At 40.4% G+C, this 52,933-nt stretch overlaps 2 protein-coding genes across 5 annotated transcripts; one reads left to right on the forward strand and one right to left on the reverse strand.

Moving 5' to 3' along the window:
* Positions 1-19,490: 19,490 nt before the first annotated feature.
* LOC146506557 (secretory carrier-associated membrane protein 1-like) lies at positions 19,491-29,769 on the forward strand. Of its 3 annotated transcripts, XM_085180536.1 has the most exons (10): positions 19,493-19,757; positions 20,603-20,683; positions 20,907-21,017; positions 22,568-22,579; positions 22,896-23,007; positions 23,748-23,876; positions 24,070-24,229; positions 24,892-24,993; positions 25,089-25,206; positions 26,953-29,769. In XM_085180536.1, the coding sequence occupies exons 1-10, from the start codon at positions 19,701-19,703 to the stop codon at positions 27,112-27,114; spliced, it is 1,044 nt and encodes a 347-aa protein (XP_085036662.1). In that variant the 5' UTR covers positions 19,493-19,700; the 3' UTR covers positions 27,115-29,769. The 3 variants fall into 3 exon arrangements, with proteins under 3 accessions (XP_085036664.1, XP_085036662.1, XP_085036663.1); XM_085180538.1 differs by lacking the exon at positions 20,603-20,683 and having other exon boundaries at positions 19,491-19,757; XM_085180537.1 differs by lacking the exon at positions 22,568-22,579 and having other exon boundaries at positions 19,494-19,757.
* A 1,810-nt stretch (positions 29,770-31,579) lies between these two features.
* Positions 31,580-42,397, reverse strand: LOC146506558 (LHFPL tetraspan subfamily member 2a protein-like). Of its 2 annotated transcripts, none has more exons than XM_085180540.1 (3): positions 42,261-42,397; positions 33,484-34,180; positions 31,580-32,520 (listed from the first exon to the last, which is right to left on the reverse strand). In XM_085180540.1, exons 2-3 carry the CDS (start codon positions 33,884-33,886, stop codon positions 32,264-32,266), a joined length of 660 nt encoding a protein of 219 aa, XP_085036666.1. In that variant the 5' UTR covers positions 33,887-34,180; positions 42,261-42,397; the 3' UTR covers positions 31,580-32,263. The 2 variants fall into 2 exon arrangements, with proteins under 2 accessions (XP_085036666.1, XP_085036667.1); XM_085180541.1 differs by lacking the exon at positions 42,261-42,397 and adding an exon at positions 41,315-42,254.
* Positions 42,398-52,933: the final 10,536 nt, after the last annotated feature.

Here is a 52,933-nt window from a genome sequence, read left to right on the forward strand (position 1 = left end):
GTAATTTGTAGCACTCAGCAGGGCAGGGGAAAGTGAATCAAGATTAATTTACATGCAGGCGAACACTTAGGCAAGGCAGAGCTGGTAAGCAAACGCACCGTTTCTGCAGCTGAGCGGAAAGATGGCAGCAAGGCAGTGGGGGGGGGGTTTGGATAATTAAGGAGCATCAAATTGCTGAAGGTAGTTAAAAGGCCACAACATGCCGAGTCGGGTTGCTCTCAGAATGCAGCCTTTGCGTTTTAGTCAAGCTGCATTGATGGAAGCATAGATTCTAATGGCAACAACAGCCTTACAGCCAAAGAGCCACTTCAGGTTCAGTCTTCATTAATTGTGGTTTAGAGTCTTTCCTCTAAGCATATTATTCCAATACATGAGTTTGTCTTCATTTAGGTAGAAGAGTGCAACAGTCAGGGCTGTGCCAGACCAAACAGTGTACTGCTGCGTTATAGTCCTTCAGTGGGCAAAGTAAGCCCCGTATGAACCAAAAAACAGGGGTTATTCAATTTAAACACTTGACTTAAATAACAAATTGTAACATATGGTGACACAAAGACAAAGCAAAGAGTCCCTAAAGATGCGAGGGCGAAGTGACACGTCTAACTTGGACAAACTGCTGCAAACATGAGATACAAATGCAACTACAAGTGCAACAAAAAGAGAGGAATGAAAATACTAAATGAGCTGTTTGAGCGGGATGTGTATCTCAGAGAAGCAATGGATGCTGAATCCCTGCACCGCTGAACAGACTTAACATATCAGAAAGAGAAAGATCACTGGGATGGGATAAAAAGAGAATAGCTGGTAGACTTTTTCCCCTCTGTCGCTCAGTGGTAATGGACTCTGGACCGAGCCTGTGGCAGGGGAATCTGATCAAGCATGCCATCCTAGAAACACATGACCACACTTCACATACACACATTCACACACAGAATCATTCTGTCAAATCTGAATAAACACAAGCACACATCGGTTGGATTGCGGGGTGCTGCTTGGGGATTTGGGGAGAGCGTCTAGCATATTTGGCCATCTCAGATCTCCTGTCAGGGCCTGAATGCGGGATGACAGCAAGAGAGAGCCGGCAGCGTCTGGAGACCTGTCTCCATCTATGCATCTCTCACATAAACAAATTCTCCCATCGCTGTATTCAGACTAGCCTCTCTGCTCTATTACACACAACACACAGCTGCCACAAGCACTCAGACACCCAATCAACAACCACAGTGAGAGGGAAAGAAAGAGGGAAGGAGAAAAGGGACAGGAGAAGGATAAGAAAGAGGAAAGAAGAAAGGGGGGAGAAGGGCGGTAGAAGGAGATGGAGTTGAGGAGAAAGCAACACAGGAGCAGCGTCGAGGGGAGACGCTGAGATGAGAATGGTGAGAAGAGGCCAGCGCTCCGGAACTGTGCTCAGCGTTCTGTCTGGCCGAGCAGGAACCTCCTAAAAGCAGGACCAGCACGAATGAAAGAGAAATGGGCTCTCGTGGGATGAGGAATAAACAAGAGGCCAGAGTGGGGGGGATAAGGGTTGCAAACACATTGAACGCATGAAATATTAGGACCACCTGCTCTGCCCATGAAATAGGCGGATCAGGGGAATGCAGCGACTAAGGCCAAATGTTAGGAGTGTTATCCCGGTGCTTTTTTGTGTTATCAGAGTTGCTCGGTCACCAGCAATTGCAGTAAAGGAACAACATTTCTCTCCTGGTCTCCTCATGTTTGTTTGTTTTCACTTTATAGTGTAGTAATAATGGGCTTTATCTTTGAAATCCATATATCATCTTACATTTAAAATTGAAAGTGACTCTTACTAAAGCTGATAGAGGCATGCCTTTGAACAGCACGGCAAACATTATGTTGTATATACAGTTAGTGAAGCTAATGATTATCTTGTTTCTAATTGTTATTCTTGATTAATGTACTTTTATTTTGTTTTTATAAAGATAAAAAAGCAAAATATGTCAACATCAACTAATAATTTATTAAGAAAATTAATACTCTTGAATTTGAATTTTAAAGTAAATTATTGGGCTGCCTGCAAACATCTGGGTCATGTGGATTTTCATAAGTGAGTCAAGGTAAATTGTACAGCTTTTTTATAAACATTTGGAAGCAGATATGGTGAAACACCAATGAGCTCGGTCTCTGTTGCCTGCTCTTGATTACTCTAATATTATCTGTTTGATACAAAGGTCTATCTTCGATTTCCAAGATATTGGTTTAACTTTAAGACAGTTTGCATTTTTAATTTCCTTAATCTATGACATTTGTGTTCAACCTGAGAAGTAGATTGTTGGTTGCAGAAGATGTCACCATGCAATCTCGGATAGACTTGTGATTCTGACCTCTGAATTCTGCATGCTGCACACTGCAGCTGATGAAATGCAGTTAAGCTGCAAAGTTAACATGGTTACCATTTTGAATGTGATAGGTGGACTAGAACACACCCAGAAACTGTGCCGTTCAGCCAGATTGATCTGCCACATTAGAAAACATTCCTCCTCCTGCCTCTGCTTCCCTTCTTTCTGCTGCCACCTCCTCTGATCAAAGAATTGATCCCTGGACCAGTCGATCGGTTGATACTCTGTGATCCGGGCTGGGCCAATTACTTCAGTGAGTAATAGTGATTAGTTTGTGTCTAGATCAATCCACACATATGCAGGCAGAGAGCCTGTGGACAGAGCCAAGGGAACCAATGACTATTCACATCAACACCAGATTTGTGAAACAACAGGATCCTGTGCTTAGTATTTTGAATACAGTTGTTTCACCATTTTATCAAACAGCTGATAACACGATATATCCCTGAACAAAGAGGTCAATTTAAGGCCTACAAATAGAATGTTTAACGGTCCTTTTTAAAATCTGAGAATTATTTAGACCAAGAAACAGAGAACGTGAGCGCACACTGAACACACACATGAATCCATCACATAGTTAGCGGCTAAATCTCAGCCTGTGGCATTGGTTTGTCATTGTACAGGTCATTAAAGGAAGACTAGTACTAATGTCGAAGGCAAATCTATTTATGTTGATAATATTCATGGGCAATCCTTCCATAACATTGATCAACACAGTTTGTCTAATAGGAAAATAATAAACAATTACTCCTGCAGACGAAAAGGGTAATTGATTTTCTTCTGTAAATTACTACCACCGTCAGCCCTGCATACACAGAAAGGTGATCATCTGCATAAAATCAATGGGATATGATCCTATCTGTATGATAATCATGGAATGTAGTCAAAGAGCTTTCCCCAGCTTAAGAGACAGAAAGAGAACATAGAGGGTAAAACAAAGAAGCAGCAAGCAAGTAGGAAAACTTCAAACAGATGTAAAGCAGCTGTCCTCTTAATAAATCTATGTCATTGCTGGTGCAGAACCTTTTATGCTTTCAGAAATCAGTTTTTGGACAAATGTAATCCCACTATAAAACTTAATTCCCATTAGATTTTTCTTCAAAAGAGGAGCCCTTTTTCTAGTCGGACTATATGATACAATATCAAGACTGTATACATGTGAGGACTGCGTGAAGTCCAGAAATAGCAGAGACAAGGGGTGCATTAAATCTCTCTGATTAATTTTTGATGGGTGCCCACACCACCCCTGGTGTTCCCAGCTTGACACTGACGTATGGTGATTGGTAAGCCCACCACCGGACAGCTGTATGTATGACTGTGTGCAGGCCTCCAGATCAATATTGCTACCAAAATTAATATCAGCGTGCATGTCGACTGGCGAGTATCTGTCTGCAATAAGAATGAATGGAATGGATATGACTTACTACCACTATTAGTTATTTCAAAACATAAAAACAAATAAAACGGGAAGCATTTTCTCTCTCTCCTGTGGTGTTCTAATAGACACCACAGGTCGTTTTTTATGACACTTTGAATTACCTGCTCGTGTTTGTCTCACAAGCTTGAAATTGTGCGTGCAAATAATGACCAGTGAATTGGATTTTTTTAAAGGAGCCTTACATTTTAGAATTAAAGGTGTACACGATAAGCATATAGACTAACTTGGTTAATTACACTGAAACAGTCCCTAATGGCAGCCTATTTTTCCTGCTCCTTATTTAGGGTCAGTCAGCTGCATTAGCTATACACAGGTTAGACATAATAACAATATATTCCACCTAGGAATGCAGTAAATAACCAGTTGTTCTCACCAGAATATCTGTTAATTTGTGGGTAATTAAATATTTGTGCTTTAATTTAAAAACACAATTTACTGACTCCAAGAGACAAAGTGAACTTGGGGCATTTCTCAGCTTGGACTAGCTGTTTATCCAGCCTTGAGCGTCTGAACAAACAGTTTGCAGGCAGTTTACAGGGTCTGAAAGTCCTATATGGTTTGTAGAGACTACAAGTCTACTGGGTCTAAAAGTGGGCAGTTTTGAGAGCTTTTAGTGTGATTACTTCACTGTACATTCATATTTCTATGAAACATCTTCTTTCCTTCTTGTCTATTTAGTAGTCAAACACAGACATGCTGTATAATAAATCTATTTCGCTCGGATAGCACTCAAACCCTTTTCATTCTGTGTTTAAGGAGGAAAATGTGGTACACAATTTTGTTAGACCCTAAAACCAAATACAGGCCTTTTCAATAATAAAGGTTTGGTGCTTTTAAAGTTGGGAGAATGAGTACTTGGAGGCATACAGTAAGAAGGGGCTTTCAGGATATTAGCTTCTCAAATCAAATCACCATGAAGAGAAGACAGAACCAGCATTTAATATAAGAGGAAGCTTGGACACAGAAGAATAAGGTAAATGCACTGTTTTGAATCTGTCCTCTCTTCATAGATTTTAATGGCCTACAGCAAAGTGAAGTGTGTTGAAACTTTTAACTACATTAGCCTGATACTATTCTTCAACATACAGAGAGGATTTAGCCCATTTATCATTTCCTTTAAACCAGTAGCTGTACTTTGGACTAGATAAAATCAAAACCACTGGCATATTCAGCCTGTAGCCTGTTATCACATTACACTGATTTATTAAAATAAGCTCATTTGAAGGACTAAAGTGGAATTCTTTTTTTTTTTTTTAAAGGTACAGACTAATACATATCCACTAATGCATAGTCAACAAAATTCACAATGAAGTCTTGTTTGCAGGTTTGGATGTAGTGAATGCACAGCTGAATTATAGTTGTTAAAGAACTAGCTTTGTCCAGATTGATGTCCTGCTTCCGTCATGACCGACTGGAAGGCTGAGATCACTCAATACTAATCAACAGGCTGGACACGAGCTGGTCTTTATCACTTTGTCCCCTTTATATGACTCCCAACCTTGGCTGTGCGACCAGTTGCCTGATTTCTCATTTTGTTGCACTGCGAGTGACAGTGAGCGGCTCTGATTGAGGGGATCCATTAGGGATCAGCCCGAGGAAAGCCTGTTTGATGGATGAGACCAGCAGTCACCTTCAGAGCTTGCTAACAACACCTGTATCCTCTCTGTCACACACACACACACACGCGCACCGACCACACTTTAGCTGACACATACCAATTCACACATATTGTCCTGTGTACAGAGTGAGAGATCAAATTTTAAGCGATGAAAATCTTTGCTGAATTCTCAGTTAAACCTTTAGCCTAAACGAATAACTTGTAGAAGAAAGAAGCTATAAAGAAACGTTTTAGTACAACAAGCTAAGAAACAAAAGCAAGATTACATGTGTGGGAATTCAGTTTTAATAAGTTTTATGCTTTCATATTTAATCAGTGCCTAAAAATATCCTTTACATCAACATACTGCAACAATGATCACGTTTTAAAAGCAACCTTTATTTCCACTTAAAGTGGCAGTTGCTTTCTCGACTCAGCACACAGTGTGTATATGAGTATACATGCTGCTACATGTGTGAGTCTACTTGTGTTGATGTGAATAGTCTTCTGCAGCTAGCAGGCTAATTGCACTCAGCAGTATTACCTCATTAGGGCCCATCAGCATTTGACATTTAAATACAGAGCTGCTAAAAGCCTCTCTGCTTATTTAACATTAGCATTACCATCCACCGCGTCCTCCGGAGAGACAGGGCAGGCACAGGCCTTGGTCTTCTTAGCTCTTTTTCTCTTCTGGGTAATTTTTCCTTAAATAGCCAGTTGATGCATTTAATAAGAATAATGTTGCTAATAGCAGTGCGAGGATGGCAAAAGTGAGCACAATAGTACCAACAAGAAGCAAATGCCACGACAAGCGAAAGTAAGCAGGAAGGTGAAACAGAAGATGAGAGCATGAAGAGAGAAGAGGTGGGAGAGGGCGAAACACAGGGAGGGAGGTCAGCAGAGCAGTGTTAGAGAGGGAAGGTAGAGCCTGATGGGCACCAAATGAACAAATTATGACGGGCTCCATTTTGCAGGATGGGGTCACCCTCCCCCTCTCCCCTCCCCTCTATCTCGGCCTCTTCTCTCTTCCACTCCTCCTCTCTCCTCTTCTCTCTCCTGACAGTTCAATTTCCCCCTCTCGCCTCCCTGCTCCTGCCTGCTAATTGTGAGTGAAGCCTTATCACTGGGCCCCCCATCCACCCTCGGTCCGAGGTATCGCAGTGTCTGAGAGAGGAGACTGGAATGTCAAAATGTTATCCGAGACAGCAAACACCCTGAGAGACGGAGGTCACACACAATAAGACCGGATGTTCATCTGAATGCACAAGCACAGGCATACTGCCTCTCACAGGATGCATGGGTAAAATAAATACAAAGAAAGAAAGAAAAAAGAAAATAGAGTAAATATTGTATCTATTATTGTGCGATCTACTGTATAATATAAAGCGCCTTGAGGCAACTTTTGTTGTGATTTGGCGCTATATAAATAAAATTGAATTGAATTGAATTGAATTGCAACACAACTATGTGAAGAAAAATAGAACTCACAAATTCAGAGCTTTTAAATTTTATATATGATCTCTTCTGTAAATATGGTAATGAAATGCCGTCCACATGCTTGTTCTAGTGATCGGAAGCTTCTTGTCTGTGATCTGAAAGACTGGTTGCAGTGAGCAGTGAGTGAGTGTCAGGTGTCAATCAAACACAGTCATTAGAGAACAGCTCTGTTACACCGTGGGTAATAAATCATTGATCCAATAGATTCTTACCCAAAAGAATATTGGATTTTGAGGCAACAAAGTCAAGCTCAACTATTCATGATGAGATCAAATTCTTGGAGCTGGATTGATTTGTGTGCTTTATGAAAAAACAAATACCTGAAGGTGGGTAAAAACCACACAGTCACATACGTGCATGAACACCGGCCTCTGCTCAAAGAACTCTGCTCCTGTGTGCAAAGTGGAGCTGAGGCATGTTATTTACAGTCTAGAGGAGGCCAGGTTTAAATGACACCTGAGCATAAAGCTCATCTCACACCAGCGCTCAGCCCTCTGTCTCTACTTTGTCATGTGAAATTGAAGCATTGTGAAGAGCATTTGCTCATGGGCTCCTTCTTTTAGTCGCACTGTTCACTCTGTTCATATGAGACAGACACAGATAGACAAACAAGCTGAGAGATATGAGGCAATCTTGACTCTGAGGGGAGCAGCTGGCTTTTGGATAGGTTGGGGTTTAAAGTGCTTTAACGGTCAGCCGATAGGGCTGATCTAAGGTCAGAATAATCTGAATGCAGGAAGAACTATCAGGGGCGACACGGGACCGAATCACTGACCCCAGACGTCCCCCATCACAGGAAACTAGATGGAGGCTAAGAATGGGATAGAAGGAAGACGATTCAGAGCAAGACGGGGGAAGAGAGAGTGTTCATCTATATTCCATTGCTGGTAATGAGGGTTAATTCATTGGTTAAGGATTAACAAGGTGCAAGAATATGATAGGCAAGCAGTTGGCTTCTCGAATATAGGTTTAAATCAGCCCCATTATGTGTGATGTAATTTCAGCTCCAGAGCCCTGCCTAGTGGGAAAGTAATTATGGGGTGGCTTTAGGGACTCTTCTTAAAGTACAACTCCAAACCTGTGGTGCACTGGTGCCGAGAGTTCAAACACAAGTCAGTCATTTCCATTGTCTCCTTCTCTAATCTTCCCTTTTCATACACCATAAAACATCTCACACTGTACAATTAAGTCTGTGTGAAAGCCATTTAACCCAGTGTAAATTGTGTTTTGTGTCCATTAATCTATGCATATAATAGATTCTATTGTGTATGTGCCACACACAAGGGGCAAACACATCAACAGCAACATGTCTGTGAATACTTTATATTATATATATTATATAGTTGTTGCTTTTACTGGGTCTGTCACATGACAGGGGATACCAGACTAAGTGAAAGGTTATACACATGATGAGATTCTGTGATCCTGTTGTTTTTATTCAGCTGGATGTTTTGAAATGCTGCAGCGTTTATAATTGACAATGTACACTCAAACAATATTTACAGTCAGCCTTACTCAGGATTATGTGATTTAATTTTCTTTTTCCATACAGTTAAACATAAACAAAGCACATAATGTTATGAATATTTATCAGTCACATAAACAGGTAAGTGTGTGATAGCACAAAAAAACAATGTGCTGTAAATACATACAAATCAGCATGTAAGCACACTCAGTTATTAGAACTATTACATGCTTGGACATTATGTATCGGAATTTCAGGAGCGGGACCACGCCTCCAAGCACGCTCCTTCTGGTTCTCATCTGTTTAGGTTCCCCCAGTTCTGAAAACTGTTCATTCTCGTTTACGTGCCCCAACCTCCCTGCCCCAACCTCCCTGCCCCTTTTTCAATTCTTTAACTTCTTCACTTCTATTTAGTGCATGGGGATCTGCCAGGCCCCGGAGCGGTCACCAGTCCCCTTCGAGGCCTCCCCCAAAACGCAGCTCAATTCATGTCCAAGCATTCACCTTTACCTACTAAAACGCTGTCAAACCTAAAATGAGGACATGGGCCCAGGTAGTGAATTTACCTTTGAGTTTGAGTTCACACATGCATCTAATTACATGGGATCTCTCTGTGTACTCCAGCTTCCTCTCACACTACAAAGGCATGTGGGGGGTTAGATTAACTGATGATACTTTGTTGTTGGTGTGAATGTGAGCGTGAATGGTTTTGTGTGTTAGCCCTGTGACAGACTGGTGACCTATGACAGCTGGGATAGTCTCCCAGTGTACAATGAATATATAAATTATGTCATGATTTAACTGTACCAGATCATAATACAGAAAAGCTTTAGAGATGTAAATATCATAAAGGTAATCTTACTGTACATAGACAGACACATGATACCTGTTTCTATGTCTGAGATCCAATTTGCCTCTGGAAATATTAAAACATAGATCTAAAATCAAGAAACAATTCACACTTTAATTGCATTATATTCGGGAAATGTAAATTTAATGTTTAAACTATAATTTTACTGAAGATTTTGTGCATGAAAACTCTAAGAAATGCAAAAAAAAAGTCCAAAGGAAACTTTTTCATTAGTTCTATCAGGACACATGAATTTAATCTTAGCTGTATATTTGCATTTACAATGCTTGTGGTGTAAAGCGTGATGACTAATGTCTGTGTTTTTACCTCTAAAAAAATAACGTTACAGACACAGCTGGACTAAAGGTAAATTGAAAATGGGAACATACAGTTTTAAAATGTGTACAAACGTCCTCACTAATTAATGCCCTCTGTATAATTCCAGCTATAGTTTCTCCCTCCACTTTGTCAACTATCAAATAAAGGATAAAAACTCCATAAAAAGTACATCAGGGCAATTTGAACAGATAAAAGGAGACATTTAATAATTCAACAGTTTGGTCGAAGAGCAAACGAACAGAAAGCTTTGTATTAAAGCTGCAGTAGGCTTTGAAACATACTTTTTCACAATGTGATAAAATTAAGAAATTAATCTGCGCATTCAGTTAATAACTGGGTTTGATCTATGCGCGTGTGTGAAATAAGAGGAATCTGACCTCCAAGGCAATCCCAGACTAACTAATGGCACCCTGAGCTAAGCTAATATTTCATCATCACCTAGCCAGTGTGAGAATGATCTTGATGCTATTAGCAGCCCTAATGGCTAAATACTCCGGCACTGCTAAAGAGGAGCCCGCCACAGACACACTTAGCATCCGTTGGCTCGTTTAGCATGGACATAAATGAGTGTGTGAAATGAAGACATGAGAGGGATTGGCACACCAGTGACCCCTACATATATACTCGCACGTATACAGACACATGCACCACCACACACAAGCACGGACATGGTGACCCCTACACAGTTGATGAGACGCGAGCTGATATGCGAGTCAGACGGAGCCACATTTGTAAAAAGCGATAGCCAATTACAGCAGCGCAGGCTGGGGGATAATAGCCTGCCTGTCAGGCTCTGTGTGCTGTATATGCGAGTGCATGTATGTGTGTGTCTCTGCCCGAGCACGTAGTACCCAAGAGTGAATATCGGGTTCCTATTCTCATCTATTTGCCCTATATCTCCATTTCTACTATATTAATTTCAGAGCAGTGCTGCAGCACAGGGCCTAGGTCATTAGCGTGATTCATCAGGGGTTCATCCAAAATGGGTATGAAAAAGACGAAAGAGTAAGCCATGTCTACCAAAATGGGAGGCATATTTCTGTAAGATTTCAGCTCTATGGAATAATAGGGAGGTTTTTATTCATAACACTCTCTATCCCTACAAATGATGTATAATACTAGATAATGCAGAACATAAAGATGGAAGATAAAAAGATGGGTGAAATGTACACAGAGAAAGAATGGATGACACAGATGGTATATTATCTCCTGCACCGTGTACAACGCCTCAGAGGACTCAAACGATGCAAAATCGCGAATCACAAATACTTGCCAAGGCACAGCGCTCTGTCATAGAGACATTGTATGTGAGATGCAGTGAAGGCAGAGGGAAATAGGCAACACCGGGGACACTGGTTTGAAAGCTCAAACATCAGTGCTTGTCCTGTACTTTCCACAGACACATGATCTCCTCAAGGACTTGGCCCTGTCAGCCACAGTGGCCAGCCACCTGAAACAAAGGAATGATAGACTATCAGAGGAAGGGAAACTGTTCAAGGGAATGGTGTGGATTTAGTGGTCTAGTGCTGACACATGGCTTTGAGCATGGTAGAAAAGCACTTTAACTCTTGAGTGCTTTTATCACATGTACACACCCCATAAAACATAGGTTTGTGTCGCAGCATAGCTCACACACACACATACCGAAGCACATATAACGTATACATAAGCCTATCTCAGAAGCAGGAAGGTTGTCGGACTGAACCAAATGTTTTTCATTTGTTTTTTTATTGAACAATTTAGTGTATAAGCATCCTCTCCATGTTGTCATCATTGCAAAAAGTAAATTATTTAAAAAGACTGCAGAAGGAGGTGAAAAAAAGCTTGTAAAAGTGCTGGAAATGTTGAAAGTTCACATCACGGGTGGCATAACACTACCACTTCACTAGGTTTATACTTCCCATAAAATCCATGGAAAGGTTCAAGCAGTCATTTGCTCCTAGCGCGATGACACCATATGGTAACATAAAAGAATTTTAAGCTGACCCATTGTTAAAGTGTTGAGCCTTTTTTCTTCTCTGGGAGCGGTAACCGGATCTCGTTTTTGTTATCAGCATTTGCCGTATTTCGGCTGTAAACAAACTGCAATGGAGAGACAGAGAGGGATCCTTGTGGACACGCATCCAACAAAGCTCTTGTATTTAGAAATGCATTTTCCCTTCTGTTCCCTGCCATCTTATCATTTCCATAAAATCAAATCAAAAAGAGAGGGAGCAAAAGCAAAGACCCAACAGAACTAAAACACACGCTGCGAAATTGTTATGGTGTTGCTTTTTATAGCTTTGCTGGATGGATTTTAAAGCAGTTCTCTATAAAATTTCATTAGGACAAATAAATGATTTTTTTTTTTCAATAGCTGGCAGCATGCACACACATGAATTTTAAATCTGCTGAGAAGCTGCAAACATTTCTTCTTGTATATATTTATTTGTTTTGTGACACTGGAGAAGAGTGCAGGGACAATACAGTGATTTATGAAGGTTTTGACAATATTAATTTTCATCAACAAGCTACCCTTGTACACTCATATACATAATTCATATGTACTTAAAAGAAATCCCAGATTGGGGCTATAATGCTGAAAACAAACAATGAAGTTAGACCGTATCCTATGTGATATTCCCTTCTCTCCTATTCATCTCCGTAATAGAGATGCAAGCTCCGTAATGCTCGCTGGGAGCCAAGCATGAGATTGAGGATTTCTCACACACCATGCATTATTCATAGTCCAGAGCAACAGAGTGTGTAAGATGAGAATTACACAGCATGAAGAGAACAGGGGAGAGGGGACCGAGGGAAGGAGAGGGGGAGAGGGGAGGAAGGAGAGAGGAGCAAAGGTGAGAGACGGTGTGGAAAAGAAAGAGATAAAGGAGACGAAAAAAAAGAGCGAGATAGTGGACACTGTCAGATCTTCATTTCCGATCCCTTTCAGGTTAACCCCAGGACTGTTTCTTGAGTTTGTGAACAGTGGGGTGTAGGAAATGAATATGGAAGCAGGAGCCCAGATAGCTCAACTAGATTGGCTCACAATTTGCATTTGTTAAATGTGCATCTTGTGAGTTGGTTTGTATTCTGAGCACAAACTGAATGGTGAGCAGGAAATTTCAGGGTTCTGTTACGATTCGTGTCCGGCCTTCGTTCTTCATAATGAAAAACAGTGGGAAGTGAGTCAGGGTTGGAATTGATTTGTTTAAACAATGGAAATGAAACAAAGTAGGAGGCATGGACCAAAACAAGAGGCATGCTATCTAAAATGAAAGCTAGAGACCAAGAAATTGCAAGATTGTGGTTGATACAATTTAACAAACGGCTTGTACAGAATGATATAGAGCATTTTTCATCAGAGTAATTGGAAGATGGATAAAAACACATTTTACGTGTACTACAGTGCAAAATTATTCCCTGTGCTGACATACATTAGGCTGACCAATAAACTGCGCGTAGTTCACGTTTCAGAAAGTTAATGCTAAAAAAGCCCGATGCATCTCTCCAGTCTAAGTGTAATTCATCAGCAGCCATTTTCTAATAGAAATTATAAAATCAAAGAAGAACGTGTAATCTGAAACAGCAGCAATAAAACGTTTTGTTGTTGTTCTGATGACCCCATTTAGTGCGGCTGAGAGCCTTTCTACAAAACGCTAATGTTATTAGTATGCTTAGTTAATGAAATATTGTATTATATTTTTTTTCTTTCCAACCTAAATATGCATGCATGGCTGTGAGTATGTGTATGTGTGTGTGTGTACGTCTCTCCACAGATGCAGTCTTAATGACAAGAATGTGACGGTTACTGGCTTTTTAGCTTCCCAGTGATGAAAAGCCAGTATTAATTTAGGCTACAGATTTCATTTGTTCCGAACAGGAAAAACAATATAAATCACTTTTAGAGTGATTAGAGAGAGGGTTAGATTAATCCAGGCCTGATTAGGGCATTATGCTGGCTTGTTATGGACACACAGGGTGACTGACGGTAATTACTGTCTGTAATAGGAGAGCACACACTCTGTCAAGGCATGAGAGCCACGGGCACAGTGTATGTGAATTCATGTGTGTGCAGTTATGTACTGTATGTGTGTGACTGACTGACTGACTGACTGACTGACTGAAACTGGGATTGAAAATGTTTGATTTTCACCAATTACACACTGAAATATGTAGACTGCATGGAGGCAGATCATGAAGCGAGAGCAGCCTCGTGTGAGAGGCAGACAGAGGTACTGTGAGGACTATACGGGGAGAGGTGAAAGAGTCATTGCTTTGTTTATGATTATTGATATCCTTAGACAAACATATTCACCTGGATAATAAAAACAGACGGCAGGTAGGTTAAGGCAAATATTACCGTGCAGAAAATTAGAGAGGTGCTAAATCAGCAAATCGAACCTCGCTGTTTGGCAACACACACACACACACACGTCCAATCCATAAAAGCAATACAGACAAAATCTAAGGGGAATTTCTATATTTGGACAAAAAAAATGCTGTATAAAAATAAATGGCTACGCTGATTAATCACAATCAATTCCACATCCTTTTCATGCAAAGATACAAGTTAAATGCAACTTTAATTTTCATTTCTTACAAGCTGCATTAACATAGAAGTTGTCTGACTGCCATTAGGAAGCATCGAGCAGATTCAGCAAAGACTCTGCCAATATTGTCTTTATTACGGGGAATTTCCTGCAGGTGTGAAGCTAAATATCTTTTACAGTTTTTCAGCAGACATAAGGCACTCAATGAGATGTGTCCCATTAAAGGCATGGAAAATAACTATGCATATTTAGCAGGACACTGCACAGCTCTCTTCCAGCTGCGCACTGGCACCACCAAAGTACTCAGTCTCTCTCGTCGTGTTCTTTTTCTCCTTCTTCCCGTTCTTCTTTCTCCTCTTTTTTATGGCAGCAATTGTTCCTTTTCATCACATCATTGGTTGAAAAAGAACTTTAACACGCTGTTGGCTCAGCAAGAGCTCCACATGATTTGATAGGCCGAGAGCCTCTCTGTCTCTTTGGGCTGTAAAACAACAGTCTAGAAGCTTATTTTATGAGTGCACGCCTCTGCTCTTTGCATGTTTATGTCAAATATTTGGAACAAATGGCATCCATTGACTGGAACAACACAGATAAATCTAGTCAATTCACAGGCAAAGAGAACGGCACAGGCCACCGAGAAAGTGGCTCACTTGATGGCTGACAAGGGGAGTGCTTGCATTATTCAATTAATACCTGAAAGGGTACATTTTATGCAGCATTTACAAAAGCATCCACTAGTCAACGTACGCAGAGCGCACATAAATACACAAACACACACACATACTCTCGCACAAACACAGGGACTTGTGTTTGCATCCTGGGAAAAGACTGGACTCCCCTTCCATTTTGCCAAATCAAATATACAGTGAGAGCAAGCTAAAAGGCACTTTCAATCAGCCGCTCTGGGTCTGTCTGTCAATCTAGGAACAACAACAATCTAGCCTACTTGGAGTGGTCTAGTCAACATCCATTCCCCAATAAATTCAATCAGTGATGCTTTGTGTGTGTGTGTGTGTGTGCGTGTGTGTGCAGACACATGTGGGTGTGCATCTAGGTGTGAGTGTTTATGAGAATGGCAGAGCGAAGGAAAGCTACGATTTCTGACAAGGTTGTTTTAGAACAACAAAATATCACTTTAAAGTTATGTCTGCATGTATAGACAAAGTTGAATATTTAAGGGAATATATAGACACGTCCAAGGTGGGGAATGCTGTAGATACAGAAGTGAATGAATTTTACTTTGACGGCATTTCTATTCCTCACCCGAAGCGACAATAGGAATCTCTAGTTCACCAAATAATCTTAGAAAGCCAAGTAGCAGAGTTAACAGGCCTGAGCTAATGACATTGATGTGGAGGGCTGCACGCTGGAGTGATTGTCTGACTGCCTGAGACCCAAAAGAAGCACTAGCAGCCTCATCATGGACCCGCACTCTCATTATTTGGCCACAAATGGAAATGCAAATCGCTCGCTTTGCTGCGGACGCCTCAAATTTATTAAACTAAAAGGTTTAATTTCCATTTTTCTCTGCATCAGCTTTATTTATAAATGTCGTGCCCTATGAAGACCCTGTTATTTTCTCCCACTCCTGCAGGCTCTTAACAAATCTGCTCATTAATATGGAAATGGAGAATCAATCGCTTTTCCGGCGACAGAGGGCTGTTTCCCTCTGCGGTGTGTAATGTGTTCTGACTGGTCATCAGCACAAACAAACTCGCATGCATACACACAGCATACATAAAGCCATAATACCCTATATCTATATACAGTATATCTCCAGCCCTATATTTGGATAAGCATAACAGATCGTGCATTGTATTTTACCATCTAGTCACAACATCAGTTGAATACTGAATTTTTTCAGCCCCTTTAGACATTGTCAGGCCATTGCCAGAATGGCACCAGATGTTGCGGCATTAATAAGCCATAATATCAAGTGCTGCTTATCCAACCTTTCAGAGCCCTAAAATAACACTCATAGACCTTAATGAGATCTAATTATGCACAAGGTTCTTATTCAGAGCAATATGACGATAATTGCATCTGTGGCTTTTTACACTTGGTCGTCATGTTGGCCAGTAAATTGCTTCTGTTTCTCCCTCACCGTCTGTTTGTCCGCCCTTCTCCTCGCTCTCTCTCTCCTCTTTCTCTGTCTCCTTTCCTGTCTTTCTACAGTCAACAGTGTGGAGTGAACTATCTCACCTATCCACTCTGGTCTGCGACCTAATGAACATTTCTAAATGGCCATGACCAGCTGGTTAAGAGACTAATGTAGCAGCTATTAGCCAAAGTGGTTGTGTCCTCACAGAGTCATCTATGGAAAGCAGCATTAGAGGGCCAGTGGACAAGTGGACAAGGACAGACAGATCCCTCTTTTCACACCTTTTTCCTCCCCTGTACACACATATAGAGTACATCCATGCACACAGTTTGCACATCCTGGCACAGCATGTTTATCTTTCACATTCTACAGCAAACAAACCATGTGACGTATTTTCAACCCACAGAACATTAGAGCTTATTAGGTCCACAAGGTGTGATTGTATGTGTGTGTGTGTGTGTGTGTGTGTGTGTGTGTGTGTGTGTGTGTGTGTGTGTGTGTGTGTGTGTGTCTTATTAGGAAAATTCAGTTTCACTCAAGGTCTCAGCACTGCGGTTGCAGACCACTGGCCATTGATTATTCATAGACTCTGTGATTGGGTCCATTAATACAAGATTAGGGGAGGAACCGATGCTCATTTATGTGTGTGCGCGTGTGTGTACTGAAGTTGAATTGTAATGAATTCTCACTTTGTGTTTATCTAGAGTTCATCCACACAAACATTATATAGGTACAGTATATAAAGCAAAAAAGCACATTAACTTGCCATGAAAATGTTTAGCTGCTTATTAACAAAAACCCATTAGTTTCATTTAAAGGTTGTATGATAAGTAAAGAAACGTGCTGCCTTTGTTTTAAAATGAGCAGCTGAATTCAAACAGTGAAAAGGGAATATTTTAACCACCATCATTTACAACATACTGTAAGATTTCAACCTAATAGCATTTGTTCTTCAATTGAAACTTAATCTGGGTAAATGGTGCTTAAATGTTTAAATCACATTTACAGGCTGTCAACTGATCTGATGTTCTTCACATGGTCACCCTTGGTTTGAATGAAAATAAATTGATGGAAAATGAGAAAGGATTCTGCAAAACGGGGTTGAAGAGACCTTTTGGATCGTAGCTCCCCCAAGTGGGCATTTTTGACATATAACTGAATCTTGAAGCCAGTGAAGAAAATCACACACGCACACACACCACAGGAGCTCTCAGGGGGGCTGATACTTCTTATATGTGGACAAGAGAGATAAAATGATTTCCAGTAAATTGTCTGGGATTGCTCCAGATAAAGAGGTCACTGTTACTTATCATGAAAAAGGCAGTCTAGGTTTTCCTCTCTACTTCTTTCACACAGGCACAAGCGACCAAGTGAGCAGCAGACACTTCCATATATCACCATCCTCATCATCATTATCATCATTAACGTAATAATCATAATCATCAAGTGGAGGAGATTGCGTTGGTATTTGACCTACAGGAGCTCAAATATTGTAGTTTACTGAATGATCACAAGGATGATGTAAGAAAAAAAAATCTTTTCTTGTCTCACATTAGCCCGGGTGTGCAGGTGTTGCCTTTTAGTTCCACTTTTGCGCTGAGGTGGTGAAGTTTTAATTTGGGAAGACATTCTCATCAGTACACCGAATTAAAGATTTGGCCATTACATCTTACAAAGGTGGAAATTGTAAAACGCAAGTAAAAGCAGCCCCACACGTTTAGGTTGACTTCTTTGTTTGGCAACTGAAAAAAGATAATTAAAAAAACTAATTGTATTGAAACAACTTATTGTATGGCTATGTGGGTATGGGCACGCTATGAAAATAATCTTGAGAGCTTAAAAGTAATAACTAATTTCAAAGTACTGCATTGAAAGCAACATAGCATTACTGAAAATGTAATTCAGTGTGGAAGAAATTAGAAAAGTAAGGTGCACTTGAAATAAAAGCAAAAGGTCGGTTTCTTTGGATCATTCTTAGTTATTAATTATTTACAGATAATAAGATAAAAAACCAATGTTGTAGTGGGTCAAAGTTTTACAATTTTTTTAATAAGTGAAAAAGACTTGTTGCATGTGATGAGGCGGTTAGCAATGTTGCCTCACACCAAAAAGGTCTTGGGTTTAAATCCACTGCCTGGCTTGGGCCTGAGTCTGTGACAGACTAACTGTTCAGGGCAATTTTTGTATCCCACCTCTCAGCCCCATGACAACTGGAATAGGCTCCAGCCTCACCACAACCCAGAAAATGATAAATATGGATGGATGGATGGATGGATGGATGGATGGATGGAGCACCTATTTTAATGCATATGTGCAAAACGTAGGAGAGTACGCACACACAGAAAGAAACATATAACTAAACTATCATCATCCCAGCAGAGTAATCAGCACCATCTAACCACAGCTAACAGGTTGGCAGGTCGAAGGTTGGTTGACTTCTGGCAGTTGGGGTGGCTGTGGCTAAGGAGATAAATTGGTTTGTGTAGTAACTAGAAGGTTGGTGGTTCATCTATCTTGCCCAGTATCCGTGTGCAAGATACCGAACCCTGAGTTGCCCCTGATGCATCCATCAGAGTAAGAATATTAGGTTAAAAGTCCTTTGGCATAGAAAAAGGGACTTGTGTGTGGGAAATGTAGTAAGTACTATATAAGCACTAATTCACTTACAATATGTTAATATTTGTGAGATAATTTAGAATAGTTTAGTAAAAAATCAGTAAAAACAAGGGACAGTTTTTAAGTGAATGTGCCCCAATCTGCTGATAATGGCATATTTGAGCACATCATAAAAATCAAAATAAACAAAGAAAATAGCAAATTTTCCGATTCAAATAGATGCTCCAATGGGTTAAGTACAGTAATCCATGATATGGAGTCTACGATGTAAGAGTGAGATTTTCCTTATATTATTAGTCAGAGAATTTGTATCAGTTCAGCATGATGCAGAGGGATCCTGTGTTCTGCAGACAGCAAGTAAACATCTGTATACTTACATGACATCACACAAATACAACAAATTGTCATAAAGGCAGGCAGTAGCTTTTGCGTATAGTTTGAGGACTGGATGAACTTTGTGATCAGTAAACTCTCATGTAGTATGTTTTGCACATTGTACTCTGGAAATACGGAGACTGAATGCAACATGTGAACTTGTAATCGTCCATGTTTAAGTCTCAAATACTCACACACAGTCCAACACACAAATACAGTACATAACAATACAATATACCACAGGTGTGTCGTGCAGTGCACTGCACATTTGTGTTCAGAGATAGCGCACCTGCCCGGGCATCATGCTGTCCGCGGTGCTGAAACAGTGACGTAGACCGTTCTGTTAATCACGCATCCTCTCTTCTCCTGCCATTTTTGTGCTACTGGCTAACTTGCTAATCAAGGGGTCTCCATCAGCAGGAGGCGGAGAAGACTGCAGGCGGCAGAGAGAAGCAGTCAAATCAAAGGACCTGAGCCTTCCCTGGAGAATCGGGGAGTTCCCGCACACAGGAAACTCTTGTTAGAAAGGCTACACAATGTCCGATTTCGACAGCAACCCGTTCGCAGACCCGGATTTCAGCAATCCTTTTCAGGTAGCTGACACGGCTAGCTAGCAAGCAAGCAAGCAAGCTAGTATACGCTTGAAAACCCACTGAGGCCAATCTCACTTTAGCATCCCTGCTTGCAGAATGAGCTAATCATCAAATTCTATACCTCGATAGTTTTGTAGAGGGAGTGCCGAATAATTACATGGTCACAATGCACTGTTGCTGGGGATATCTATTGTAAACGAATTTAAAGGAATTATGTCAGTTGAGAACAAAGACACATTATGTCAACGTTAGCTAGCTGGATAGCATTAGCTCTGCCCACCGTCTGTAAACACTCACTGGCCACTGCTAGCTTGATGGACAGTTTACCGGGTGGCTAGCTTAGGACAAGTGCATTTTTGTGCTCATATCACAGTGTTATGTACTTTCACAGTATCCAGTAAACATTTGGCTGCCTTTGCAGTCAATGTAGACTAATATTTTGGAAACACAGACACTGTACATGTGTTTTCGATGTTAAGCAAGGGAACAAGCTATTAATTTCTGCTACAGCTTGTATTTTATTCCACCTTTTATAAACCACACGCTTCCAGAAATCTTAAGGCTTTAATTTCAAGCAACTGTTGAGTCCCCTTTACTTGAAGCTGTGTTTATCAGGGTGTTTAAACTTGCGCGTTTTTAGCTTTTCACAAAACATGGTGGAAAGCCTTAATATTAGTAGAATACCATCATTAAAGTGATACATTTACATGTTGTTTATGTAAACTTCTCACCGCTGATTTTCAGAAACTAAAGGCCGTCTAACGGCATCTTGTGAATGAAGCTTTTGGTCTTGCAGTTTTAGTTTTAACTCCCTAAATTCCTATGTGGACCTCTCTGCCCTGTAGGATCCTTCGGTGACCCAGGTGACACGATCTGCCCCTCCTGGTGGTCTGGAGGAGTATAACCCCTTCACAGACGCCAGAACGGTCAGCTTTACGGGCAACTTCATTGATGAGTAGTGTGCATGCTTGCGTTTATGTGCTTCTTAGTCAGTGACCTCGTTTTTATCCCTTACCATCATCCTCTTTCTCTCCTCCTCCTCCTCTCAGTCACAGAGGATTTCAGTGACAAAATATGACTGTGGCCTAATTACACTTTTTCTTAATGCTTGCACAAATATTAACATAGAGAATCTCTGCTGGGTTACAGGCAGCCCCAAGAAACACCCCCAAATCTACTCCAGCACCTTCCCAGAACACACAGCCTGCCATCATGAAGCCCACAGAAGAGCCGCCAGCTTACTCACAGCAACAGACTCAGGTAAAACACACAGGAGCATTCATATACATGTTTCACATCCAGTTTTCTTCTCATTTTTTTGTTTCAGTTAGGTTGTCAACATGTTTTAGTCATTTGCAATTCAAACTAAACATATTTGGTTAGTCGCACTATGTTTTTCCTCGTCTTTCTGCTCGGTTAATAATATAAAAAGAGCCGTGAGTGTGTTATAGCCATTAAACACACAGTGCCCAATGTGCAAGTGCTGAAAAGTAATTGAAAACATGGCTGTGAAACATTTCTTGGGAAGCAGTGTGTTAACATCAGTTAACGTCTAGCTTGGAGATGATGAAGAGATGGAGTTTTTTGTAAGTATGACAAGTAAAGAGGGTCAGAGTGCAAGTGAGGAAGATAAGAGAGAAAAATCTGTCAGACAGAGGGGGACATCAACAGCTGGATTTATTCTGTAAAAGCAGGCCTATACAAGAAAAATGGAAATGTAACCTGTTAGGCCAAGAAGCACAAATGTGTAGATCATTGCAAAATTCTTGTCCTGTTACATCCATCACGTCTTGTCTTGTTTATTTAACTGGAGCAAGTTCAGCACTAGATACAAACCGCTGAGGATACTCATTAACAGAAGGTCCAGAAGGACGCAAAAAAATCAAAGAAAACTTTGGCTTGATGGCGTTGTTTTTTCAGTCTCAGATTTTATCTGTGAAGAATGGTAGAGGTTTTGTTATTGGGGAATATACGGCTCCCAAGGGAACTCTAACTCTGACATTAATCTTTGATTTTATTGCTGACAGAAGCAACGGGATGAACCTGAATTTACAGTCAAAGCAGCTAAAATGCACTTTAGAGGGAAGATGTTGAAGTTTCCACAGACTAAAGACTCAAGGGAGTCAACTAGGACTGTAGAACTTAAACATTATTAATAGAAATACTGCTTATGTTTTTAAGTGCTACTTTAAACAGTTAATCACATTCTTTGAAAATAAGCTAGTATTTTTAATCTTGCTGAATAAGTGGTACTTTGCACATCTTACACACAGTGCTGGATACGTTTGAAAAATGGGCTAATGTTAACAGTCTCTCCAACAGCAGACGTCTTTCCTTACATGTCTGTGCAGAATGTAGTTGTACATTTTTCCAATCAAGTGGTTATAAGCTACTGCACTCTCGACAGAGCCTAGATACGAGTGGGCTGCAAACTCACACTAGTTTGCGCAGCTGTCTGTCTCATTTCCCACCTGCTTGTTTACAATTTCCCATCAGAGAAAGAGAGAGGCGCTGCTTTCTATGGTGGGTTGCTTTAGTTAACCAGCATTTCTGTTGCAGACTAGCAAAAGCAGCAGTGTTCAAATGTCCTTTTTTTAGCTAGCTCTGTAGATCCCTGTGTACAAAAAAGAAGAGTTAAAGGTGGCTAGCGAGTCCCTGAGAACCCTAGACTTTGGGCTCTATGTGTTAAAGGTGATCAAAATTGAAAAAGAACCAAAAATGTGCAACTGTCCCCATACCTGCAACACTACAACACTCTGTCCTTTCCTCTTGTTCTTCATATACTTATCTGATTTCTGATGGCCCATCAGCGGCGTAATGAGGTACTGCCTTTTCATTTAATGTTTCCTGCTCCCTTTTATATCACTGTCTTGAATAGTGTGGATCCATTTAATGACCCTTTTCCACCTGTAGCGTCACTTTAGAGTTGTATAGAACTAGCTGTTAGAGGCAAGTGAGTGAACTGCAGTTGTTGATACATTTTAAAATCAGAGCCTGTATTTTCCCTTGTTAAACTAACATGTCTGAGCTTTCCCTGAGTGACAAAACCTTTACTTACATCATTGGACTTCATGTCATACTGGACCTCTGTCAGATGTTGGATTGTGAGCTTCAAGATCACATCTGTGTTTGTCTCAGGACCAAGCGCGTGCTCAGGCTGAGTTGTTGAGAAGGCAGGAAGAGCTGGAGAAGAAAGCAGCAGAGCTCGATCGTCGAGAGAGAGAGTTACAGTCCCACGGAGCCGTCGGAGGTCAGTCAGTCCATCAGTTACCCATTCTGAATCACTCGCACGCTTCAACCTCAGTGTCTGAATTCTGGGTCCCACTCAGAGCTGGACTAGCAACAGCGCTGATCTAAAAGTTGACTTCTTACCTTGACACTAACATATCAGGCGTGGCGCACAATTTGTGAAGAGCATTTTAATTCTGTGCAGGTACAGTTTTACATAAGTATGGAACAGGAAATGTTCCAGTTTAAGTTTTGCATTGAGCCAAAAAGTGTCCAGTTGATCAAATGGACCAAAGTGTGTTGCTGTGTGTGAGTGCATGTGTATGTGCGTGTGGTGCAGGATGGGAGTGAAAGCGACACACAAGCTACATATCTTAGTGAATGTCTGATTTACAAAATTGGAGATTTAATACAAGTTGCATAAAATAAATAAATGGTGATTGACAAACACAGTTTTAAAACGTAAAAGAAAGTATTTCTCTGTATTTGAATTAAGAAGGCATAATGTTATAGTGCATGTTCATGTTTAAATGTACAAAGGACAAATCTAATTGAAGTAGAATTGAATAGACTGAATGAAACACTCATACTTTATTCACATTTACTAATTGTAGGATAATGTCCGTGGTAATAATAACTTGTAACATATTTTTTTCTGCCTTGTTAAGATTCTTGCAAACAAATCTGTTAGTATCCTTAATAATATTTTAGCTTTAGATGAAACAGCTCAACATCCAACCACTGCTTCGTTTCTCCACGCAGGGCGGAAGAACAACTGGCCTCCACTGCCAGAGAAGTTCCCTGTTGGTCCATGTTTTTACCACGACATTGCAGTGGACATCCCTGTAGAGTTCCAGAAGACTGTAAAGATTATGTACAACCTTTGGATGTGTAAGTGTACTATTTAGCACACCTCATCAATTTCTTTCTAAATTAAGCACATTAAGTGGGTCTACAAGACCTCGTGATGCAAGTCACCTAAGAAACATCAGCCGTTTGCTCATTCACAAGAACCTGTATAGAAAATGTTGCTTAGTATAAGTTTAGGTTTACTCTGAGGTTCTTTGTCATCTTTGTTTTTCAGTCCATGCAGGCACGCTCTTTGTGAACATGTTTGGCTGTTTGGCCTGGTTCTGTGTGGATCCAACTCGTGGCGTAGATTTTGGCCTGGCTATGCTCTGGTTTCTGCTTTTTACCCCATGTTCTTTCGTCTGCTGGTACAGACCGCTTTACGGGGCTTTCAGGTAAGCTGAAACATGAAAAACCAAAAAGAAAAACACTGCCTTTCCACTGATATTTGGGGTCCAAGTCTCTATAAATATGTGGGTTCAGTTTTTATAGTTGAAATACAATAAATTGTATAAACAGGAAGGTTGGAAAAAGACACCAAAAAAAGAGATTAGGAGAGTAGGTCTAGGTGAACACAGACCTACAGGTATGTTCTCCAAAATCATTTCTGCTTTATCTCCTGTGTCTGTGGCCGATCAAGGCTATCTTAAATAAAAACACTTACTGCCTGTCTTCTTCTTAAAGGAGCAGCTCAGGGATTTAAAGTCCCCTTACAGAAAACCTGTGTGCTCAGAAGAACAAGCTCACACAGCATTTCTCAAACATCGCAAACTCTCAGCTTCTATAAAAACTGAACAGATGTGCACCTTCCCTTTAACACACATAAATTAACTTAAGATAAAGTTAACAGTGTTCCAAATATGAAACTGGTAAAAAGAGTTGGGCAGCTGACTTTGCCATGTTCTTACCGTGCACTCGACTATTTCACGCATAAAGGCTTTGAGGCAATGAGGGAAGGATTAAGTAATTAATGTTTAATGGAGGATGAACTAGTGGCACAGTTTGACTTTTTTCCCTCCACACTGCTCTCTTACCGTTTCTTTTTTTTCCACCGTAGGAGCGACAGTTCGTTCCGCTTCTTTGTCTTCTTCTTCGTCTACATCTGTCAGTTTGGAGTTCACGTTCTACAAACCATTGGCATCACCGGTTGGGGAACATGGTGAGTATTTTGTACTTGAGCTGATCCAGGCACCATAGATCAGTGTGCACTGAAGATCACATTGTCATCTTGGTTTTTTTCCTTTGTCTTGCCAGTGGTTGGATCGCAGCTCTAACTGGCCTGAACACCAGTATCCCTGTAGGAATCATCATGTTACTCATCGCAGCCCTCTTTACTGCTCTGTCTGTGGGCTCCCTCATTATGTTTAAAAAGGTAACACAACACAAAGACGGCATCCTTACAGTGACAAAGGATATTATTAGTAAAAGGTTTTGCTGTGACAATATTGGGGAGAGGACATAGAGACGCTGTAAAAGTGAGATGTGGCACTCTGAGAAATGAGTGGGAGAATTTTGGAATGCCAAAGATGACAGGAGTGCCGAGCAAATCGACAGCTGAAGCGGGAAATATGAGAGCCAGTTGGGCAGTGGCAGACAGATCTACTTGTAACTGTAGTAAAGAGTTGGGGTAGTGTACTCATTAGCATGGCATTTGTTAAAGTCCTCAGTTTGGAGGAGGCAGACACTGATAATATCTGCTCTCTGGATTGCAACCTAAACGAGGTCATGATGTTCTGTATTTCGCATTTTGGGCAAAGTCACCAAATCAAATGTAAATGAAGATTCAATCAATTCAGTTTTTATGTGAAGTTGACCTCCGAAATTAAAGTTATGGCTCGTTCTCCATTCATTTTAATTGGGGCTTTGGTTTTATTAGCTTGGAATAAGTGCCCGCAAATGTTGCCAGGATGGCTGCCAATAAAGAAGACTTGCTTCTACGAGGACTTAAGTGGACAGAGAAGAGGGAAACATCTAAACTAGGGATCTAAAACTACAGCCCACTATGATCCTAAGTTGGCCTTTTACTAGTGTATCTCCTCCTTTCTCTCACTATAAATTGAATCCTTGTGATAGCTTAGAACAAAGAAAAAGAAGTGCAGTCTCCACAGTGTGACTCAGTTTTTCTATTTGATAAAGAAATGTTCTTGTAGTAAATGAAACAAACATGTTACAAAACTGCTTTTTTGACTGTTAAATCAACAAAATTTCAAAAGTTTTTATCAATTTGCAGAAAAGACTCTTGAAAATCTTTTTTTAGTTTATAGTGAAAGATCAGAGATTTTTACTATTTTTTAACACGCGTTGCAACTTCTTATCTTGTGCGCGTTTTTTATTTTGACAGCGAATGCGCACCTGCGGACCACTTATGTGCAGCCCTGGTTATTTAGCTTGTCATATTGCAGCCACAGAAATTCTTTTGTCCATGAAACCATAAAGCTGCACTTTCTTTTTGCCTTATAGTCTGATTTGTCATAACTTTTCCGTTTTGTGGTAAGCTTTTCTTTGGCTGTCACTGTCTTATTTGGCTCAGCAGAACTAAAATATATATCCTGCTGCTTTTACACACGCACTCACATAACGCTCAGCGATTCTCTGCGCGATCAACCTCTCACATGTTTAAGCTTGCTGCGGGAGATTTCACTTGTCATGTTTGCATAGTAAGCTAACGATTGATAAGACGATGTCAGAGGAATTGGTGCGCAAATTATCGTCACTCACCAATCAGTGCTGTCTCTCTCTATACACAGTTCGCGCGATTGCAAAGTGAAAGCAAAAAACAAGCGCAAATTCAAACGCAATTTCAATATGTCACATATTGACAGTGGCTCACCGATGACAATGACATAATTACCCAGCTACATTTCCGAAAGAATGCAAAAGCATTGACTTATATTTTTCCTTCCTATGATAGCCCGACGGGCAGGGCAGAGATAGATTTTGGTAGCCCGACTGGAAAAATTGCTAGCCCCGGGACGTCGGGCTAGCGATTTTGCGAGCCCTGCTATGACTGGACAGGAAGAGAAACATATTTCCTATCGAGCATGCTGTGCTGCAGTTCTTTTGGTAAATTTAAACCAAATAAATTGATTGCAACTAATTCCTTGTCTTCTTTCCACAGGTGCACGCGCTCTATCGCACCACCGGTGCTAGTTTTGAGAAAGCCCAGCAAGAGTTTGCAACCGGGGTCATGTCTAACAAGACCGTTCAGACTGCAGCTGCCAACGCTGCAGCCAATGCTGCATCCAACGCTGCTCGCGGGGCCTTCAAAGCTCATCCATAAACAGATGTGGTACACGTGCTCAGTGCTCATTTAAACACACACACACACGCATATACTTAAACACACACACACAGATACAGACAAAATGGAGATGCACAACTCTGGCCCTGCTGGTCCTCGGATCAAATTGATAATACTTGTGAATGTTTGCCCTGCACCGACACACTTTGCTTAAAAGGTGTGAAGCAAAATAACGGAAAAAACAATCGGAGTTGTCCATCTTCACTTTAAATCATATATCAGCTCTCCTGCATCCACCTGGTCAGCTTTTCAGTCAGGTGACTATCTGCTCACATCCCACAAAACATCCAGCAAGTGACTCAAGGTGTGCTCCGACTGTGTGAGATTTCATCGCACACGCTTGCGCACTCCTTTACTCTCCTTGTTCGTCTGTTCCCTCGAGGTGATCCTAGGTCAGGTAAAGGTCGCAGCTCGACCATACCTTATTTCTGTGAGGGTGATGACCCCCAAACAGCTTCCTGCCTGATAAATGAAAAGTGATCTGACCGTGGTGTTTTGCACATAGTTTGGTTTTCTTGCCCGTATACTGAAAGTGGCTGGGCCTCTGTGCGAATGTCTGCTTCACTCTAAGAAAATTGTGGCTCTGATTTCTTTCTTCTTCTGTTTTTTTTAATATAATCCAGTGCTCCGTCATTAAGCTCTGAAAGGTAAATGGTACCTTGTCCTATATCTGTGCTTTTGTTGTGAGACAAGTACCATTCTTGTTATAGTAAAAAACAAAACAAAAAAAAAAAATCACAAGAATAGGAAAATGTCTGTATGTTCTTATATAAGGACCTGCGCCCCCCAACAACACCTGCCAGGTGAGCCATTTTTTTCCTGCTCTGTGTGCTACTTTGATTGACAACGTGGGCTGGGTCAGCATCTCTAGATTTGACAGCATGATAGCGGCATGCATGTTTAGCACACCCAAGGTAGCTAAGTCTTTGGCAAAGTCATTCTTCCCACTTTTGGTCCCAGCTACAAGGAGCTGGTTTTCGGTGACTGTCTGCCTACTTATTCTCCCTCGGTTTTGCTGTGAGGGCTGTTTGCATGTCTCGGTGGCTGCCTGACAGAAGATGACGGTTAAGAGAAGAAAATTGGAGGGAAAGGGGGAATGAAAATTGAACATTAGCTTTTTTTTTTCCCCCTTATGTGTGTATTAACGCAAAAACTGTGTGGCCCTCGGTTGTTTTTGTAGCTCCTCATACTCGAAAACTAACGCTGCTATGAATCTCAGAGGCGCTCGGTCGTGGCCTCCCGCTGTCGTGTTTCCTATTGAAAAGGATGCGTACCATTCATAGGGATCAGACCTGCCTTTTCTCACAGAAGAATCACTGTCCACAGTTCTGGATAAAGTGATAAAGCTATCATTTTTCCTGAGATTAACCTGCATACATAAACTTGTAAAAAACATTGACACCATGTATATGTACACTACATAGGCTAACACTCCATTTTTGTTTTCCTCTGTCAGTAGTGAATTACTGGCATTTGAAGTTTTATAGCCAAAATAAGCATTAATATAACAGAAGATTGGACTTGGGGTGCCGTCACTATGATACACTAATTTATCTACAATAATAACAGTGTTATCCAGCACCAAGTTGTACAGACTACTGTCACTGATGTGAAATATGGATGTGGGTTTCTTGATTTTTTTTTTTTTTTGTGTGCTTAGCACCTCTCATGATGTTGGTGAGTGTGTGAAGATGTGCATGGCAGAAGACGGGTGATAACTGGCACTACTGTTATTAAAAATGTATAGCCTGAACTTTATCGTGGACAAAATGCTGTCAGTGTTAGCTAGCTGAGGCTCGGTAATTTGTCCTGAAAGAATAAGCCTAGATCTCTGCAGTATTCTTTTGATTTGGACATAATTTCATCGAAATTCATTGCACATTTGTTTTATGTTGAACGTAGCGCAAGAGAAAAAATGTTTTTATTTATGGTGTAATTTAAGCTGTTTGCATTTTGTTTCCTTTTTGGTTTTTGTGGGTTTTTTTAATGACACTGTCATAGCATCAGCTAGATTTAAAGGTTTTTTTAAAGTGTTTAATGACTTTGCAACTTGACCTTGCAAGAGGTGTGCTTGTCGTACGAGGATGTGTGTTTATGGTTGGTATGAAAGAAGAAAAAAAATAAAAATAAGCTCCCTCAAGTGTTATTCTATGTCCTGAAAAGCTGTGAGAAATCTACCAAATGTCCATACAGATTTGTTTTCAAATCTCAGTTTGTGGTGTGATCCCTTTCCATGTTTTATTTTGAGGTATTCTTTTTCCTTACATACACCCACATGAGTCCCATCTATCTATAGTTTCAAACAGTTGTTTTACAAAGCCATGCTGCAGTGGGTAATTTCTTGGTGTATTTGATGAGCTGGTCAGCAGTACAGAACAATGTGTTTGAAGTTTGCCAACACAAAACTGTGTTTTGGACCTGTGACTATGTTATTTCACTGAATCAGAGAAAAAGAGAAAAAAAAACTCATCCAGAAAGGGACACTTGTATATTTTGTAAAGTTGAAAAATTGATCCCCATTATCAAATCACGTGTAAAAAGAAGTAATGCACTCTTGTCTGGCCTTTGTCGCATGTGAAATAGTTTGAGTTTTGTATATTTATGGTATTAACATGAAATAAAATTTCAAAGAAATGATTGTGGATTTGTTATATAATTACAAATTTATCCTCTTGCAGTGATTTAAAACAAACAAAAAAAAATTAAGAATGACCATGGAGAAGGGTATCTGCTCAAATTCAACCTGTGTCAAAATGAGGAAGGAAAGATGGTCTCGGAATTTCAGAAACTGCCGTTTTACTGGGAATTTCCCACACAACCATCTTTACAGAGGATGGACTGAAAAAGAGAAAATCGGTGAGCCGTAGTTCTCTAGGCAAAGATTGTGCTGATGCATACAGAGGTCAGTGGATAATGATTCAGCTTGAAGCAGTATGACCAAAGGCAACAGTAACTATCACATCGTGGTTGTAACTGCTTGTTATAATGAACCAAAGTATGCAGAAGATAATCTCTGAGCATACAATGCATTAAACCTTGAAGCAGATGTGCTACAGATGTCACTCCTGTCAGCTAAGCTAACAAAACTTGCCCTACCATTTGCAAGATGGTAGGCTCATTATCATGACAATTTATTTATTCATACATCCATTCATTTATTTATTTTACTGGTCATGTTTGAATATAAATTACTTTTTTTTGGTGGCATACTAAAAAAAAGTTTAAGAACCACTTAGACTCCGAAGCCCATGACACAGTTTGCAGGATATCATACATACATGCTTAGAGATGAAAAGATTCACGAGATTTTCAAAAGTTAAACAAATGGATTTAATATAAAATTTAAAATTTGCCAGTAAAAAAAAAAAAACAATTTGTTAATCATCTCATATCACTTCAGATTTACCTCACAAGCCTCTTTTAACACTGTTATGAGCTAATGTCCACCGTCCGTCTCCAGGGGTCAGTGTTTCATCAGGAAGTCTTGGCACAGTAGAAACAGAGTTTACACATTTCTAACACAGAGTAAAGAAGTCCTGCTTTATTTAAGCACAGGTTCTCTGTCCTCAGATATATCACCCTCTCATACACGAAGCCTCATACAGTGTTCCACTTATACTCTTTTGTTAATGTAACAAAAATAGCAGACAGTATATATTTAATCACAGTCATACTATGTGTTTGGATGTAAATCCATATCACAAGTTCACTTTCATTCTGCCTACTTGCTCTCAGAAAACAACACTAATGGAATTATTGCACATCTACAATGAATAAAAGCACTGCATCACATGAATCCTAACATATACAGAAACATTTAGATGGATGAATTAGAAATGAATACAATATGCAGCAATGTGAAATGATTTAAAGGCCGAGTGCAAAATACAATAGGTTCCAATTGGAAAACCATCAAACTGCGATGGAGGTTCACTTTAATCGGCTTTGCAAAAGTGTCCAAATCACTCACGAGTGGGAATGAAGTGTAATGACCCAGTGTGAGGTTTTTTCAATCCTTATCTTTTCCTTTTGGGCACCTTCACAAAGCCAGACTTGTGTTTATGGCTTTCTGCATGTCATACGGTATTTCGTGATAAACCACCTGCTTTATCTTGCTGCTTTAGCCCGTCACGAAGCCACACGCAATGAAACATCTGGCAGAGCTCTGTTTTCTTTTGTTTGTTTCTGCATACGCACACACAAACAGTTATTAAGCTACACAATCAGTTAAACAGGGGGAGCTCCCTTTGAAACTAAAAATCCCTTGTGTGGTGATTTTCAACTTAAAGCGTTTAAAAAGAGTATCAATGTCCTGCTACCGCAGAATCAGAGCACATAGGCATTTAAGAAACCTCAAGTTAATGTCTATCACCAGAAGTGGCAAAAGTACAGATTTTCTTTACTCAAGCAGAAGTTTTTTTAACCCGTGTAAAAAAAAAAAAAAAAAAAATACTCCAATAAAAGTTTTTTACTTGAGTAAAAGTAAAAAAATACAGGCTCTGAAATGTACTCATAGTAAGAAAGTAAAAAGTAGCTCAAGACTACTAACCATTTTTGTTAAAGGTAACAGAACCTTATGCTATATTAATAAAATAATAAAATATTTGTACAAGAACGTTGCTGGGTGTGTGAGTTGATGAATCTAGTAGTGGTTAGTGATCGAACCCTATGAATGAACATAATGATGGTTAAAACAAATAAACTGGCTTTCTGGCTGTGTTTAACATGTTAAATCTAAAAACCTATCCACTGCCAATCCAATTTATTTCACTAACCTCCTGCTATTCCAGCAAAAATAAAAAATAAAAAAACTTGTTCAAAAGCATATAAGTAGATTTTTAAACTGAAGTTCTAAAAAGGGGGGAAGCATTTTATTCCCTTTTCAACTGCTCATCGGGTAGTCTCCATCACAAGAGAGTAATTAAAAAAAGAAAAAAAAAAGTCGGCGGCGGGGGGCGGGGGGGCGTTATTAAGGCCGTTTACAACAATCAGCTGATTTTATCCAGACTATCACGAGGGGGGGAATCCCCACTGAGAAACATCTGTCCTCCCTCCACGAAGTTGTAGTCCACATCAGAGAAATTACACCGTGGATGATCTTCTGCAGCTTCCCAGGGTTTCTAAAGGCTCAGAGCAGGCAGATCAGACTTTTCCCATCCTCAATCTCCTCCTGAACTTTATCGCTGGAAGTAGCGATCTCGGCCTGTGCAGACAGAACGGCACACAAGAAGGTTGCTAGCGTTCCTCCTATCGCTGTGTAGAACGCCCAGCCAAGTGAACAATTAAATGGTCGAAACGGCAACGCATCGGAGCCACAGTAGAGCTTCACCTTCTCTGAACCCCAACCAGCAGGGTACAGCATGAGGCCGACCATCAGTAACAGGCCTGGAGGAAGAGCAGGTGATGATATGAGGGGTTTAGTCATGTCAGAGCTGAAGGTTTGAACAAATCGCAGTGCAGGTGGGAGAATAGTGAGTCAACTTTGCTAAAGACAACACCAATTTTCCAGCTGACGAGCTGATTTGTAATGGGTGGAGAGAACTCCTTTGACCCTCATCCTCAGTGGTGATATCACGTAATTACAGACTACCTACTCAATAAAGCTGGGCAGTCAAACCCGCCTGTGTGATTCATTGCAAAATATACAGTGGTACGATTAATAAACTTGGGGAAGTATGATGAACATCAGATGTTGTAAAGTCAGATGTTGTAACTTGCCAACACAAAAGCAGTACTGACATTCCTTACAGACTATGGCATGATTTCAAAACTGAGCTCGAACAGCCTTGCTTGCACAGACTTGATGCGATAGACGCTATATTGGCATATTAGCATTAGCTCTGGAGCAAGTGATATGCAGCTTCTCAGTTTCTTTAATTTGACCATGATTCAGCACTGCTATTCTTGAAATCAGTTCCTGTAACATACAACATCTAGTATTAATGGTGAATGAACCCAGTAGATTCATGGCAATGGAAAAAAAAAAACCAACTTATATTCATGTATTTGTTGTATGTTTGTAGCCTTTCATGGCAAGTCAGCTATGATAAGTTCAAGCCCATATATATAGTAATTTCTGAAATCAGTTTTCATTGATATTTTGTAAACAGTAGCTAGTATACTCTGGGGTGACCCCTTAATCTGACTGGTAACTGGTTTTACTCCAGTAACTTTATTATATATGCCCTTTCATACTATAATTAATTTATGTCATAAAATAAAAAACATTTCAATTTAGTGGAAGCTGTCCTCAGAGCATAGTTTACATATATATGAAGGTGGGAGGGGGCACATGATTACTTTCTGTAACATAGATACTAAACACATACATACAGATTAGCAATTTACCTGCAACAGCCTGAAGCAGTCCACAGATGTTGAATATGCTCTTCTTCAGGATGCTCTGAAAACACAGGCTGAAGATGGAGATAAAGGCCACACACCCAAGCACTAATGTCCCCGCTGCCAGAAACAACATGGCAGCCTGCCAGAAACCGCTGGCCACTTCTCCAAATGTCGTGGCATAGGGCCCACAGTTCACCTGCGAGGTCCCAATACGAAGGCAGCGGTTGTAAAGGCCGAGAGATGGCCGGTACTCTGAGTCCACTCCTGCCCTGGTCCTGCTGGTGTCATTCCGAGGCGATCCCAGCAACCAATCCGGGCTCATGAATGCGATGAGCTCAGCAAAGGCCACTACAATGCTGAGTAGGGTCCACAGCATGGAACGGCATGTTACAATAACATGGCACATGGCTTTAGCTCAGAGAAAGTAAAATGATGAAAAACTTTTTAAAAAATTCTTGAAGCCCTTTAAGCTATTGGAGAGTTTCAGTTCCCTTCCTTAGAAAGAGAAAGGTCTGTTAGGTTCCCTGCGCAGATCCAGATGGGCTGCTGATCTTATCCTCTCAGAGCAGATGTTGTCCCGTCTCTCACCTCTTCTTTGCCTTCTTCCTCTTTGAGGTAATGTTTGGCTTCAGACATCCCAAATGGCGACAGCGCACCAAAATCAGCTTCCTTTAGTCATGATACCGCCTGAACAGCAAGCCTAAATGAACAGAGACACACTGAAGTCAGCAACACAACAAGGACAGGGTGTAAGAAACATCTACAAATGATTCTCCAGCAACTATGAATCATCACGCTCCTCCTTAGGCTTTCCAGATGACAAACAGTGTCCAATTTGTACCCTCTGTCATCAAACATTCATCCTTACCCAAAACCTACTCCCAAAGCGCTACTTTAAAGTCACAAACAGCTTGTTATGAGTGTGTAATAAGGCAAACTTCCCAGTGTGTGCTAGAACAGTCATGATGAATCACAATGCAGAGTTTATTCTGTCCTTGTTTTACTCATGGTAGACATCTGGCTGGTTGATTTTATCTACAATGGGATAGAAACTGTGTTTTGCCACTAAGCAGGTGTTAGCGCAGAGCAGTACAAAACTCTGTTACAGCATGCCACATTTGACAGAATCAAACAAAAGCCACTTTCAGTATTCACTAAAGTGGGTGACTCCACATTTTTGATTTGGTAGATTTTATTTTTGGCCAGATGCCTTTCCTGACGCAACCCCCGAGGAATTTGTGTCTCCTCCTGGAATCAAACCATGAATCTTTCACTTGGGAAATGTGTAAACCACTACACTATGGAACCACTGATAGGATCACACAATATAATGTGCCATATCCTCGCTGCTGTCACAGGCAGACACAACATCAATGGGATCCTTCAGTTCACTGCTTAAATTACAGCCTGAATAAATGAATGTACATCAGCATTAGTTACTGGCTTTCATTAAGCTTAACAAAGCAAAATGCATTTCTTTGTTCTTTATTCAACAGAAATAAAATCTGTATTCGTGCAATGGGCAGAAGTCCCAACAATCAATGGCACTGTTGCTGCATTATGATTTACTTGCTGTGACCATATTGGCCTCGACGCATCCTTGGTCTTAGGGGAGCAATGAAGTTTCTTGGAAACCCTCTGATGTCATGAACCAGCTGCATGATACATACAGAAAAATATGCAGGATGTGTTATCTTCAATATCTTGGCAGATCTCACTGGTAGAGCCAAGGGAAGCCTGTGTCTCTGCATTCCCCCAGACAGACTTTAAAGATTATATTGACCTAAATTATATCCATATAATATATAAATTATTATTTTAATTCATGTCTGCTAGTACGTAGCCACAAACAGAATGCTTTACTTGCAGGTTTTGAGAACCTAAACTCAACAGATATTAATAGCATTTAACCAATGGTGCAGCTTGGTTTGCCAATTTCAAACTAAGAAGCATTTCTTTGAACTGTAAGAGGAAGCCACAGTTGTTCAAACCACAAAACCTCTTGCTGTGAGGCAACAGTGATAACCAAAGCACCACAGTGTTGCCCTGCATTTCACAACTGTATTTCGTGTAACATACTTGTCCCTTTGTAAAATAAAATAATAATAAACTAAACTAACTAAACCTTCATTCATTTTCTAGTTCTGCAAAAGCAAAGAAAATAAATTCATGTCTTTTGTACAAAGGGAGTGGGAGATATTTCAGAGATCTCAAAATCTGGAACCATAAAACCAAACGAATATTTTTGGCACAGCTTGGCACCACTGGAGTTAAGACAGAAGGGGTTCTCCCGTCTGTATCAGTTATGAGAAACCATTAGTCAGGCACTTTATAGAGCCATAACTTTCACATAGAAGGGAGGAGAGGCTTGTTTAACTAATAGGAGTCAATGTTATTGCTCTAATTCTTGCTGAATGTGTCATTTTGCCAGTGATGAAAAGTTCAGCACAAAAAAAATTAATTAAGAGCTATAAGTCACTCTGGTGACCTGCCAGGAATACTCCAAGCACAGCACCAGGAATCACATAATCAACCCTCCAGCCTCAATTAAAGGCGATAAATCATTACACCACATCTGTCCCGATCCAAGTCATTTCAAGGCAAAACACTTCAGGAATTTCCAGACCAAGTATTATCTGTTACCCCTACACTGAATCACGTGAAGTCAGGATTAACCAGATCATAACAACAAAGTCGAAGCATGACGACATTTGAGTAGCAGGTATGAGATTTGGAACGGTTAAGCCATGATTCAGTTCAGGGGGATTCAGTCATGTCTGCAGTCCCCTGTTGTGTTTGAAAGTCATGACAGGATGTGTTTGTAGTTTGTGCACAAGTCGGCTTTGATTTTACTTGGACGGTGAAGCCGTCTTAAAGATTCCTAGTTAAATCTCATCTCGTCTGCTTGTGCTTGAGCAGAATTTTAGTGCTTCAGGACACTTGAACTTTATTCTCTTACTACTATCTCACACACTAATTAGAGATCACACAAAATTCCAGCTAAAATTCACTGTCTACAAATAATTACCCAGAGGGAGGTTAAACAGAGGGAGTGCATTTCAATTACAACTGGGCTGAGTAGAGATGAAGAAGATCCACCAACATCACTGGTCGTTTTCAGCCCCGTAAGGAAATGGCAGAAGTAAACAGGAAGCAAACAGGAAGCATCAGTGTCTGTGCAAACGTTTTAGAGATTCACTCATGCATTGTGAGGATGACCTGTCAAACTACCCATCTAAACACAGTGTGTCTGAATGAGCTGTGAATCCTAATTTCAGGGAATTGTAGCTGTAAAGAAAAGACCGAGAACAATGTAAGCAGGTATTTGAAGTGTGTTTATGTGTTTGAGGATGGTTTAGGGAGTGCCCTATTCTATTACAGTCCTTGAGATTGTTCCAGGCCTCTTCACACACAATGGCTCCTTATTGTTATCACAGTTTCCATTCTGCAGTCATTTCACACAACAGCACTCACCGCACAGGCAACTTTTTAGCTCTATTTATAGAAATCATTACAATACAGAAATGTCGTTTTTAAGTGCTTGTGCATTGGGAGAAAATCAATGTGTGTTAATGTGGCTCTTTCAAGCGCACATAACCATGTGCGTACATTTGTTTGCATGAGCTTTTGTTTTCGGCTACACAGTCTGCACTTTTAGTTCCTCTGAGGTATGAGCCTTCTGTTTGCAGCTGATTATAACCCATCCAGCCTGAGCATGGTGCTCTCTGTTAAGACTACAATGCCCACAAATTAGCAGCTCTGTACAGAGATGGAGCCTACAAAACATACCTCGTCGAGGCAGTCAGCAGGCACCGTGTGATCTCTCTCAGCTACTACAGGAAACCTCTTCACTCACAGCTCTCTAGTCTCAAAGAGTGCTGTCAGAATTAAGCCTTAAAAAGTTAATGTTACACTTTTATTAGGACCAAGTATTTTGAAGTATTATCTATGCTTGTATTTAACTCAAAATTGTAGAGAGCATACAAATTAATCTGCAAGTAATGAGTTACTTGCAGATTAATTTGTCTGACAAAGTCAAAGAAAAACAAAAAACATCTACAAAACGCCCGTTTCTTTCCGGGGTTACCAAGCTTGGCTGATCAATACTAATACAAGCGCTATATAAATGCAATCCATTATTATTATTAGTAGTAGTAGTAGTAGTACCAACTTGTTGATAGGCATTTGCCTGAGTCTGTGGATGTTTGCATGTATATATATGCACATTCTGTGCATAAGAGTGCTTACTGCAGTATTGTTGAGAGAGCATAAAGGTCACTACATCCTGAAATTGATGAATACTTTCCGCTTGTTTGGTGGTTGTTCTGGGAAACCGCTTGAACAGCACTTCCTCAGCAAGGTCAAGATTTTCTGTGTGTTTATATGAGCACTGAGGAGGAGTATTTTACACTTAACGGCACATCAGACACTCAGAATTATGACTTATTCGTAACCCAGTGATCAAGGCGCTGTGGGTGAGAGGCCTTTGCTTCCCTGTTGCTTTTGATAGATACATATCTTGAAACAGCCAGATCTTTGTTACTGCAGCTCTCTCTGTGCTTGTGGAGTCGCTCTCATATGCATCATCCCCAACACCGACAGACCGTGGAGAGTCTTTCATGAATCCTCCCTGATGCAGAGTTTGATGTTACGGTAGATATGCAACAGGATGAAAGATGTTCAGCGGTAATGTGGTTCTGAATCTGATCTCGACCTGCTTTATCCCACGCTGCTCTCCTGTCCTGACACAAACCAAGCCTGCTGCACAGCATTACAAGCATGTAGAGAGGGCCCCGAGCCAACTTACACACAGCCTTCTAATACTTCATCCAACAAGCCAACATGAACAGTCTCCTTGCTGCTATGAGACAAACTTTCTCTCATGGAATTTACAAAAAATGCAGTCTGTGGGCCAACAGCCAGCCATGTGGACCACAGGTTAGGCATGAAACCTGTTGTCCAAGCAGTTTGTATGCCCAGTAAAGTTTCTACTAATGAAACGAAATGTCCGTTTGACTCCAAGCCCCAGATAAAACAGCAGATACATATGTGGGTCAGTCAGCTAGCCGTTAGAGGAAGCCGCTGAGGAGTTAATTGGTCTGAGATATCAGCAACAGTGCTGGTATCGTGCCAAGGTGCTGAGGTAATGAGTGCAGACCACTGTAGTCTGTTCTGAAGGGTGAAAAGTGAATGAGGACTGAAAGTGGGTGGTTAAGAGATCTAAAGCATGCTGACCCAGATTATTTGGTAAAGGGAGGATAGACACAGCCATTAAAATGGGAAACAAAGTCCATTCATTGAAGATGTGAGAGACGATGAAAATGCTATTGTTTTTCTGTGATGTTTAGAAAAGCATGTTTGAGCTGGTAGATCAGCCGCCCATATTAGATGACCCCCCCGCCCGTTAATTTGGATAGAGATCCCCCAGTAGCAAATTTTTCATAACCTAAACCATAAGTCGAGCTCTGCTCTGCGCTGCTCATCTGGAAGTAAGGGCCTCATAAAAGGCTGACTCACTATCTTTAGGGCAACACAAGGGCTCATACAATATGTGAACAGCAAGCACACTCAAATGATAAAACTTTGTCTGCATCATCACAAATTAGGAAAATGAAAAATAAATATGATACTAAAGCAGTTTGATGCCAGTCAGAGTTGGACGGGATCAAACGTGTCTTTCTACCATAAAAGAATGCAAGTCGCTGAGCTCAATATGACGTAAGTGAGAATGGAGCAACGCATCCACCACCAACGCTGGAAAGAAATATATTAACCGCATGTCTTTATTTTCCAATTAATTCCAGTACATTGTTAATAAAAGCTTCTTGGTGCTTCATCAAGACTCATCATCACTTGTGGCCTTCAGTGTAGACTTGTAAACTTTTATCACTGCTCATTTTTATCTGCTGAACAAAAACATCAACGCCACGCTCTCTTCACCTTCAACAAACTTGTGAAACCAAGACCATGTTTACCATCGCAAATGTCAGCTGTTTAAACAAAAAAAAATAAGAATGAAAAATAAGAGGAGATGTTGCAAACAGAATTAATACGTTTTACCTAGTCCTTTGATTGCCACACCTAAACTTATAGCCTCAGGGAATTAACCATCCACCTTACTGCAGTGTGTGCTTCAACAAGAGAGCAGAGAGCACCCAAGAGTGAGTCACACAAGGCATACCAAGCACAAAAGACAATAAGCGCAAAGATAAGTTTGATTTCTTTGGTTTACTTGCTCAATTGTCCCAGATATTATGAAACAAGAGCTGTTCTCATCAAGAATTCTCTCTTGCTAACCATAACCATGTGAGCTGCTGCTTTTGCTGCCCTCCATAAAGAGCGGAATGAAAGAGCTGCAGGAGGAGAACATGTTTCCCATGGATAGGCATTTACCACAATTTGTGTCTCATAACGTCTGCCACTGAGTGATGGCCACCATCAAATGCATGTTTAGCGCTCCAGAGTGAGTTAGATTTATTTTGCAGGCCCAGATTAAACACAATAAAACATTTCAAGCTGCAGAAGACTTTTACCGCTGATGAACAAATGCCAGCAGTTCTAACTTTCATATACAACCACTGGACCTAAGGTTTCGATGACAATAGAGGGGCCCAAAAATGTAAACAATAAGTCAACAGCGAGAAGCCCTCCAACATCATGCCATAACAATAGATCCCACTTCACTGACAAACAAACACAAATACACAATCATAAACGGTCCCAGCCTGTGCTCACTCAACCTGGCTATAATCGCATCCAAAACAAAAAACAAAAAAAAACACATGACTTCCCCACAGAAAAGTATCAGCCAGGTTCATTTGTGCACATGTGTGTGTGTGTGGATGTGCCAAAAAACAGAAGAAAAATCTGCCGTCTTCATCTGGTAGAATTCAACTCAACAAAGGCAACACAAAGCCATGCCGACACCATTCCCCCCCTTACTCACTCTACCTCTCCAAGACATGCCACCGTTGGCCCAGAATGCACTTCTTCACTCTCAAAAACAGGTCGCCATGGCCCCTAACCTATTCAATCTGTGCAACACCCTGGCCTCTCATTCCCCATGCAAACTCTGTTGCAGCCTCACAGTTTGTGATGCACAAAGTCAGTAAGTGACCCTCACATTTCACTTACACAAAGACATGCACGACGTGGGCTGGCTCTACCCCTTCGGCCGTCCTGCTCTCCAGTTTGTTTCTGAAAGGATGATTGACGTACACACAATCTATTCCTTTCTTTTCTATTTTTTCCTTTCCTTAAAAGATCATAAGAGCTTTGGCATGTTAATTAGATTTGCATTCTATAAAACTACTATAAACACTAATATATCCATATGGAAAGGATTTAAATACTAAAATCCCTTCAAATCCTTGTTTGTATATGTATGTGACATTTCCTCTCACTGCATTCACACTCTGAGATTTACATTCAGTTAGCAATAAGAAATGTATCAAAACACACGGACGAAAACAATAATTACAAGGAGGTAAAAACTAAAAAGGCCACACAACTATGTTAGTCTATGAAAAGAGTTCCATAAATAATTTGAGTATCCAGCTGTGGCTGCCTCTAAAGGTTTACATATCAAAGAATGCATGAAGGACAGTTAACAATCACACTCAGTAGAGAACAGGAGTCTCCCAGAAGGAAGCAAAATCTAAAGGACAGCAACAATGAAGAACTGTGTGGCGTAACTATACGCCACACAGGATATAATAATGGTTTTATCTACAATAATTAGAAGTCTGTCAATCGTGATCCTGACTCAACACTTATGTTAAAAACGAGTTTTATCACAGCCTGATAAAAACCTCAATAAATAAATATGACTTACGATATTTCCTGCATTCACTAGAAGCACAGCTTGTGTTTTCACCACTGAAGAAAAAAAAAAAAAGACATCTCCCTTGGCTATCATCAGCACATTGCTCCATTCAATGACACCTAACAAGTTTGCACTTGTCAAAACTCACTCATAGGAAAAGAGGGCAGGCTAGAGCAATCACACTGAAGGAAATTATGGCAGAACTACATAATCTTTTAAAAGGTCACTGGAATTTGTTGAACATTGTGCGTGTAAGTGCAAAAAATGCAGTACTGATCATTGGATATGAGTTACAATGAGAAGTCCTCACTGAAAGTTAGTCATAACTCACTTTTGTCATTATTGCTAAAGTTTGTTCTTGATGTCAGCTTGAGTAAACACTGCAGATGTTTCTTGATTTGTTTGGTTTATGATGTAGCACCACTTCCCCTCACAGTGCAACAGTGTGTCAGGCAGAGAGAATATTACTCCCTGGGTGGCTTTCCAAAGATGGACCTCCACCCTTGCACCGCACTTCAAGGACACGGGGTTGTGGTGGAAAGGGAAGGGGACAAAGGGCTGCTGTGCGGACATGTGCGAAATACAGATAAAGATGTGAAAACCATTAAAATATTGACGTTTTCAACCGCTGCCGCATGCTGTACCAGAACACGGAGCCAGCTGCAAGTGCAGATAGCTCACTCTTTGAATAAATGCGGTCTTAACGCACAATCCTCCGAGAAGTCTTAAAGTGGCAACATGCCTGTGTATTACAACTCAGCGAAGCATGCGAACTCCAAAAACGTACAGCTGCGAATAATCAATGAAAAGCTTTGCGACGAAAGAAATCAGCTGACACATGAACGTTAGGCTGAGCAGCGATTGATTTACAGCTGTGCTTTAACGGTATTTTCAGCAGTGAGATTCACATCTGCCGGCCAAAAGCTGTGTCATTGCTACAAACTCTTCTACTTACCGAAGTCGAAAAGCGGAGAAGTTTTGAAACACTGCTTCGTTTCCCGGGGCAGCCCAGCTTTCCAAGCACTCATTCACTCCTTTCTTCGGGACTCTCTCCTTCTCCCTCCCACAAACCCGCCCCCGCTACCATCTGACGCCATCCTCCCCCCCCCCCCCCCCCAGTTTACGCCCCTCTCTCGCCTCCCCCTCTCGCTCCCATCCCCCACCGCCGCCGTGTGCCACAGAGAAAGTAGCGATGATTAGAAAGAAAATTACTATTTCCTGGATGTTCTTATTCTCAGCTCTTCTCAGAACGATCTACGCGCTCCTTTTTTGTCTGTGCAATGAAATTCAGTTTTTTAAATCTTAATGGGCACTGCTAAAAACACATAAGTGTATCTCGCCACATAAATCAGTGTGCAGGTGTGAAATAAAAGCTGTGTAGCAAAATAATCGGGATTTACATCGAATCTACAGATATATCAGTGACCCATCATACTGCATATATTTAGGTGAGATATCATTTTACATAATGTTATTTTACTGGGATATTTGATTAATTATGTTCAGTCTGACCAATGAAATAGTCCTGGATAAATATCATCATTTTGAAAAAACAATTTTGCCTCACATGCGCCTTTCATGCTTTTTATGTTGACCTCAACATACGTTTGAGTAATCCATGTGAGCCAAAAGCCTTTTTTTTTTGGTGTTGCCTCTGTATGATGTTACAAAAACAGAGTGATATACCTAATATTGGCCTCACAGACACACAGCTCTGGCTGTGATTACAGCAGCAGCTGTTCAAAGCTTTTGTTTATGAGGAGGGGCCAATAAGAAGAAAGAAAGAAAGCTGCTAAAGTGGTTTAAGACACAGGATGAGAGGATAAGCTGGGTGGCAGCACTGAGGCTGAGTATGAAAAAAATAAGGAATTATTAAAAAGGGAAACTATATGGAGCTGTACATGAGAATAAGAAGTTCTCCTTAAAAGCTGACAACAGATAAACATTTTGCTTGTGATGACTTGTGATTTGGATTTTGACTTTAACGCAACAGTTCAGCAACAAGATATCATCCTGAAACCAGTTTGCCAAATATGGAGCTAAAACCAGTAGCGTTTATGAGACCACAATAAGTGTTTTAATCATCATCAACATTGTTACCAAAATCTTTAAGGAGTAAGGGTTTGTGATTTGAATGTTTATAAATGGTTTAAAGCGCTTGAGCTGAAGGCAGCTGGACTCCTTTTAGGTTCTTGTATATGTTTTCTTCAAGCTTTTTCTGAGTTGAAGATGCCGTTCAGATAAGAGACTAAACATCTTCAACAACCTGAAAGAAGTTTAGTTGCCTTTGATTTGAGTACTTTAGACTTAACGTGACTGAACTGGAAGACTGAGAACCTCGACGGATGATGCTTGTGAATGGTTTTGCATAGATTGGATCAGGTTGGCATCAACGTATAACTTAAGATAGCCTTGACTGCCAGACATTTAAGGCACCAGAAGAGCCTTAAAAGCTTCCCTCTGCATGTTGAGAGTAGTTTGACCTAGAGCCACGAGCCACTCATAAACATGTTATGACAGTGAGGTATAATCAAACTGCTAACACTTGAGGAAGACCTTCACTCTGCGAAAATTATAAAAGGAACAAATGCACTGCAGGGTGTTTTTAAAGGACTGTGTGTTGTGCACCGATAGTGTTGTGTACTGAAAGTCAAATTCCTTTATCAGTGTGTTTGTAAAAACAGGCTCATGCTGTCATAGCCAATTTTTCTCAGATCCCTGTACTGATTTCTGGTGTGTCTAATGATGTTTAAAATACATATGCATGTTTGACTGTAAGTCTGTTGCTCATCAGAAAGGCGCATCATCATCATTATTATGGCCTACAAACTGTATAGCTGTGAACCCTGAACCACTGCTGCAACAGGCACAATTAAAATCACAATTAAAATAAAAAATAAGTAAAAGAAAGAGAAAAGAGAAAGAAAATGTAGTTTCAGTTTTAATTTTTCTGCATGTTTTATACAATGAATGTTATCATTTACCATTTAAGGAGACATTTAAGGAAAGTTGCACATAGTAAGAGAATATTACCAGAACATTTTCTTTTCTTTTGTTCCTGTTGGATTTTTTTGGTTTGTTTGTTGGGTTGTTGTTGGGGTTTTTTTTTTACAGTGCGCGACCTCCCACAGTGCACTGCACATGTAGTTTAAATACCATCACTGATCTTTATTAAGTTTTGCCTGCTCTTTCCTGTAGTTTATGCATTCAGCGGGCTCATTGTTCTCCTCTTTTCTGCCTTTTCTTTCCCCCCAGCTGCAAGCTGGTTACAGCAGATTGCTGCCTCTCCTTCAGAGTAGTTTTGCTTGAATTTGCTGTCTGTTACAGAGGAGCTATTCCTCCCCAGTGTTGTTAAGTTCAACTTATGATAGAAAGCGCCTTAAGATGACTGCTGTAGTCTCAAGCTTCAAGCCACTTTACACTGTTTGATAACACTGACTTCAACTTAAATCTTTTTTAATTTCACGGGATTGCGTTTTTTGTTGCGTTTTTTGCCCTTCTTATTCAGTATAAGACAAAAGTTCTAAAGCTTCTCATTTTAGTAAGAAAAGACGACATACAGTCTTGACACAGTCCAGTTTGTCCACCCATCCATTCACTTCCGCTTATCCTTTTCAGGGTCGCGGGGAGCCTATCCCAGCTGTCATAGGGCGAGAGGCAGGGTACACCCTGGACAGGTCGCCAGTCTGTCGCAGGGCCAACACACAGGGACAGACAACCATTTGCACTCACTCGCACATTCACACCTAGTGGCAATTTGGATTATCCAATTAACCAATCCCCACAAGCTGCATGTCTTTGGACGGTGGGAGGAAGCCGGAGTACCCGGAGGGAACCCACGCAAACACGGGGAGAACATGCAAACTCCACACAGTAAGACCCCAGCCTGATGGTGGAATTGAACTCAGGACCTTCGTGCTGTGTGGCAAAAGTGCTAACCACCGTGCCACCGTGCTGCAGTCCAGTTTGTATGTTCTAGTATTGCATGTGTCACTATGATATATACTGTTTGGGTTTTCTTTCTATATTTTGGGTGTTTGTGACAACCACACTGTTTTTCGCTGCATTCCTGTTGCATACATTTTGAACAAGCCATACACAAAACCTAATAAAAAAATTAAGCCAAGAAACTCCTCTTCCAGGCCTGCTAACTCCAGCTTTCATTTAGTCTCTGGAGTGATGCAGTGGGAGCTTTTTTTTTTTTTTAAAGAGCTGCTGCCCTCGTGGCACTCTTCACAGACTCACACTTTACAGTTTGTCTCCTCACTCGCACAATGCCACAGTTCTGCGCTGCAGCTGATCCACTGTATCATTTGGGTTGCCCTGCCTTCAGAACTTCCTCTTTCCACACCAGTGCTGTTTGTGTGTCTCATCTTGGTGAGAACACTGTGGGAGGCAGAAAAGTCTGTAAATAGAGACGTGTGGTCATGACATAGGAAGATGTTCTTAGCTGCTGGGTAACTCCATGGGAAATGCAGACAGGACTTGGGAGACACTGGGAAAGATGAGTGGGTTTGATGGTTAGTGACTGTGGGGAGGAAGTTATGATGATGCCATTCCTGGTGCATGTGTTTACAGATTTGTATGTGGGTGTGTGTGAAAATCAGGGCCTGGTATATTTGTGTTAATTGCAGTTGGGCTTTTAATATATAGCTGCACTCTTTCTAAAACTATCAATGCGTAAATCTTGCTAGAATCCAAAAAATCCAGACATAACTGGTGGTTTTTAAGTTTCTTATAAGAAGCTGACTTTATGTGGATACAGGTTTTGTTCATGTTGCTGCCATGATGTGTAGCAGGAAGCTGGACCCAATTGCTGGAAACAGACGGAGGTAACAAAAAAAAATCAACTTTTACTGAGGTTGAATTCAGAAAGGTCCAAAATGGCATGGGGCCAACAGCAAAACACACAACGCAAGGGTAAACTGGCTCAAATCTGACAAAAGACAAAGGGTAATTGGGGCAGAGTGGAGACATCCGGGAAACTACACACAGACCTGGGAAAGTAAAAACAAGAGACAAATGCCTATCAAATCAAAACAGAAAGCAACATTACAGAGGAACACCTCAACTCACAAAAACAGAGGCAAAGACTCTTACAACACAATATTAGGGAATGTGAGGGATGCAAGACTTAAGTAAAGGAGGAGGAGAAAGGAATCCAAGATAAAAAATAACAATAAAATAACAAGTGAAAACACCAAACAGAATACAGCGTAACAAAAAATGAAGACTAAGAATCTTAAAGACAGGAAACAAACAGAAGATAAACAGAAGATACTAACAAACAATAGGAATCAACTGGAAATTACATAAAACTGAGTCAAAAATCCAGGACCACCACAGTAGCTGGTTATTATGAAATTGCATAAGTATAACCTGCTTTGCACATGTTTTATTTGTTTACCCCACTGAGGACAGTGTTTGTCTATCCTTCACCCTAAATCTGACAATTTCTCATCTCATTTAAGGTTGTAAAATGGCACAAAACTATGAAAATTGTATCTATTAATCCACAACTTCATGATTTATATTGTGTTATAGTGGAAACGACTTGAAAAGTTTTGTAAAAACAAATTCCTAGGATTCCTTTATAAGTTAATTATGCATGTTAATTATAATTACTTGCAAATATACCAGTAAATATACCAAATACAAGCGAGCATTTGTAGTAAATCCTCATGCACATTGGTACTGAATGTATTACATTATCTGTCATTAAATTTTGAATACAGTCATATGAAAAAGAAAGCTTTCACAGGACTGTCTGCAGTCACAGGACTGCAGAACATGCAAAACATTTCTCAATGATTTTATCTGCCTCTTGCATTACTGTCGAGGAATGTTCCCCCGCTCTTCTTTGCAACGTTGTTTCAGTTCATTGAGGTCTCTCTTAAGTTTATGCCACAGCACTTCAATCAGGTTGAAGTCTGCCCTTTGTGATTACAACACCTTGATTCTTTTTCTTTTTTTGTTCAATGATTCTGTTGTTGATTTGCTCCTGTGTTTGCAATCACTGTCCTGTTGCATGATCCACTTTCAGTCCAGCTGTCAGACAGATGGCTTCACGTTTGACTATAGAATACTTTGGTGCGCAGAGGAGTTTATGGCTGACTCATTAACTGCAAGGACTGCAACTTTGAAAAGTCTTTGATAACTGAGGCCCGTAGAGTCTGAGATACAGATCTTTGATGTTTTGCAGTTTCTCAGAGCATTGCATGGTCTGACATTAGGGTGAATTTACAGGGTCATGCACTCCTGGGGAAATTGTGGCATTGCATTAAAACAAGACTTAATTTTTCAGTGCAGCAAACTCCCCTAAACTTCTGCTTTTATAGTCATATGACAACGTTACTTTTTACATGGCATGTTGCATATATCTTCAGACTTTAGAGGGGAATAACTTACCCCGTAGGACTCTCTGGGGCTTCAAGAGATGATGAGATATATTTTCAGGCTGTAACATGTCAGACTTACAGACTAAGGGAACAACATGTTAACACTCATTTCCCCTTGATCAGCTGATCTTACAAGTGAAGCTTTACTTTCATAGTAACAATGAGATCTTAAATACTGTAAACAAAAATGTAACTGTAGCAAAAAGACTAATGTGGGGTTTTTTTTCATCCAACCAGTCCTTTAGGAAAAAAATCCAGTTAATTGAAGGTTTAGTGAGGTAAACATAAACATACAGCAGGCGACAGTGTGGTCAACGACCTGGCATTTAGAAAAAAGGAGAACACATCATTCAGTTTTGTTTAGCGGTGTTTCCCAGCAGCATACAGTTTGATGTTGGAAATGAGGTCAGAGACAAAGACATAAATAAAATATGACATAGAGGTGACACAAGATTTTGGCTCATGTAAAAACAGAAAAGAAGTGATGACGACTTTGCAGAGAAGAAAACGCTCTCATGTCCCCGCTGTGGCCAAAGACTCATTTTACCCTGATGGATAATTACATTCTCATTTTATCTAAAAACAAAAACAGACATTCGATCTGTGTCTGACTCATACATTTGAACACCGGTGCATAAACTAAATCATCTTATTTGGTCATTTTGAGGAGATTTTTCTTTTTCAAATGTTTGACTTGCTGCTTATCCAAATTTAACTCATCTCAGCAAACCAAACGTCCCACAGTCACAAGGACAGAAGTGAAACATTGCAGTATCTCCAGACGCAAAATCCCATTGAGCATTCAAACCTAACAGTGCTGCACTCTGCTGTCTGCTTTGTCAAAAGAAATACAGCTCCTGGAGGTGACTTCATAAATTGTGTTTGAACACCACATCTGCGGTTGCTAGACAACAAATAAGAAATGCACAAACAGGGCTAATCGTTTGCATTGTTTTTCATTATCCTTTAACTGTTTCTTTCATACTAAAATCCATATAGACAATAATATTCAAGCTATACTAAGCCAGAATTTATTGTTTTTCTCAGCTAATAATTTTATGACATATTTCCCAGTGCTCATTATTTTTGAGCGATTCCTGCTGTCATTCTATGGCACTTTGTGGTGAGATTAGAGGGAAAGTTAAAAGATAAGTTACCGTAAACCTAGAGACACAGAGAGAGTACACACTAAGGGGTAATAAAAAGAAGAAGATAATGAAAAGCCCTGCAACAGCTATATTACAGTGAACTGTAAGCTCACTCTGTCTTTACTTTAACCCGTACAGGCAGTTCATACTTCATGAAATCACAGGGCCAAGAATTCCCTGTTAAGTGTTTATACAGAATTTTGAATGACACATTTAACAGTTAAGAAATGATCATTAATCCTTAACAAATAAAATAAATACAAACAACATATATCCCTCTCGGCCCTGCAGGCAGTCTATCCTTCAAGCTCGGGTCCTCTACCAGAGACCTGGGAGCTTGAGGGTCCTGTGCAGTATCTTAGCTGTTTCTAGGACTGCGCTCTTCTGGACAGAGATCTCCGATGTTGTTCCTGGGATCTGCTGGAGCCACTCGCCTAGTTTGGGAGTCACCGCACCGAGTGTTCCAATTACCACTGGGACCACTGTTGCCTTCACCCTCCACATCTTCTCCAGCTCTTTTCTGAGTCCTTGGTATTCCTCGAGCTTCTCGTGTTCCTTCTTCCTGATGTTGCTGTCATTTGGAACCGCTACATCTATCACTACGGCTGTCTTGGGTTTCTGCTGCCTGAGGTATTCACTGAGCACGCTGTCGGTTGGGGCCATCTTCCTATGTATTCCTGGATGTTCGCTGCCTCATCCTAGACTCCAGTCTTGTTAATGATCTCACTGAGGGGGTTCAAGCCTATGCAGAACAGCAGTGTGGACAGAGCATCTCCTTGGTAGATTCCGCATTTGATACTGACTTGTGCTATGGGCTTGAAGTTGGCCTCTAGTGTTGTACGCCACATTCCCATTGAGTTCTTGATGAAGGGTCTTAGGGTCTTTTTGATCTTGTATAGTTCTAGGCATTCCAGGTGTGGGGCATTGAGTCATAGGCCTTCTTGTAGTCAATCCAGGCAGTCTTCAAAGAAGTCCAGATATCAACACAATTTCAATCCGCTCCTCACGTGTTAACTTCTTCGACATGTCAATGGCTCTGAGCAAAGAGAAACTTGTAAATAACTCATGAAAGCATAAAGTTACATTGAAACCAAGCAACCCATTGTTTTTCTTGTGACATTACCAATAAGTTTGATGTGTCACATGGCCCTCTTCCTATTGAAAAAACAAAAGTTGTATCCAAGATGGCTGACTTCTAAATGGCCACCATGGTTATTACGGTGTATCCATATAAATGGCCCACCCTGTATATAGATAGATAGATAGATAGATAGATAGATAGATAGATAGATAGATAGATAGATAGATAGATAGATAGATAGATAGATAGATAGATAGATAGATAGATAGATAGATAGATAGATGACTAATAATATTTTAGTGTGTTTTAACATGAAAACATAAATTGTATGATGATTTAGTGATGATGTAGTGAAAATTAAAATGGAGACGTCATTCTGAAGCTGTTGAAATTTAATTAACCATGTATAACCATTACAACCATTAAATATTGGTTTTGATTTAAAAAAAAAAGAAAGAAAGAAAGAAAAAGAAGAAGAAAAGAAAACAGATCCTCATAACAGCGTCGTAATTATCAACATGCATTACCAGTTAGATCTCATACTTTGCTTTTTGCTACAAAATATCCTGAACATTCAATGCAGTATTACGAAACCTGCATGTGGGACAGCACCTGTTTGCCACACTGGCAGAAATGGCACCTCAGGTGACATTATAATCTTATGATTTATGCATAGGAGGGATTATGAATTTAGTCTTCCCCATGGTCCTTTAATAATCAGCAGGTGCAAGAACAGGTAAATATGGTGGGAAAATAGACAGTTGTCTTGAGTGTCAAGGTGGCCCTTGAATTCTGTCACCGCTTTCCCATAAGAAATACACACAGACATGGCATGTGGAGTTTCACAGTTTCAGGATTCCCTAAAATCCCTGTTTTACAAACACTGTCATTTAAGTCCAAATTGTCCTGAGAGTTTTCAGCTGGAAAATATAATATTCACATCTTTCTAAAATGGAGCAAACACTGAGTGACCTCTTGTGTCTTGTATCAGAACCTCTCATATAGTACTGGGCCATTGCCGTTACCAAGAAAAGAGCACCCTTCTGCCCTCTTGTGTCTAAAAGTGGAGTTACAATGTAGAATGAGAATCATTAATGACTAAACACAATGCAATCTCTTACAAATGTATTAAACATAATTACAAAATAAGAAGAAAAAAACTACAAATACATGAGTGAGATTATTCGGTCACACAATGCACTCCCTCTTTTGTGTTGACTGCCTCAATACAATTTCAGCTGAACGTCTTCTTCAGCTTGAATTGTGATTGGACTAGAGGAAGGGGAGGAGGTAAACAGGGGTTTACAGCAGCACAGGCAGGATGTCCCTCAATAACCAGTTACAAGATAGTGAAACAACACAGATAATACTGGCAGGAAAGTAATCAATGTGCTATGACTTTTAGACCAAAAAAAGGAGAACAAGATTATCAATAATAATCAGCGTGTAAAAACAGTATTAACATAACTTACAATATTGCAGTTGCCATTCCAAAAACAAACATCTCAAGAGTATCATTTTCCCGTGTTGTGTCAGCTTTTCTCTTTTATATTTGTGTGGCCACCTGACCAAAGTAGCATGTGACAAATTCAAGACGTTATCAGTTTGTCAGGAGTCAATAGTTAACCACAGTTTTATCAGTATGAGCCAAGCTTGTTCACTCTCTTCGTCAGCTCTCATACATCAAATATGACTTTTTTGCCTCACTTCAGACTCACCTCCTCTCCTCACCTCTGAACCTATCCAGCTCAAGCCAACTGTCAAGAGTTCCTCCCCTCTACTCACCAATCAGTCCCTGGTCCCTCTTTCACCGTCAGCTTTCTGTTACAGAAACTCCATGAATGGCCTCAGTTTCAGCCTCAGCCTGAAAGAACTAGTTGTGTTTACGAGAGGACAATGTTAGTCTGTTCACCTGCTGGTCAGTGTTCAATACTCGGACTGGGATAGCTGGAATAATTCAGAAGAAATTGGATATCATAGATATTCATTAGAAATTTAGATCACTAGTAAAGCTTGATGTAGCTGTTGTAACCCTTCTTGGATGGGATCAAAAATGAAGAGAGAGAGGAGAGCAGGAGCCCCTTAATTAATAAGGAGGAGGTGAAAAGAAAAATAAGATGTAAAAAATCAGGTGAATGCAAAACTTTTTGTAATTATTCCAAGCTTCATGTGTCCCTGAAATATTACGCTACATAGTCAGTGGGCACGGTAAGCCGCACTTTCTCTGGTGCACGTGTACCTAGAAATTTAAAGGTTTCAGCTGGGAGACCTGCTGCCTGAATCGGTATCTCAGCAGTGCACTGAAATTATTTTTGGCCTTAGACACAAATATACAAACACGTGAACTAAGGTTCAATAAAAGTGTACCTAAAGTCTTGTGTCTGAGAGAAGTAGTTCAGAGGGTTCATTTAGGTGTCGTCTTTGCAAGTCAAACTTCTACATCTTGTGGTAAGCTTTTTCTAAATATAGCCATTTTAAACCCCCAAAATAAGACGACTTAGAGAAGAAATGAGCTTCAGTCTGATGACTAACAGGGAGGTATGCATACATTTATTTGCAGCTCCTACCAAAATACGCCCACAGGTTCAATACAACTTTGTGCATCATTTAGTACACATTGCCCCCCAAATCCAGCAAAATGTATTATTTGGAAAAAAATTGTATTACCTCTAAAATCTTTCTGTAAATAAAAGGTTCAGCACGACGGCATTAAGTTGAAACCAACAAGGAAAAGGGGTTACTTTAAAATGCACAGCTGTTTCTCAAATGGCTGCTGGGATTCATTTTTTGCATAAAAAGCAGAGAAAATACAAGCTAATGAAATTCCATAAACTACAGATTTTGGAAGTGGTTCTCTGAACTTTGACTCTGTTGATAAACACTTTGGGAAGGCCTCACTGTAACGTTCCTGAAACTGGATAGACCCAGATCTAACAGCACGACACCACCACTCTGCTGAAGGTCAGTTTCTCCATATCCCTGTGTGTGTGTGTGTGCCTGT

Source organism: Neolamprologus multifasciatus, chromosome 12 (genome assembly GCF_963576455.1).
Source record: "Neolamprologus multifasciatus chromosome 12, fNeoMul1.2, whole genome shotgun sequence".
In the NCBI taxonomy this organism is placed as follows: domain Eukaryota; kingdom Metazoa; phylum Chordata; class Actinopteri; order Cichliformes; family Cichlidae; genus Neolamprologus; species Neolamprologus multifasciatus.

Bases quoted from the DNA above. Each gene is read 5' to 3' on its own strand.
- LOC146506557 (XM_085180536.1), top strand. From the start codon at position 19,701: ATGTCCGATTTCGACAGCAACCCGTTCGCAGACCCGGATTTCAGCAAT. The intron at 23,008-23,747 runs GTCAGTCAGTCC...TTCTCCACGCAG, and splicing joins GTCCCACGGAGCCGTCGGAG to GGCGGAAGAACAACTGGCCT. The intron at 24,230-24,891 runs GTAAGCTGAAAC...TTTCCACCGTAG, and splicing joins CCGCTTTACGGGGCTTTCAG to GAGCGACAGTTCGTTCCGCT.
- LOC146506558 (XM_085180540.1), bottom strand. From the start codon at position 33,886: ATGTGCCATGTTATTGTAACATGCCGTTCCATGCTGTGGACCCTACTC. The intron at 32,521-33,483 runs GTAAATTGCTAA...CTCTTCCTCCAG, and splicing joins ACTGCTTCAGGCTGTTGCAG to GCCTGTTACTGATGGTCGGC.